Here is a 71,874-nt window from a genome sequence, read left to right as displayed (position 1 = left end):
TCGTCGTTATGATCTTACGCAACCAATCGCAAAACTCCTCCGACTGATCGTCCCGGGAACATTCCGCGTGAACAGTACTGAAAGAAAAATATTCAAAAATTAACCAAAATTCAAAAAAACACAAAACCAGAGCAAGAAAACCCACTTGGACCAGTGCAGGTAGATGTTGTGCCAGCTGAGCGCCCCCTCCAGCATCCCGGCGGCGAACGCCTGGATCTTGTCCGGGAACTCCTGCTGCGATTCCAGCTCCAGCTGCGACCACCCGCTCTCGAGAAGCGAGTCGCTGTAGCAGGCGCGCACCGCACCCTGCGGCACCGCCTCCAGATCGTTACGCTGGCCCCAGAACTCGACGCGGAAGCCCGAGTTACGGGCCCAGTACGCGGTGGCGCAGTACGTGCCATTGTAGACGGGTCTGCGAAGGGACATTGAGAAAAGGTTTTTTTCTTGAGCAAAAAGTTGATTTGGATTGAAGAAAAGATTTTAGTAAAATAATTTGAATGTACGAAAATAGATAACTTGTTAATTCGATTCACAAGTATTGGTTAGCAAAGAAACATAATCAATCTAATGATTTAAATTAGCAGATATTTTTTTTTTACTTTTCAATCCCGGATCAAAATGCACATTTCTTACCGTCAAATAATTTAAAACACCAATTTTTTTTGATTGCTCAATAATTTCTCAGTAAATAACAGATAAATCAAAAATTTCCAAAATACTTGAAAACAAGCTCAAATGTAGTGGAAAAAACAAATCAACGTTGAGAATTCTGAACTGACTGCATTTGAGTTTACATGTAATATTTGAGGATTAAAAATAGCCCGATCAATGAAAAATATTAAGTTACTTGAAAAATGTTGACAATTTCAAGGGTTTTTTTTACGAATGAAGTTTTTTTTCATAAAATTATTTTTATTAGGTCCTTTTCGGTACTTGGACCTGGTTAGGACCGAGTCGGCTTTTGTAATTACATTTGACTTAATAATTACAGAGGATCTTGTGTGTAAATGTTAGTGGGAGGGGAGCCGATTACCCGCGGCCTACTCGGGGTTAGTAGGGAAGGGATTGATGTTAAAGACAAGGCGTGGGAAGGGAAGGGGGATTGTGTAGGGGTCTTGGTTGGCTCTGCTGGCCTTTGCTTTTGTCCTCAGCCGCAACTCGGTGTCCAGCTGCTAGGCGTTCTTGCTTTGCTTCCGGTGCAAACCAGAAACGACGGCTTTGTGTGAAGGCGAGTTATACTAACTGGAGGAAAACTAACTAAAGAAAAACTAAATGGTTATTTTGGAATCTAAGAGGAACTTAAGACGAATGAAGTTAAATCAATTTGGTTTTATTTTATAAATTGATTTGTATAAAAAATGGTAAAATTGTTCTTTAAAGATTTATTAATTTCTACCTATTTAATTTAGGTATATCTAATTTTTTATGTTTTTGCAAAGAATTTATAAAACTCCCTTTAAAGGGTCAAACAAAAAGAATCTCCAAACAAAGCAGCCAAACAAATTCAACAGCTTTTCATACAAATGTTCAAGAAAAAACAATTTTTGATTAATTATCAATAAGTTCAAAACTAGAGGTGAGCGGAAAAAGAGCGAGCCGCTCAAAGAGCCGGTTCACTAAAAAGAGCCGAACTTTTGAAAGAATCGTTCCAAGATAGAATAATTTTTAAACTTGTGTCTATTTTTCACTAATTGTAGTTTTAAATTTGCTTATGAAGATTGAAAATGCAATTTGAAATATTTTAAAACTAATAAAAATTAATGCCAAAATTTTCCCATGGTGTCCTTTTTCAAGTACTTAAGAAACTACAGGTTATTTCCCGACAACCGCTGACTCTAAACAGCACTAATGCCAATATTTGTACACCACTGAAAAGTTTTCGAATTCATTTTCCTAATTTTCTTCTAAATTTCGAAAGTGAATGAATATATCAATAAAATAAAAAAAACCTTTCCATGTGCAACTGATCGTACAATTACGTTTTACTCGATACAAATTTGAGCATATAGAAAAATTGTTTACATTTTGGAAAAAGAAACTCATCTTTCCCGATTAAACTTAAGCAATTATAGAAATTATCGATCAAATCGGAATGTAGAAAAGAGTTAGCAGGATACTAGCTGCAAATAAAATATCAGCAATTGTTCAAATTTGGCAGAAATCGAGCCAAACATTTCATTAGGGCACAAAACCAAAACGTAAGCATTCGGGATTATTCACACTCCCTACATGCCTTCCAAGAATCAGATTGATAACAAACAATTTCCTATTGAAAAAATCAAAAACACAAAAGGGCACATAACCATGTTTACTGCAAACAAAAAAAAAAGTTCAATTGTGTCCTTTTATTTTTCGTTACGTTCTCGTACTTGAGGAACTTTTAGTGTTATAAAGTGAACTTTTCATACATTCTTAACACTAATTCACTTCAAAAAAAAGTTTGGTTTACTTTTCCCCAAGGATTTCTGCAGAGAAAAACTTCGTCAAAAAACAAAATTTAAAACGATCCCGCGGCTGCTGTTCAATCACAAAACTTCACCAATAATCAAAATTTCTACTGAATTACTCATTTTTTTTAACTAAACAAAAGGGCCCGTAAACATCATTCAAAACAACAATCCGGTGACAGCGCTTTAGTGCCCTTTCAGCTCTCTTCAAAATTGTATTTAGAAAGGGCCCATTATGAACAACAGTTGGAAAGTTAAAAGGGCCCAATATCGATATTTCTTTAATTATGAGTTTAATTGCGAAAATCAACAAAAATCAAGAAGCATTTAAGCAGAGTTGAGGATAATGATGTGTTTTATCGTATCATCAGTAAAAATACCATCAGTCAAGCTTCTTTTTTAAATAGGAATTGAAACAAGTTGTCCACTTTTTGCAAGTGATTTTCTCGAATCGCGGTTTTTGGTGTTGTGCCCTAATGAAATGTTTGGCTCGAAATAAACGTAGTTTCGTAAAATGAATAGCATTTTTTCCAAAATTCAAAATGTAATTTTGAGTGCCAATTATTAAAACGGTGAGGTTCGAGTAAAAATTTTGACCACCAAGACCTTTTTTGAAATAATAATAAAAGTCCAATGAAAAAACTTAAAAAATCACATCATTCCAAGCATTATTCTTAAGCTTTTCAATAATATATTCAAAAAGAGCCGCTCTTTTTAATGAGCGAACGAAAATGAGCTTAAAAAAGCGGGTTTGCCCACCTCTACACTTTTTAATCTATTTTTTGAAAAAATGAAAACAGTGGATTATTGTTTTAAGATGAATCCATCTGAAATTTTACTTTGCAAAAATTTTGCAGTGTTTCGTTTTTTTTTTTCACACAAAATGTGACAAAATTATTGTCGCTATAAAACTTAATCGAAACTAGTGATTTAAACTCTTGCCGCCCTTAATCTCCCCGCATTTTCTGTCAAACTAAATTTAGTATTACTCGATCAATATGTACGCCAAGTTTTTTGTGATTCTTTCATCTTGTGTTGATTCACGAAACATTCTGTTGATGTAAAATTTAAAGAAAGTCGAAAACATCTATCACTCATAAGTTTTTTTTCGGTAAAAAGTAAAAACTTTCGGATCTTCTTGAGAAAACAAATAAGAGGCTCGGAGATAAATATGTTATGATATGATTTTTAGGTGACGTTTAACCTCGTGTAAAGCACAACAAATTGTTGCACTCATAATTAGAGTAGATAAGAGTGCGAAGCGATCACTTTTTTCGAATTTCTATTTTTCCGAAACCACAATAAGGCTTTCTAGGCCCAGTAAAACAATATAATTTTACCCAAAAATCACGAACTCCTCGTCACAGTGCCCTGATGCAAACAAAGATCAAATCTAGATTATTTTTCCAAAACAACCAATGTGTCATGGGCGAAAAAGTAAGAGAGAAATGATTATGTTGGCTAAAGATCGAGCGCTCAGTAAAAAAAAATCAGCCAGAAGTCGCCTGATAAATAACTTTTGCTAGAAAGAGTTAGCAAATCTCATGCAAACCAACCCCCAGCTGCAACGTAAACATACTTTGAATGTGTTGGTAAATTTCTGACAAGAAAGCTTTATAAGCTAGCAGAGAAATTTCAATATTAAGAAAACCAGTATTTAAGCTTTTTTGAATGTTTTTTGATCCAAACCGGAATATAGGGAGTAGTATCAAAATTAATTTTCTTTCTCTTTAAAAAAATACGCTGTATGGATTTTAGAGCAAAAAACACGTTTAAGACCAGTTTTTATTTTAAGACGCAATACTTCTGGGACCACAAATCTACAAAACATAAAGCCTTTGGAGAAAAAAAAAATGTGGAATCTGAGATAATTTTTGACAGTACAGAGTAGAATTTGAATTTATAATCACTCGAACGTCAACCAAACATAACCCAACAACCCAATTCTTCTAATTTCAGAAATAAAAAAAAACAGAAGGGACAAAAAAAAATCTTAAACTAAGTATTTAGCTTGAACCCATAATTTATAACAAAAAGAAAGATAATGAATTCGTTTGGATGAACTTTGATGAATTTTAAAATAACTTTTAAAATTTCATCAGTGTGTCAGTGAAATTCCTGACTTTTTCCCGGTTTTCTTCCGAGACCACAAGGGTTTTTTTTTCTAAACGAAATTCTAAAAGCAAACTCACCTTTCCATATCGGCGATGAAGAACGCCCCGAACGCAAGCATGCACGCCCCCACCAGGATGTACGTACTTATCCGCGTTCTGTACCACGATGCACCGACCACTTTCAACATGGTGCCTATTTTGGGGCCTTTTTCCTGAACACAATAAGGTGTAAAATAGCACTAACTTCTTTTTTTTTTCTTTACTTCTCCTAGACTTTTCCTGGACGGATCGAGCACTTGAACACACAAACTTCCTTCCGCTTTGCTTCCTCGAGAGACTTCTTGGGCACTTAACTACGAAATCGGCTGAGCCCGGTGCGAGCCCAGCTAAGCCTGGCAATAGTTGAGGTCGGCGATGACCAGGCCAAGTCCGGCAAACAGGTGCAGCAGGATGGTGCACTCCTCAAAGTATCCCTGGCCGGCAACGGCGGCTGCCTTGGCCAATTTGTACCGACGACTCGACGACGTTCCGACTACTCTCATTGGAAAGCGGTACTGGGTGGGCGGCTAGACACGGTGAGGCCGGTGTAAGCAAGGGCTACTCTCCCAACACTGCTGGTTCGTTGACGACGACGTCTTCGCGACGCGACTTGCGTAGATCTACGCGGCGTGGCTGGTGAGGTCACCTGTTGAATGGAAAAGGTTGGAAATTTAGTTTGATGTTTTTATTTATTAACAACCCTGAGTCACGCTGGATACTAATTAAAAGTATGCAGTTTCAATGTATCCAACTGAACCGGACGAGGCACTCTTATCAAACCAAATGAAGATGATATCAAAAGTCAACAGAAGAGAGGGTGTTGAAATACCTTTAAGGCAAATGGAAAATACCACGCAAGGCACGTGTGAGTCACCGTATTCAAACTGACGATCGACTACCCTGAGACGAATCTTCACTTCTTGCACACGAGTAAGTAACTGCAGTTCAACATGAGATCTACACGTGCCACCCGATTGGCGCCACACTTTGTGACACATTCCTAGAACAACACTGATAAGACGTACCTTTTCTTTTCCTGGCAATGATATCGAACGCCTCGCTGAGCAGCACACTCAAAGCTTTGCTGTATTCTTCCAAGGTTTGCGTAACCCCCGAAAAGAAATAAAAAGTCCTAAGGCGTCAAAAGTGCACCAACTTTCACTGCGATCTAACCAGCTTGTGGGGCTTTGTTGTTTGCAAAGGTGGCACCCGCTTCTAATAACACAACATGTGACGCAAATGTCCAAGCGACTTGGGACTCAAAATTAGCTTGGCGTTGACTTGGGGAAGCTGAGGAGCTGAGCTGTTCACCAGGGCACGGTTCGGAATGAACTGAACGTTCGCGAGATCGCGAATTGGTCGCGAAGCTTCGCGACTTACCCATACTAACGGGAGGATCGTGTCGGGTCTTATCGATGTGTGGGTATGGACTGTTTGTACTAATGGTTAAGCGAAGAAGCCGGTACCACCAATAAGTGGCTCTGTTGTTATCAAAGACATGATGTGATATGCAAGAAAATTACAGCGAGCTAAAAGGAACAAGTTCTAACGTTAGCGTGATCTTTGGTTTTCAGTAGGAAATAGATCACTTGTAACAAACTTATTGTTAGGAACGGTAAGATTGTAATTAGACAAATGTAAACCTTGCAAAAGCAAGCAAAACGATGAAAAAATCGTAACGTTGCTAATCGCCAAATCAATTGCAAATTAAGATAATAAAGCCCTCAGAAACACAAGATTACCATGTATTTTTAATATTTCTTACATTTTCAAGATGAAAGTTATATTTAAATAGCTGTGTTTCAATTTTAATATATATTTTTGTAATCAGTTTTTAACTACTCTAAAATATATATTCCTTAATAAATAATGGTTTGCACTAAAAAAATATGTGTTCAAGATACTACAAGAAGAAGCATTAATTTTTTTGGAAAGGCTTTGAAAGTTAGTTAATAAAATACATTATTTTTATACTCTCAAAATTTCATGTTTTTCTCAATGAAAATCAAGGACTCAAAGACAATTTTTCAAAAAAAAATAGTTTTCAAGTTTCAAGTTTTAATTGACACTTCAAAAACATTTGCGGATTTATAGGCATTCTCAGTAGTTTAATAGTAAATTTGGATTTATAATTCTGACTAAAAGATTGGTTTCATTCATTTTTTTTCGTACTTGGAAAATTTTATTTACTAAACCTTTTTATATGCATTTTACAAATATTGAATTCAGTTTAAAAAAATCTATGTTTTTTTTTTAAATCAATCTTACCACTGGTTTGACGCAATGAATATTTACACTTTTAGGCTGACATAGGGCGCCCAAATAACATGTTATGCTTTATCAAAGCTGTCACAAACGCTATAAAACCTATCAGCCAAAACCAACATTAAAACCACATAGTCGTAACAAACTACCCAGAACCTCGATAAACCCCACTTGAAACCCAAAAGGACCTCCGCAAAAGATTGTTACGGCCTATTTATAAAACCCAAAATAAAAGTACTAGGCTTTACCACTGCATCCTAACAACCTCCTTAAAACCTTGACAAAACCTTGATAGGAGTTAGGGAAAATTGACATTTCATACGTCTTCATGCGTCTTATGACAAACAGTTTTTATTCTGGCAAAAAATAAGTGTTTGTCTTACCAAATGAAATAATGGAGATGGTTGTTAAAAATTGCGATAATGATATTATAAATATTACAGGCAATTAAAATAATTTCAAAGCTTATTCCTAGCAGTTGGTAGCTCAAATTCAGCTGCGGTTGAAATTTTATCGATAAATGTGGGGGAGATAGAGCCAAAAAAAAATCAACTCGCTTCATCAAAAAAAAATTCTTCTGCAATAACAGTTTTTAAAGACATTTATTTATTCGCAAAAAGTGTTTAAATTATTTTTGAACTTCTATGGCTATGCTAACGATGCCAGAAATTTATCATAATTGTCTGTTTTTTTACCAAATTGGTTATCAAATTTATGTTTTTTTTTAATTTTGTCTGTGTTAAATGCTCTTTTAGAGGCTTCTGGTTTTAAGTGAGCTGTCATGCCTAATAGCACTTGACAGCTAAAACACCCTTGGTTTTAAAGCAGCATGCGATAAAACCGTTTGGCATGACATTGCCATTGGGTTTTCAAAACTCTCTTAAAACTTTCATAAAACCTTATTGAAAGCCAGTCGGCTTTTATTTTCACCAGGTTTTATGTCCAAGGCATAAAACATTATTAGAACCTATTAATTAGCTCTTGCTTTTTGGTTGCGGTGAATGCCCAAATAAAACTATTTGATGGCTTACATAAAAACTCAATAAAACTAGGTGGTGGCTAGTTTGTTTTAAAATGTGTTCTTATCGGAAAATGTATTGCATCATCGAATTCTTTGGACGACTTCAAAATTATTTTCGGGCTTAGGGACCATCCATAAACCACGTGGACACTTTTTTGGGAATCTCGAACCCCCCCTCCCCCTTCGTGGACAGTCGTCCATACAAAAAAAATCTTTTTTGTATGGAGCGTGGACAATCGCCATACCCCCCCCCCCCCCCTTAAGTGTCCACGTGGTTTATGGATGGTCCCTTATAGGCATTTTTAGTAGAACAGGTTCTATGGTAAATTTAGATATTTTTAATTCATATTAAACGATTGGTTTTGATGACAACAAAATTTTATTTTTTTATCAAAATAATCAATTTTTAATTAATTTTGATCGAACTTGGAACATTGTATTTACTTAACCAAAAATATACATGCATGTTAGAAAAAGTTAATAGACTAAGTTTAAAAAAAAACATTTCATTGTGAATTTTTGAAACAAAACAAACAAATTTAAATTCAAATTTACATTGCATTACGTAAGTATTCAAACAGCTGCTTTTGAGTGAATTTTCTAATCAATTTGGTATCTTCGGCAAAGTTTAAAATTATTTCATGAATGTTTCATGTTTTTACATTGAAAATCAGATCATTAGTTGCTGAGATATCGACATTAGTAAATGGTGGGTTATTTGCGTGAGACTTAGACACCTTCAATTTTCCTTTTTCTTTTTCTTCAAGCCGCTGTATATCAGCAACCAGACGTCCAATCTTCAATGTTTCTAAGAAGATTTTAATTTTCTCTATGGCCCAAAAGTTGCGGGTTTTGGTTTCCTAAAACATATCAAAAAATCTCGAAAATAAAAAAAATATAAGATTTTTGGGAAAAATAGTTTTTGTAAAAAAAAGTTGATTGAAAAATCAGCAATTTTTCTCCGTGTACCTATTTTTTCTCAATAGTCTTTAACAATACCTACAACTTTGCCCAAGAAACCAAATTGATCAGAAAATTCACTCAAAAGCTACAGCTGTTTGAATATGTACGTACCATTTTTGTATGAATAGCTACCAAAATTGTATGGAGTCTTGTATGGGTGAACCAATGACACAAAATAAGTTTTTTGGTCATAGGGATGGCCCCCGCAAAGTTTGAGCCAAATAAAAAATACAAAAAATAAAAATGGCCGAAATCAGCTGATTTCTTAGAGAATTGCTCACAATGAAAATTCGATTTGCTAAACCATAGAGAACTATTCAATTGCAAAAAGTAAAGATATTTCAATAGTTAACTCACTTTAATATATGGTATGATCTTCACACATAATTTTGCTCTAAAATATTTTAAATGTGATTTAAGTATTCTAAATTTGGAAAAAGCTACACTCATGCTGATTTCATTTCCGATTTTTTCTATATTTTATCAGTTTCAACAAAGAAAACATTCAACAACTTGTTTATATAATTTAAAAAATGAATATATTTTAATAGCTGTGAATTTTAAGTCTTATTCAGAATTCATTTTTAAGCTTTAAAAAATCAAACATTATTTTTTTAATAACTACTAAAACACCGTGAATTTAAATAAAAGTTGCCAATTCAATTGTTTTCAAACAATTTGTCGGTGGAAGCTGGACAGTTAAAAACAACAGGTAAAATTGTGTTTTTTTTTTCAATTTTGACTCGGTTCATGACAATTTACCATCACAAGTTACCGTATCGATTGCCACGTGCATTCCTCCCGATTGAGCAGTGTGTGCAGTTTGCTTTCTCCGGACTCTTAAACTTTATGCACAGCGCAATCGTGGATGCACTTGACCTTTCACTGCATCGAGAGTAAGCCAACAAAGTCAAGGCCCCGTTTGGCGTCCAACTGCACAACCAGATGGCCTGAATTTATGTTTCAATTTTACTGCAGGAAGTTTATAAAAAGAAGCTTTATTTTTTTTAATATTTTAATCTACTTCAAAAAAATTAAATCTAGGGTTTGACACACAGAGCACAAAGGCGGACCTCTTTGCACGACCTGGATAACCGATGGGATGATCTTTGAACAACCGCGCCACAACTCGCTAATGAAAACATTACACATTGCACAGAAAGCGAACATCCAAGCGGCTTGGTAAATTCGCAAAAGTCGATAAATGGTTCCATGATCCGATCCGCGCCGGCCATCGTCGATCATCAAAGGCAAACAGTGGCCATCTTTCTTCTAGCCAGATAGCGATAATTAAAATTGTCTGACTAATTTGTTTCGGTTTGTTCGTTCTTAAAATTCCATCGGTCCAGCAATAAAGTTATTGATCGATCACGCGCCACCTGCGCCAAACATTTTAATGGATCGGATGGGTCCGGTCGGAACGAGCAGGAGATGCTTGTTCTTGAAGTGTTTTTCCTGTTTTTCTCTCGAGTGGTTCCGGAGCATTTTCCGCAAGTGGTTGAAAATTTGCATTCCTTTTGCATTGAGGAAAAAGAGAACTTTTCGCTCCGTTGAAATCCTCGACGCAGCAAAAGTTAATATGTATTAGTGACATCTCCTGTAGATTGAGCAACACAGAGATTGAGTCACTCTCTAGTGTGCGTGCGCTCTCTTTGAGGCTATTCGATGTCAAATGTCACACATTTGCTATTTTGATGTTTTTAAAGTCAAAAATCGAAGTTTCAAACCCAAATATCCCCTACCTCCCTCTAAGATGACTTACCTGCACCTTCCGGTCAGCTTCCGCTCCGAAATCCGGTTCCAAGGTTCCAAATCTGCACACTTTCCCTCCCTCTCCGCTCCTCTCTTTCACACAAACTATCTTTTATTTCCCGTCGTCAGGAAGACCGCCGGCCGCCGGAACTGGGTGTCGTGTCAACCCATCGGAAAGGGGGTGCGGGCCTGGGGCGGTTGGAGGCGACGCGCCTCTGGATGCTCCTCCGGCGGGGCACTCGAGTGGCCGGTATGGGGTGGATGCTGCAGGGAAATGAAACACAACAAGAAAAAAGAGGAAAAAACGCATTAATTAAACGCTTTCGGAGTGAAAGAGAGAAGTGTTGTTACGAGTTTAGGGAAGTAGGAACGCGTGTTTGGCCACGGTCGCCTCCCGGCGGGTGGCAGAAAATATATACATCAATTACCGACGTCTGGTATTTTGGGGCCACTTTCAGCGATGAGTGGAAACTATTTTTAAACTGTGGATAAGCTGGAGGGAATTTGTTTCAAATAAATTGGCAGCTCAGTACACACATTCCTTATGAATCATGGAATCATAGTTCAAAAAAGGCAAGCTAAAGCCTTTGCAAATTTTAGTTCTAGATTATTGCGCGTATTCCCGAAAAAGACACGCGTCAAAACAGCCTCGGAACGACGCGCCGCACTTTCAGCAAATGCGCGCTGTCAAATCCCATACTGCACGTTTTGTTTTTGTTGATCTTCTTCTTCGAATCGCCTGGCATTGTTGCCAGGTATATTATTAATTGCACCACAAGTGCAGACAATCACTGACAACAATGTCTACGGCACATTCTGAAATGCCGCGCGACGTGTACCTTTGAAAGAAACGGGCAATACAATTTTTGCCAATGAGGTATTGTTTTCGATTTTTCGAGAAATTTGGCGTAACGTCACAGATTTTTTTTTATCACTCCCTCAATCTTCATAACATTTACGTAATAAATAAATGCTCCCATAAAATAATCACATATTCAAAAAGTATCTGTATTTTGACAAGGGATTTTCTTATCGGTTTGGTGTCTTCGGGAGAATTAAAGGTTATGTTTATGACTTTTCAGAAAGATACACGGAAAAAATCTTAATTGTTTAAACCGACTTTTTATCAAGAGAATTATTTTCCAAAAATATATACAGCAATTCTCCACGAAAACAGCATGGAAAAAACAAATGGCCTCGGATCGGGCTCAACATTTTTCTGGGGGTTCCCTGGCCGAAATAATTAGACCCGTATTTTTTGTTTGGCCATTAGGGTGACCTACGCCGTATAAGGGTGGTCTGAAAAATGGCCATTTTCGTCGATTTTCGCAAAAACCACATTTTTCGAAAAATCATAACTCCTTTCAAAGAAAAATAGTAAGAAGTTTCAAAAATCTAGCCTAAGGTATGAAAAGGGCGTATGAAACTTTAAAATGCCGTTTTAACGGTGTCTGGACCAAAGAGCCTATGTCTGGAAATATTTTTATCGGATTCCCCGGACATTTTTACATAACATACTAAAAAATTGGAGGCGTTCATTAACAGGATTCCGAGATATGATTTTTTGAAAATAAAGTCCGTGTTTTTGACGCGCCGCGCGCAAAAACCGGAGAATGACGAAATTGGCAAAAAATCTACTTTTTTCACGAAAACTGCGATAACTTTAAAATATTAGCGATGACCTATGCATGTCTGGGTACCAAAAGTTGCGTCTTTTAATTACGAAAATTTTGGTACCCAAACATCTATAGGTCATCGCTGAAATTTTAAAGTTATCGCAGTTTTCGTGAAAAAAGTAGATTTTTTGCCAATTTCGTCATTTTCCGGTTTTTGCGCGCGGCGCGTCAAAAAACACAGATTTTATTTTCAAAAAATCATATCTCGGAATCCTGTTAATGAACTCCTCCAATTTTTTAGTATGTTATGTAAAAATGTCCGGGGAATCCGATAAAAATATTTCTAGACAAAGGCTCTTTGGTCCAGACACCGTCAAAACGGCATTTTAAAGTTTCATACGCCCTTTTCATATGTTAAGCTAGATTTTTGAAACTTCTTGCTATTTTTCTTTGAAAGGCCAACTTATCACCTTTCATTTGCGTATATGACAATTGCGTATGCGAAAATCGACGAAAATGGCCATTTTTCAGACCACCCTAACACGCCGTAGGTCACCCTAATGGCCAAACAAAAAAAAATACGGGTCTAATTATTTTGGCCAGGGAACCCCCAGAAAAATTTTGAGCCCGATCCGAGGACTTTTGTTTTTTTCCATGCTGTTTTCGTGGGGAATTGCTGTATATATTTTTAAATTTTGTTTTTTAAATATTCTATAGGTTCTGCAAGAAATAAGGACGGTGCAATATCTGGTACTGAAAATACTTATTTTTTTAAAATGTGATAAATTTTTTTAAGGATCTAAAATATCGAAAAACAAAAGAAATGTGTTTAGCTGAAAACAGATTTGTAATAAAAATTGTAAATTCAACTGTTTTGATGAAAAGTGTAAAAAAAATCAATAAACCTAACCTTTCTGAACAACATTAATCATAATCTACAACTTCGCAGAAGTCAACAGTTCGATCAGAAAATGTCATCTCAAGATAAAGATGTCAGCGATTCTACGTCAAACTAGGTAGCTGGATGCAGAGCAAAAGTGCTAAAATTATCAGACTCTTATTTTTTTTACAGGGTGGTCACAAAATAGCGTTTTTAAACGATTTTCGCAAAACGCACATTTTGTTTAAATCATATCTCTGGAACAATTAAACGGTCAAAAATTGGTTCTGCCGTTCCGGAGATATGTTTTTTTGAAATGTGAGTTTTGCGGAAATAGTTAAAAAACACATTCTTTGGACCACCCTATTTTGAATAGGACCACCCCAATCACCAAAACCATACGGGTCTAATTATTTTCGACAAGGAACTATCGTGGCAATTTTTTCCCACATTTGATTATTATTAATTACTTTTTTTTTAAATTGCAAATGCAAGAAGAAAGTTTTAACAAAATTAAAATTAATAGAATTAAATATCTCAAAAAATGCTTGATAAATCCACGAGTTTTTATTTAACAAAAGGTAAACAAGTACAAAACCATAATTTTAAAAAGAAATGAAATCACCAAAAATAGTAGTAAACTACTTATAAAGCTATTAAAAAAGTTTTTTAAAGAGCCAAGACTAACTGAAAATTATATTGATTTTTCAACTTAATGCGACAATACTCGAAAAAAAAAGTTGTAGACATCACAAAAGGTCAAAATCCCATCAAACAGATCCCGTTAAGCCACCCAACTCCAGACACACGCGCCTGAAACTAAAATTTCAGACAGTGTTAGTAAAAAACTTTCAAAACAATCTCTCAAATTAAAGGGCACATGTTTACAGATAAACAGTAGAGTGCCGCACTGACTAGTGCGGCTCGTGTGGTTCTCAAAATCAGCGAAATTGGCACACGCAAAGCCACAACTACCGGGGAGCTTTGTTTGTTTGTTTGTTTGTTTCTAAGTAGCACATAAAATCTCAGCCCAAGTCTACTGGCCGCTGTCTGGTCTGGGGACACTTTTTTTTGTGGGACTCAGCAGCACGCGACGTGATATCGGATTGCGGTTCTGGCTGGGATGGTCCCGTACCGGGAAAGTCCCCTCCGCTTCTCAAATACAGTTCAGACTCGATTATTCGAGGTCGTGGAAAAACCGAAGCCCTCTTAACTACTCTGAAAGGATTAGGCATTTTTGAATCCAAGTTGATGGCGGTAATGAAATATTGAGAAAAGCATTTGGTTACATATTTGGTAGGCAATCAACCATTAATATCAACCATTGGACTGCAATATGGTCGCAGAACTCACATTTAAGAGTAAGAAAAAAAATAAAGCGTTATATTCATTCATTCAGTCAAAGGTCCCATACAAACCTTCGGGTAATTGAAACATCAGATAATCGTTTCTGTTTTTTTTTTTTTTTTGTTAATTTCATATAACAATCATAGGCGGGTCATCGAGTCTGCACTGTACTAAGAGTGGACTTAGGTTAGCAACCATTATAAAGAACTTCAAAGTCGATCATTTGGTTTGTTGTTTCCAGCTGGCAACAGGAGTCTGGCTTATATATCTTTATGATTAGGGTAAAACATGCGATATAAGATTTTCAAAAAAAAAACAAACTTTTATTCGAAGGGTTTAAATTTATTTCAAATGTTGTTGTTTATTTTATTAACGTGACTTTAACCTAGAGAGTCCCGCCCGTGTGGATCAATCGGATCGCGCACTGGACTCACAATTCAGAGATCGCCGGTTCGAATCCCGCGGCGGGCGCTCTAAAATTCGTTGTGTAAATATGGGTTTTCGGCGCCGTCGCTCCGTGCCATACTATCATACACGAAGTCCTTGTAGATAAAAAGGAAGACACTAGTGGTTGGTACTAGCAATGGTGGCCGACAGCTATAAAGTCAACTTCGTTTTTTAACCTAGAGAGGTCATTCGTCACTTATTTTCAAATGAATTTGTTAAAAAAAAAACATATATTTTTTTTATTACACATTGAGCTACCAACACTCGAATCAATACCCTAGGGAGGAAAGATCTGGAAGAGTTTGTTTAATATCGATGAACAATGCCGAGGCTTATCAACTTTGCCGCCGTAGAATGAAACCGGAGCCGATACATGATCGTCAAACGCCGACGGCTGTGAAAAGACACTACGTCTCTGCACCGGGCGTCAAACCCGCGGGGAAGTTCAGGTTGATGAACTAAACTGGAACGTTGTTTTAAATTGAGGTACGGCTACGGCTAATCATACTAATCCTCAATAAAAAAAATAGCTAGAATTGCGGTAATTGAAATTTTAAATTTCGTGATTTCGAACCAATAAATTTGACATTTCAAATTCTAAGACGTACTCCAATATGAGTACTAGGCCTAATATAGGGACATCTTCATCTGCGTAATTACCAGAAGGAAATATTGTTATATTGTATTTTTTTGTTTTTTATTTGACTTGATGCAGTGTTATAAATTTGACAAATGACTTCACAAAATTCCTACTTTCAAAGCTTAAAGTCACCAAAATCAACAAAACAAAATTATATCGAAATATTTGCACAGCACCACTCACCAACAAAAACAATTCACACCGACAGTTTAGCAACAATTAAATTTATATTTTGGTTCTTTGCGACGCCACAGACTACACAACGAAACAAACCAAACTCTTCACAAAGTGCTCCTCCTCTTTTCGACCACACCACACTACTAAACCACGCTAAACTGTCTCGCGATCGGCCGGATTCGCCCCACTGGTCGTGATCGTTTTTATTTTGCGAGCTCCACTCGCGTCATTAACGTGCAGCACTGGACTGTCAACTTGCTAATCGGCACCGCAAACCTATGGAAAAACCGGTAACGGGTGTCGAAGGTGCGAATGATCGACCACCGCAAACCAACGTGATCGATCACTCACCGATCACTGAGTACTGACTGCGTTTTGGTGAGAGTTTCTTGTGGTCGGTAAACGATCGGCTCGCGAATTTCGCGAACGTAACCTACACCAATTCGCACTAGATCCATGTGATCGTACACCCGAAATCTCGTTGGTTTACTACACGAAAGTGCTGTGTACCCACGATCAAGGTTACGATCTCTCTGTGTTTGGATACGAGAAAGGATGGTGGAAGAAATTTGCATCATTTTAAGGTAGCTTGGTCAATTGTTGGATAGTACTTGATAAATTTCTAAAATAGTATCAATTAAAAAAATAAAAATAAAGTATCAGTCTAGGACAACTACTGGAAACCCACCCTTAAAGATATTTTTACCTTAATGAAATTTGCGCATCACAAGTTGAGGAAATTTCAGCTACACTCAAAGAAAATTTACAACTCAAGCTAAATATGTTTGTTTTTGTAGCGGAAGCAATTACTCACGCTCGGTTTACTGATTTTACTACTGCTAGTACACAATGATCTTGAAAGTGGCAAACAAAATAAGATGAATGATTTTCTGGTTCTACACGAAGCAAATACTAGGGCGGTTTGAAGGAAAGCAGGTTAATTGATGTTAGAAGCCAGATGTGAAAGTGTGGTCATTGAGCAGAAAATGTCCTCCGGCAATAATGGCGGCGAAACGGCTTCTAGTTAGGTTTTAAAATAAAACATTTTTGGTACTGCTAATGAGATGCAATGAACTTGGAGAGGACATTGGCGGTAATGGCTTGAACGATTTTGAACCTTTACACTTAAAATAGTTATTATGCTGCCTTGAAGAAAAAATACACTTTTAACACAATGATATTTGCCATTCTCGCGGAAATTGGTCATTTTTTTTCCTTTTTTTATTTTACTAAAACTCCGCGCCCAAAAGAACCATTTATTCATGAAATCTTAATCTTGAAAAGGGTTGTTCTGATCGATTTAGTGTTGTCAATAATGTTGTAGGTGCTGAAGACAATCAATATAAAACAAATTTACCATTATTTTTAAATAAATATTATTTCAATTTGAATTGGTTTTTTTATTAGGAAATTATCAATTCACAATTTCGTATTTCCAATTCTAACAATAGATTTGCCGAGAGAAGGAAAAATTAAAAAAAAACCTTCGAAAAAAATAAATATTACAAATTGTTATACTTATCTAAAGTTCTCTTTTGTCTTATTCAGAGATATTTTCTAGAATTTAAATTTTTTTGAGATTTATCATTTTTCACTTGAAAAAAAGTCAAACTATTAAGCAATTTTGCATGATTAGTTTTACCATGCATGTCTCCATGAAATTCGCTGATTTGAATGTATAGTTCCATTCGAATTAACGAATCCGCTATGTATTCCAAAGCTTTTATATTTAGGAGGGATGATTTTCTAATCGGCAATTCCCACAACAAGTTTTTTTTTGTTTTTTTGATTTGTTTAAGGGAACCTAAATATGCATCTTATGCAAAATCTGGTAAATATTTGCTAAAAATTAGATTTGAGAAAAAAAACTAAACTCTTCGATTTTTTTTTTTGCACTGGTGCTTTTCCTGAGATTGCAAAAAAAAACTAAACATTTATCGATAAATTTCACCTTACAATGCTTGAAAACCGTGCAATTTATCAAAAATGTTTTTTTCCCGAGACCCTAAGAGACAATTTCATTTTTCTCAACTCAAATTGTTTCAAAAATTAATAATTCAGAAGAATTCACGTTTAAAATTGAAAGGATTTCAAAAATAACGTCAAATTACTGATATGCCAACATTAGGTGCTGAATCTAGCGAAAATATCTTCTCAAAAATGAGGTCAGGGGCAAAGCACGTAATTCCGTCATGCACCTAATGTCGGCATATCAGCACTTTAACATTCAATTACAGCTTCTAAAATTAGGTTTTAAGAGCTCAGTAGGAAGTGAGCAAGTTTCTACTTTCTATCAATAGTTATGCAAAATAAGATATTTAAATAGTGAAAATCATAAAATTGGATGGAATAAGCACCGAGTCCGTCACCTGCACAACTTATGGGAAAAAGTAAATTGAAATTTATTTAAAATTATTTAAATCTTTAAAAACTGTGAAAAGTTGAAGACAAACGAGCAAATTATATGAACGAGAAACTAGAAATAGTTGTTTAACTTGTTTTCATAATGCATTTAGCAAATGACAAGCAGAAACACGTTGTTAAACATTTTGTGTCAGTTTGATTGTTACCCAGTGACAACACAAACAATCATTTTAGTCGCCGCGACTTAACGGATCAATTTACCTGATGTATAATTACCGACTCATTACAGTCGATTGTAGTTGGTCTGGTCTCAAATACTTGTTATTTTTCAACTACTCTAACTTTTACTAACGACGTCAACGCTCACATTTTCTCCCTTTTATAGCTAGGTGTGTAAACCTCTTCCAGAGCTATGATAATCGAACGTGTTTTTATTGAATAATTCAGCTGAATTGATAAACACTGCTGGCGCGGGCCCCGACTGATTGGGACATGCCTGGTCTGATCACCACGCAGCCGGTCACCAGCGGTTGTAAAGAGCTTTTATCTGGAAAAGCCAGGGGTTGGCCTATATATTTATTGTCAATTGTAGGGTAAGGGATTCTATGCTGGATCATCCCTGTGTATGTTAGATACAAAAAAAAATAGTAACACGTTGTCTACATTCTTATCTTATTTCATCAGATCCAATCTTGCACCCATTTCCAGTTTTGACCCACCTACAACTTGTGTTCCAGTATGGTAATGTAAATAAACGGGCAGCAACCTTGACCAAGTGTTGCCGTCGAAGAGCGTGCCATAACAAACCTGCTCCATTATGGCACATGCTGCCGGTGCGTGATCCCAACTATAAACAACGCAGAAGCAGATAACTACGACTGTATCTACAATGTAAAGCTTAAGTTTAACAACAACATTACACTCACAAGCAGGTTTGCCATAATGCCCACCATTCATTTTGACAGCTGTCGTTGCTAATAATTCGAACTTGCACCATTCCTTTCATGGTAAAACGTTTCGAAACCTCGATCAAAACCCTACAAAACTTCCGATTCGTATCGCACAAAGTTCAATCGCCGACCTGGTGCGAACCTGTGATGTAAACATTGCTTCCTGTTTCTGCCAGACGGCGGCCCCTGATTCATTGTTTGCAGCTTCATGCAAAAATGCACAACAAAAGCCGCGTTGTTGCACCTCGCGTGCATCATCATTTGTTTACAAACTGCAGTTTGACTATCGGCCAATCGAATAGTGCGTTAAGGGAGCGTAGGGGAGAGGGGGGTTCGAGGGTCGTGTTACGCTCCAAACATTATTTTTTTAATTTGTATGACAATGTTGTTACGAGAGGGGAGGGGGAAAAAAACTTTTTTTACGTTACGTAATAAAAGATCGCTCAATTAGGTGCGGACTCAGATCAATATCCGCGCTCGGGCTAATTATTGGCGCTAAGTCAATTAGTGGACAGCGCCAAGTCATGGGATGCGGCAACAGGTCGATGATACTAGTGAAATTGATTTCATCGGTTTCGACGAATTTGGGTGCGGTGGGAAAATGTAAACAATTATGAACTAAACGGCGTGATTAAATTAGAAACCTAGGGTTGAGTGACTTTCCTTGGAAAATAATAAATGAATGTTCCGCCACAAACAAACAGACATAAATCTTAAAACAAACTTTAATGCAAATCAATCAAACACTCATCACTAGAGACATCTAGCGTTGTAAATGGACGCACTTGAAGCGCATGAAAAATAAGCGTGGTGAATTCAAAATAGTCGTGGTCCATAAAAATGGAACATTAAATAGCTTATTGATGGATTTTAAAAGTTTTTTTAACTCTATTTATCTGTACACTCCAATCCCGATGGTTTGACACCTACTGTTGTCAAACTTTTTAGTTTGACACCCCTTTTACGCAGAGTTCACACACACTACCAAACGTTTGTTTTGATAGTGTGCGTGAGCGCCGTGTAAAAAGTGACAGTTCCAACGGGGTACAAACTAAAAAAGTGTCAAACAAAAAGTGACCAACCACTTGGGATTCAGTGAAGTTCTACAATTCAAGTATACGAAATTCTAACTGTTCCATCAAAATCATCAAACAGAACGGAATACGATCCAAGTTAGTTCATCAAACCACAAGGAAAGTTGCGATTGTCACGACGCATTCGCGATCACGCGTGATCAAACGTGTTCGGGCATGTTTAAACTGGATGGGATGACGCTGGAACCGAAGTTCTTGGCAACTCACCACACAATCTGGGTCACCAAGAAGAGGAACAAATCGAATTAAAAAGTGCAATGTAAGGTGGTGTGGCTGTTGATAATTTTCGCATAAAATAAACCAAATAAATGTTGATAAGAAAGTCAATTTAAAAATATCGCAAAGGTGAATTTTGCATCAAAATGGTTTATTATTTTACAGTTTCAAGTAATAAAAAATGTATTATTTATAACCAAACCGGAACGAAAGTCGACAAATGGATTTTTAATACCGCGATTACCATCGACTAAAGTGCTACTCTTATTCCTTAATCAGTATTATTCCTCGTAAAATGAACCCAAATTAATCGCACAAATACCACGAAGCATACGCATGAACCGAAAGCACGTGCTTTTGAAAGCCATGCCTACACATGCAAAGAATTCATCCACTGCTGATGGTTGAATCTTTTCAACACACAAATCTTTCCCAACTCATTATCTGTCTGTCTGGCGATTCTCTCCATGTCTTTGAATGACTTCTCTGTGTTTGTGTTTGTGTTTGTGTGAATGTGTCTGATGGGTGGACGATCGACGGTGATCGTGCCTCTCGGAAACGACCATTGCCCTCGTCACGGAATAAGGGAAGTTTGGTGAATGGTGAATTTTAATTTGATTGCCTTTTTATTTATTTTGAATTATTTTGTTTAAAACTGCAGAAAATGCGATTATTTATGATCGTTAAATTCTCAAGAATTACGGAAAAAATGCAAAAAACTCGTTCAAAGAGGACAAAATGTCTTTTTTAAATTTATCCCTACACGGAGAAAAAAGAGTTCCCAAAATCGTGAACAAGCGTTCATGAAAATGGGAACCCCGAACAAAGTGTTCAAATTCCATGGTACGATTTTGAAAAACGTGCCATGAATTTTGAACACTTTGTTCGTGGTTCCCATTTTCATGAACGCTTGTTCACGATTTTGGAAACTCTTTTTTCTCCGTGTACCAGAAAAAATGATGGTAATATTCGTCAGGAAATGGTGACAGATTTTGTGGCAATAAAAAAGATAAATTTTACCTTAGAAAATGATTTTCATCAGGTTCACATTTTTACACATTTTTTGAGTAATATTACTCAAAAAATAAGTAATATTCAACCAACCAAATTTTCAACATTCCAAAATTCAACTTTTTTTTGCTGTGTACAATTTTCGATTTTTAAATATTTTCACAGCTTTTTTGTGTGGACGTGTTCCAAAATTGAAGGTAGATTTGTATGAACGAATTAATGATGCAGAAGGATTTTTTGGCCTAGAGACAGAAATCACAAATTTCAAATAAATAAACAAGCACAAATGAAAAAAAAAAACATTTAATGAAATTGCTAATTCTTGGAATGATCGTTCTTGTAGAACTCTCACGAGCCCTTTTGTTGTAAATTTAGTACCTTTTGTAAATGTTTTCTAACAAAATTTTGTAATTAAAACGTCACCTTTTGCTAATAATTTAAATTACAAAATTAATGCAGTAAAAAAGATCAAAATACTACAGTAAAATAAAAAATAAAAAAACATTATAATGTAAAAACTTTCCGAAAAAAATCCTTTTGCTCTCGGGAATTTCAAAATCGAAATCTGGTGGCCACGCTGTTTTCAATTAGAAAACGCAAATAGAGGGCGATCCATAAAACACGTAAACACCATAGGAGGACATAGCTGAAAAAATGTTTGGAGATGATTTATAGTCTAAACCAAACGTAAATCCTATACCTTTCTTTAATAAGAAAGGCAAAAAGGTTTTTTTTTAATTAAAGAACACCCTGTCCTCTCCTACAAGATAACCAAGCGCCAACCACGGATCCGCGTCCATCGTAATGGAGCATAAACCCCATATTATCTTCTTCAACTCTGTAGGCCAGCCTCAGCCGGGTGTTTAACCCTTGCTGCTGGTGAATGATCCAACTCGTGATGCATCTTAACTTGTAGTTCGAAAGTTTGTCAAACTTACGACAATTTAAGGTTTCATAAGTACTACTACAAGTGTCAAACTACTACAACTACAGTTAAATGCCAATGTTAACTGATAAGAAATGCTCGAGTTTGTTGGGCACGCGAATTCGTCACCGTGCAAAACCATTTAATGTGATTCAAGGAAGGTCGTACTCACCACAAGCCAGTCTGCAGTCTGCCACCTTCAAGCTAAGTAGAGCGTGCACGGCCAAGGAATCCGACTCGGCGAAGAGGCGTTCCGTAGCAGAAGCCGTAGAGGTGGACAGGGAGGAGCTACCGTCGATGTCAACGCCGCTGCTGCACGCTGGCTTAGTAGTTGGCTCAACCTTCGAGCAAACTATACTTTCGAGCACAATTTTGCGCACACTTTCACACAGGCACAGACACTATTTCCGCTTTTCGCTGAACTCTTCACTGAACTCCAGCAGATGCTTGAGCACACTTCTTTGGCGAACTTCTTCTGGAGCTGTTGGGTGGGGCAATTTGAGCACTTGTTGGCCGCGGAAGACCCTTGCGTAACTTGCGGAAACTGGGGACACTCTCGGGGCAAAAGCAATGATTTTCAGACAAGCTTGTGGAGACACTTTGAGTAAGAAGGGGTAACAGAAGAAGAGGGACACAGGAATCGACGCCGCGTGGACGTTTCTGATGGAAGAGAGATGTAGGAAGAACACGACGACGATGGCGACCGTCGGTGGCGAGACTTGGGGACTGAATGAACACTCTTGAATGATTCAATAGCTGGTTACAGGCTTTGGTTTAGTTCGGCGCGGTGTCTGTCTCTGTATGCTGCGACAGCGTGTGGGTTGGTGATGTTCGTACTGTAGTTGTTGTGTGAAGTATACTCGGATGAACCAAGTCATGATCTTCAAAGGTTTTTGTATTTGAAAAATGTAGCAAGGTGTGTTGCACATGGTTGTAGTCGCAGAAAGAACGCTGCAAAAAAAGATACATACACAACATTGAATTACCAGTTCAGCTAGAGTGTGATGAGCACAAATTTAATCAATTATGTCCTTGAAATAAAACCCTGCACATTTTAAATGTATGTTTAACTACAGCCCTGACTCGATTTTTGAAAAGCTTCGGTTATCCAATGGTTTAAAAACATATTATTTCGTGTTATTTTTATTTTTTTCACTAGATTTTTTACCAAAATTTGCATTTGAAGAACCTTCTGTAACCAAGCGGTAAATGAAAAAGAAATAGTTGCAAGGAACACCAAATCTTTATGGAGCAGCCAATTACACAAGTTATAAAATTGTAATTTCGGTAAATAAAATGAATTAAATTGAATTCTTTTTTTTATTCCTCACATCTAATTCAGACCTGATCCCTGGTCTGGTTGTTCAACTAGAACTCCAAAACCTAAATCCGGAACGGAAACTAAACAGCCCCCGGCAAAAAACATTTCCCTATGATTTTGTACGAGAAAATCACTTTCAAATGTGTGGCAGTTTGAGAAAATCAGCCATCAGCGAAAATAATAGGTGTAATTTCCAAGGTTGTTAACGATAAAATTATCGAGACTCGATAACGATAATCTTACCGACAATTTTATCGGCAATAGTCTTATCTCCGATAATGGACGATAACTCAATTTTAAAATCATACTAAAATCGAAATAATTCAACCATATTATGTTAAAGCTTAAGGGCTAAGAGAAAGACCGAGCTCCGATTTTTGTCGTTTTGCGCTTACTAGATTTCGCTCTCCCCGTGCGTTGCTTTCTCTCTCTATTCTCTCTCGCCGTGTGCACCGTGCTGCCAGCAAGGCGATAGGCATACTTTTGCGTCGCATGAACGTGATACCAATAATTATGCCGTTGATTCTATATTACTTCTGATGTAAAAATCTTCAATTATTATTTCAAGAACATTGTGAAGATTTTTGTATTCCAGTACTATAAATTATTACAAAAATATGTAAATTCTTAAAAAAATCTTACATTGTTCGAGAACTTGATTTTTATAGCAATGACCCCCGATGTTTTTAGTTGCATAATGTTTCATCAAGCGTTGGAAACATATTTCAAAAGCAATTTGAAGAGTTTTGTATTCAAACACTACAAAATATTACAAAAATTCGTAAAATACAGCAAAATTCAAACATTGATCTAGAATTTAACTGTTATCGTGATTACCCCCACAGTTTCTAGTTGCAAAATGTTTCATCAAGTATTAGATACATATTTCTTAAATAATCTGAAGAGTTTTGTACTCAAGTACTACAAAATTTTACAAAAATACGTAAATACAGTAAAAAACGTACATTGTTCGAGAATCTGATTTTTATAGCAATGACCCCAATGTTTTTGGTTGAACATTGTTTCATCAAGTGTTGGAAACATATGCCAAAAGCAATCTGAAGAGTTTTATATTCAAATACTACAAAATATTACAAAAATACGTAAAATACAGTCAAATTCAAAAATTGTTCAAGAATTCAACTGCTATCGTGACTACCCCCACAATTTCTAGTTGCAAAATGTTTCCTCAAGTGTTAGATACATATTCCTAAAATAATCATAAGAGTGTTGTAATCAAGTACAACAAAATATAACAAAAATACGTAAAAACCAGTTAAACATCAAAAATTTATCTTGAACTCGAATTTTATCGACATGAACCCCACAGTTTTGGGTTGCAAAATGTTTCATCGAGTGTTGGAAACATATTTCAAAAGCAATTTGAAGCGTTTTGTTTTAAAGTACTAAAAAATATTACAAAAATACGTAAAATACAGTAAAATACCATTATTGTACCAGAATCCGCCTTTCATCGTAACGACCCCCACAGTTTCTAGTTGCAAAATGTTTCATCGAGTATTAGATACATATTTCTGTAAAAACTGGAGAGTTTTGTTTTCAAGTACTATAACTTAGTACAAAAGATTGTTCTAGAACTCAATTTTTATCGTGATGATTTCCACAGTTTTGATTCGAGCATGTTTCTTCAAATATTTTTTTATACCACAATTCTCCACACCAAAAGCTCATAATTCCAGAGACCCCTGGTTATGGACGCAAACTGATTTCAGATCGAATTCAAAATGAAAATAAAGCAAAGTAATACAATAATGAGCTGACTTTACTAGGATGTGCGGTGTGTGCGACATATTTCTAAAATAATCCTAGGATGTGTTTGAAACATATTTCTAAAATAATCTGAAGAGTTTTGTATTCAAGCACCTACTACAAAGTTTTACAAAAATAAATAAATTGTTCGCTCTACAGCAGTGTTTCTCAACCAATGAGGAATTCCCCCCTGGGGGGGAATGAAGGTTAAATAGAAATTCAATGCCTTTATCTGACAAATTCTTTGCAACTTTCAGTTTCTTTGATTAGTAATAACAACATTTATTTTTTCTAAAAAGATAATTATTAAAGTTTCAATTTCTGATAATTTTGACATGCTTTGAGATAATTAAATGATTTTTTAAATATTTCTCAGGCATTTTTATTTTAAACTTTGTAAATTTTTTGTAATTTTTTTGTTGGTTTCTACGAGATTTTTGTACACTTTTTAACAAGAACAATTTTTTGAAAAATTATTGGAAATTGAAAAAAAAATTTCAAATATTATTTGAGTTCTTTACTTTTTAGAGTAATTTGTCTTCTGCCACAGATATTTTTTTTTTATATTTGTACATATTTTACAATTGAATTTATTTATTGTAATTTAAGCGAAAAGAAGAAAAAATGATCAAATAAACAACCAATCAATCAAATTCAAACCTGCGAAACTGTCAAAATGTCAGTAAATTTTTTTTAATAAAAAAAAAATTTTCAAATCCTACTACAGTTTACTACATATTTTACAATTTAATTTGTTATGAAAATTGTAATCTATTTGCAAACCTAAAAAAATGTAATTATATTTCTGCATTGATACCAATAACTTAAAAATAAAGGAGGGTGTGGGGGGGGGGGTGATGAAGTTCTGGCAAATCAGTCAAGGGGGTCACTGCTACAGCATTGCCTTGGCGTTCTTGATTGCGAGATTCCTACTCGAAACTAGGTGTCCGAAGGCTTGATTGTTGAGACAATTGCAAACCTCTGTTTACACCTTACCTTCATCCACCCGGAATTCCAACTGACGACCTTTGGATTGTAAGTCCAACTACCTACCAGCGACTCCATCGAGACAGGACCCAGGGAGACGACTCCTACACCTGGATTGAGCTAACGACCTAAACTCCAGGTTAGACCGGGGCCAACATTTACTTCCCCAATCGATGGAAGGCGTGATCAGACAAATTTCGTCTCGAAAAATGCCACCGGGACCATCTGGGATCAAACCCAGGCTGAATGAGTGAGAGGCAACCACGCTTGCCTCTACACCACGGTCCCGGCAAAATTTTACAAAAATACGTAAATACAGTGAAAATCGTACATTGTTCGAGAACTTGATTTTTATAGCAATGACCGCCAAAGTTTTTGATTGCAAAATGTTTCAATATGTCGATATCTCTGTGCTCACTTGTTCCAAGCTTGCAGGTTTTCCAATCTTGTTAGCATAAGAGAACACAGAGGCATCGAAGTATTAGAAACATATTTTTTAAAACAATCAAATAGTACAAAAATACATAAGATACAACAAAAATAATATACTGATCCAGAATTAGATTTTTATCGTGACGATCCCCACAATGTTTAGTTGCAAAATGTTTCATCAAGTATTAGATACGTATTACTGAAAATAAACTGAAGAGTTTTGTATTCAAGTACTATAACTATAACTATAACCGATTGCCTCTCACCCAGTCGGCCTGGGTTCGATCCCAGACGGTCCCGGTGGCATTTTTCGAGACGAAATTTGTCTGATCACGCCTTCCGTCGGACGGGAAGTAAATGTTGGCCCCGGACTAACCTAAAAAGGTTAGGTCGTTAGCTCACTCCAGGTGTAGGAGTCGTCTCCCTGGGTCCTGCCTCGGTGGAGTCGCTGGTAGGCAGTTGGACTAATAATCCAAAGGCCGTCAGTTCGAATCCCGAGGTGGATGGAAGCTAAGGTGTATAAAGAGGTTTGCAATTGCCTCAACAATCAAACCTTCGGACACTTAGTTTCGAGTAGGAATCTCGTAATCGAGAACGCCAAGGCAATGCTGTAGAGCGAATAATTTGATTTGATTTGATTTGATTTAACTAATTTCAAAGCATTGTTCTAGAATTCATTTTTTATCGCGATTTTCGAGTACTATAAATTGTTACAAAAATACGTAAATACTGAAAAAAATCAAACATTGTTCAAGTACTACATTTTTATCATGATGGCCTCCACAGTTTTTGGTTGGAAAATATTTATTAAAATGATTGCAACGTGTTTCCCAAATAGTCTGAAGAATTTGATTTTTTTTATATAGTTACTCAATGAGGTAGAAAAATATTTTTCAATTATTTATTATTGTGGGCTGGATTAGAGATCAAAGATATATTTCGAACAACTTATCAAACACGCAGAAAAATAAGGCAACATTTTCAATTAAATTCAATTAGTGTTTTTATTAGAATTTAGCAGTTTTGTTCAAGGATGTTACATTTGTAATTCAGAGATTTGGAGAACCTTTCAACTGAGATCAATTTATAAGCCTTTGCAGGAGGGTACATATTTCTACGTTTAGATTTTTCTAGCTGAGTGCTCTTTTAGGGAAAATAAATTTTGAGAAAAAATCCTAGATCTATGTAAGGAAACATTTTGTTGATTCAAAAGTCATTATTTTTGTTGAATCAACGCTAAACGTCAAAGCATTTTTTTTCTTCAAAACACTGAAGGACTTTTTTGGACTTGAGAAAATTTAGGTTTGTTTCAACGCAAAATTTTTGTTGATTATATTCAACAAAAAATTTGTTGAAGCAAACCTCGTACAGGCTGATTCTACAAAACTTTTTTTCTAAGTGAAGAAATAACTGAGCAGGTGCGCCGACTCTTGGTACTTTTTGGCCCCTCACAATTATTCGATTCGAAATTTTGTTGAATTATTTAAGGCCGTTGCAAATATTTTGTGAAGTTTATGTTCCTCGACTCTGACCAAAGTCGAGGGGAGGAGGCAAAAAAATAATAAAGTATAAAAATTTAAATTACGAGCCATGGTTTCAACATTTTGACAAAAAAACTGTTTTAAAATGCATTATACACCTGTCCAGTTGTTTTGCCATCATTAGTTTCCAAAATATCTAAGTATTGACGAAAATTTTATTTTTTGCGAAAAATAAATATTTCGCGGTGCTGTTCATTAAAATTTCATAAAAATTCAAAACATTTTTAAACAAGCCCAATTATGCTGAATTTGATTATCAATGCAGAAAAATGCATTTTAGATTGTTTTCAGTTGATTAGACTTCTATTTTCATGGAAATTTTGAAGTTTATTGGAAAAATATTTTTTGCCCCCTAATTTTTCAGAGCAATTTTGAAGGGGGGAGGGGGGGCGACATAAACTTTGAAAAATATTTGAAACGGCCTAAATTTCTTAATTTTTTTATCTAGAATTTTGAATTTTCTAGAAATTCTTGAGTTTTTAGAATTAGATATATAATTTTTTAATTTCTTGATTTCGTCAAACTTCTTAAACTTAAATTTCATTATTTATTTTTTTTGTTTCTTGCATTTTTCAAATTTTACTTTGTAGCTTTCTAATTTTATTGGATTTCATTGAAATTCTATTTTTTATTCATTTTATTTAATTACTTTATGTTGAAATTTCCTGAATTTCTTGAATATCTTAATTTGTTTTAAAATGTACCATTTAAATTTTTTATTTTTTTTTAATTATTAGAAATTTTAGAACTAAAAAAACAAAAATAATTCCTCTTTATAATGTACGCTTGAATTACCTTTTTTATTGCTAAAATTTTCTTGAATTTTTTAGGTTAGTTTTTTTAATATCAAGAGTTTTATGAATTATTTGTATTTTATGATATATTTAATTTTCTCAAATTTCGTCAATTCCTTGAAATGTCCTTAAATTTCATTAAATTATTTAAATTTCTTGATTCTTTCAATTTCTTCAATATATAAGCAAATAATTTTTTTTCAAAAAACTGATTTTTTTTATGAAAATAGTGCTCTAATCAACACAAAACAATCTGAAATGCCCTTTCTGCATTGATTATCATATTTAGCTTGTTTGAGCTCGTTTAAAAATATGTTGAACTTTTATGAAATTACAATGTTCAGCACCGCAAAAACTTTTTTTTCTTTCAAGAATAAAATTTTCGTCAATGCTTAGATATTTTGGGAACTTATGATTGCAAAATAACTTGACAGGTGTTTAATGCATTTTAAAACACTTTTTTCATTCAAATGCAAAAAATTTGCCCCCCCCCCCCCCCTCTCGACTTTGTTCAGAGTCGAAAGACATAAATTTCAAAAAATAATTGCTTCTGCCTAATTTTAATTTATCCAATTTTACTAAATGACTCGAATTTCATAAATATTTCAAACTTTAATGTTCTTTAATTTCAACAATTTCTCATAAATTTCTCATTCATTTCAATTTCTAGATTTTCTAGATGTTTTTAAATTTGGACCCGTCCGTGTGGATCAATCGGACCGCGCTCTGGACTCACAATCCAGAGGTTGCCGGTTCGAATCCCGCGGCGGGCGCTCTAAAATTCTTTGTGTAAATATGGGTATTCGGCGCCGTCGCTCCGTGCCATACTTTCATACACTTAGGAGCCCAGGGCGGCGAAGTCCTTGTAGATAAAAAGGAAGACACTAGTGGTTGGTACTAGCAATGGTTGCCGACAGCTATAAAGTCAACTTCGTTTTCGTTTTTTTTCTTAAATTTGAAAGGGGACAAAAAATATTAGTTCAAATTTGTAATGGAATTTCAAGTGAAATCAAATGAAATCAATTTAAAATACATTCTCCTGCGTTTAGAATCATTGTTGGCATGCTAGGATTAATTAAAAAATCTTTGGAATTTTGTTAAATTTTCAATGTACAAAAAGACAAAAAGCTTTTATTTTAACAATTATGTTGTTTCGTCAAATCATACATTTTTGGATGACTAATGATTGCATATCCACTGTTCGGGTGTATAATGCCATTTCCAATGGTTGTTTTCCGTATCTTGGAAAGGATGTCGTTGTTTGTTAGTTTATTTGAGGTTTTTTTACCTTCTTGGTCATTTGCTGGCGATCTCTAGAAGGAATAGTTTTATTGATATAGTGTCTAGAGCAAATTTGTAAGTTATGATAAAGAGAGTTTTGAAATAATAGTAAAACTCTTAAAAAATACATAACTTAACTATCATAAAATAATTATTTTAAAAAAATTCTGAAAACTGCATTTTTAAATATTTTTTTTTTTTTTTCATGAATATAAATGAACAAAAGAGGCATCTGTAGAAGTGGGAAAAAGTTTATTCAAAAATGCTGATTTTCTGAAGGTGCTATATAATTTCTCTGAGTTTCCTCATAACATTTATAAAATACAAAAATATGAAATCAAAATTTTATAATGTCGGTCGATTTTGTAAAGAATGTCATCTCAGAACTCCATTGAGTTGGTAGATGTCCTAGAGCTATTCAACAGACCATAGATCATAGATATTGACCATTGATATAAGCAGCCATTGATAAGGTTGACCTTCATCTATGAACTCCGTAGAGTTGGTAGATGTCCTAGAACTTCTCAACAGATCATAGATCTACCCAGTGTAACGCACTGAAGCTACCTGAAGATGTTCCAACTTCACAGTTATTGATATAAGCAACCATTGATCAGGTTGACCTTCATTTCTGAACTATATAAAGTTGGTAGATGTCCTAGAACTTCTCAACAGACCATAGATCTACTCACTGAAGCTACCTGAAGATGTTCCAACTTCACAGTTATTGATCAGGTTGACCTCCATCTCTGAACTCCATAGAGTTGGTAGATGTCCTAGAACTTCTCAACAGACCATAGATGTACTCAGTGTAACTCACTGAAGCTACCTGAAGATGTTCCAACTTCACAGTTTTTGATATAAGCAACCATTGAACAGGTTGACCTTCATCGCTGAACTCCATAGAGTTGGTAGATGTCCTAGAACTTCTCAACAGATCATATATCTACCCAGTGAAACTCAATGAAGCTACCTGAAGATGTTCCAACTTCACAGTTATTGATTATAGCAACCATTGATCAGGTTGACCTTCATCTGTGAACTCCATAGAGTTGGTAGATGTCCTAGAATTTCTCAACAGACCATAGATATACCCCCAGTAATTTACTAAAGCTACCTGTAGATTTCCAACTTCATAGTCATTGATCAAAGCAACTATAGATCAGGTTGACCTTCATCTCTGAACTCCATAGAGTTGGTAGATGTCCTATAGCTATTCAACAGGCCATAGATCTACCCAGTGTAACTCACTGAAGCTACCTGAAAATGTTCCAACTTCACAGTTTTTGATATAAGCAACCATTGAACAGGTTGACCTTCATTGCTGAACTCCATAGAGTTGGTAGATGTCCTAGAACTTCTCAACAGATCATAGATCTACCCAGTGTAACTCAATGAAGCTACCTGAAGATGTTCCAACTTCACAGTTATTGATAATAGCAACCATTGATCAGGTTGACCTTCATCTGTGAACTCCATAGAGTTGGTAGATGTCCTAGAACTTCTCAACAGACCATAGATCTACCCACTGTAATTTACTGAAGCTACCTGTAGATTTTCCAAATTCATAGTCATTGATCAAAGCAGCTATTGATCAGGTTGACCTTCATCTCTGAACTCCGTAGAGTTGGTAGATGTCCTAGAACTTCTCAACAGACCAAAGATGTACTCAGTGTAACTCACTGAAGCTACCTGAAGATGTTCCAACTTCACAATTTTTGATATAAGCAACCATTGAACAGGTTGACCTTCATCGCTGAACTCCATAGAGTTGGTAGATGTCCTAGAACTTCTCAACAGATCATAGATCTACCCAGTGTAACTCAATGAAGCTACCTGAAGATGTTCCAACTTCACAGTTATTGATAATAGCAACCATTGATCAGGTTGACCTTCATCTGTGAACTCCATAGAGTTGGTAGATGTCCTAGAATTTCTCAACAGACCATAGATATACCCACTGTAATTTACTAAAGCTACCTGTAGATTTCCAACTTCATAGTCATTGATCAAAGCAACTATAGATCAGGTTGACCTTCATCTCTGAACTCCATAGAGTTGGTAGATGTCCTATAGCTATTCAACAGGCCATAGATCTACCCAGTGTAACTCACTGAAGCTACCTGAAAATGTTCCAACTTCACAGTTTTTGATATAAGCAACCATTGAACAGGTTGACCTTCATTGCTGAACTCCATAGAGTTGGTAAATGTCCTAGAACTTCTCAACAGATCATAGATCTACCCAGTGTAACTCAATGAAGCTACCTGAAGATGTTCCAACTTCACAGTTATTGATAATAGCAACCATTGATCAGGTTGACCTTCATCTGTGAACTCCATAGAGTTGGTAGATGTCCTAGCACTTCTCAACAGACCATAGATCTACCCACTGTAATTTACTGAAGCTACCTGTAGATTTTCCAACTTCATAGTCATTGATCAAAGCAGCTATTGATCAGGTTGACCTTCATCTCTGAACTCCATGGAGTTGATAGATGTCCTAGAACTTATCAACAGTTCATAGATATACTCAGTGTAACTCACTGAAGCTACCTGAAGATATTCCAAATTCACAGTTATTGATATAAGCAACCATTGATCAGGTTGACCTTCATCGCTGAACTCCACAGAGTTGGTAGATGTCCTAGAACTTCTCAACAGATCATAGATCTACCCAGTGTAACTCAATGAAGCTACCTGAAGATGTGCCAACTTCATAGTCATTGATATAAGCAGCCATTGATCAGGTTGACCTTCATCTGTGAACTCCGTAGAGTTGGTAGATATCCTAGAGCTATTCAACAGACCATAGATCTACCCAGTGTAACTCACTGAAGCTACCTGAAGATGTTCCAAATTCATAGTTATTGAAATAAGCAACTATTGATCAGGTTGACCTTCATCTGTGAACTCCATAGAGTTGGTAGATGTCCTAGAACTTCTCAACAGACCATAGATCTACCCAGTGTAACTCACTGAAGCTACCTTAAGATGTTCCAACTTCATAGTCATTGATATAAGCAGCCATTGATCAGGTTGACCTTCATCTCTGAACTCCACAGAGTTGGTAGATGTCCTAGAGCTATTCAACAGACCATAGATCTACCCAGTGTAACTCACTGAAGCTACCTAAAGATGTTCCAACTTCATAGTTATTGAAATAAGCAACTATTGATCAGGTTGACCTGCATCTCTGAACTCCGTAGAGTTGGTAAATATCCTAGAGCTATTCAACAGACCATAGAGTTGGTAGATGTCCTAGAACTTCTCAACAGACCATAGATCTACCCAGTGTAACTCACTGAAGCTACCTGAAGATGTTCCAACTTCATAGTCATTGATATAAGCAGCCATTGATCAGGTTGACCTTCATCTCTGAACTCCACAGAGTTGGTAGATGTCCTAGAGCTATTCAACAGACCATAGATCTACCCAGTGTAACTCACTGAAGCTACCTAAAGATGTTCCAACTTCATAGTCATTGATATAAGCAGCCATTGATCAGGTTGACCTTCATCTCTGAACTCCATAGAGTTGGTAGATGTCCTAGCACTTCTCAACAGATCATAGATCTACCCAGTGTAACTCACTGAAGCTACCTGAAGATGTTCCAACTTCATAGTCATTGATATAAGCAGCCATTGATCAGGTTGACCTTCATCTGTGAACTCCATAGAGTTGGTAGATGTCCTAGAACTTCTCAACAGACCATAGATCTACCCACTGTAATTCAATGAAGCTACCTGAAGATTTTTCCAACATCATAGTCATTGATCAAAGTAACTATTGATCAGATTGACCTTCATCTCTGAACTACATAGAGTTGGTAGATGTCCTAGAACTTCTCAACAGATCATAGATCTACCCAGTGTAACTCACTGAAGCTACCTGAAGATGTTCCAACTTCATAGTTATTGATATAAGCAACAATTGATCAGGTTGACCTTCAACTCTGAACTCCGTAGAGTTGGTAGATATCCTAGAGCTATTCAACAGACCATAGATCTACCCAGTGTAACTCACTGAAGCTACCTGAAGATGTTCCAACTTCATAGTTATTGAAATAAGCAACTATTGATCAGGTTGACCTTCATCTCTGAACTTCGTAGAGTTGGTAGATATCCTAGAGCTATTCAACAGACCATAGATCTACCCAGTGTAACTCACTGAAGCTACCTGAAGATGTTCCAACTTCATAGTCATTGATATAAGCAACCATTGATCAGGTTGACCTTCATCTCTGAACTCCATAGAGTTGGTAGATGTCCTAGAACTTCTCAACAGACCGAAGATCAACCACCAACTAACTGTAGCTTCAGAAAAAAAACCTACCTGAAATTTCTAAAATCATTTAAAAAAAATATAATGATTTAAAAAGTCTTTAAAAAATATAAAGAAAATATTCTGGCACCACTGCAAACGAACTGTCAGCACGCGAGCTTGAAACAAAATGAGAGAGTAGAAATCTGCGCGAATTTGTTTATGTTTCAGATATTTTTTGGGAAAAGATAACCACTCAATTATTTTACAACTAAAGTATGGCTTTATATATATCAAATTGCAGGTAATTGTCTCGACTACAAACTGTCGAGCTTAGATTTTCCATAAAGGCTTTCATTTCTTAAAAAAGTTGGGAGGAAAATAAGGCATTTTTCAACGTGTTTTAGTACCTTTTACTAAAAAGATAACCACTCAGGCTAGACTTAACCAATCAAGCTCATATTTAACCAGTAGGTGCGTAAGAATGTTGGCTACAAAATGTCGGGTCGGTTTGTTGAGAAAATGTATCGTTTTCGAGATATTTCAATTTTACTGAAAAAACTCCCAGCTGGTTCTCTTAGCCCTTAAAGGTAAGAACAAGATTGTCCATCAGGACTGAACGCAAACGCAAAATTTTGCGCCTGTCATCATAGCCTGCCAGTCATCGACCATTGAACAAAGCAACCCCTGCAGATTGTTCGACTGACAGTTGATGGAAAAATCGAACTGGCACAGCGTTCTGCGTTCACCACTGCGTCGAACGGACAATCTTGCTCTTAGCTTTAATGCTTTCTTTTCAAAGTATAAATACTTAGAATTGTTCACCAAATACCGTATTTTTCGAAAGTACTCAAATTTTCAAAATGTGCATTATGGGTATTAAAGTTTTTTGATACTAAAATTCTCACAAAATACCGTATTTTTTCGAAAATACTAAAACATTCAAAATTAGCAGTATACCCAAAACTGGCAGCGCTAGTCCGAGAGAATGATGGTCTCGAGTCGAGAGAATAGTGGTACCATTCACGGACGCAGAGAACACAGCTCGAGATGGGCGATAGAACTATTCTCTCGGGGTTCATTTGCAAAAAAAGTTCATCCGTCAAACAAAAAACCAAAAGTGTCGACAACGGGAATCGAACCAGAGACCTTTGATAAACCAATCCAATGACTTAGCTGCCTCGGCCACCACAGCTTGGTGACCAAGAAGAAGTCAGAAGTCGATGTATGACACTTGTTGAAGATTTATTGATTCAACTAACGAATGAACTCATTTGTTATGATGGTGTGAGTTGGTACCATTATTCTATCGATTTTGGCACTGAGCCCTCAATAAATTTTGAGAGAACGATTATCTCAACTCTGAATTTTGGGTGTAGGGTTATCAAACGAAGCGAAATTTTGTACGCTTTTCACCTTATTAGATTGTTTTAAATACAAAAAAAAAATCACAAAACACCTTATTTTTCGAAAATACTATTTTTTTATAATTTACAATATGGGTACACCCAAAACTGGCAGCGCTAGTCCGAGAGAATGATTGTTTCGAGTCGAGAGAATAGTGGTACCATTCACGGACGCAGAGAACACAGCTCGAGATGGGCAATAGAACTATTCTCTCGAGGTTCATTTGAAAAAAAAATTCATCCGTCAAACAAAAAACCAAAAGTGTCGACAACGGGAATCGAACCAGAGACCTTTGACAAACCAATCCAATGACTTAGCTGCCTCGGCCACCACAGCTTGGTGACCAAGGAGAAGTCAGAAGTCGATGTATGACACTTGTTGGAGATTTATTGATTCAACTAACGAATGAACTCATTTGATTTTGGCACTGAGCCCTCAAAAAAAATTGAGAGAACGATTATCTCGACTCTGAATTTTGGGTGTATCAAACGAAGCGAAAATATAATTGCTTTTTCATTTTATCAGAGGTTTTTTTTTGCATAAACAAATTTTCACAAAATACCGTATTATTCAAAAGCATCGTCATCAGGGGCGACGTTGGGTCTGGGAGTGAGATAAGGTCATTTTTTAAATGCATTTTCATATTTTTAGCGTTTTTGAATACTAAATTTTTCACAAAAACCTTATTTTTTCGAAAGTACTCAATTTTTAAATTTTGCAATATTGGTGTTAAACGAAACGAAATTTGTTATGCATTTTCAAATTATTAGATTTTTTTTAAATACCGTCATCTGGGGCGAAACGGGACACATGGGGCGAATTGGGACAGCTGTTTTAGCCTTGTTACCGTACAATATTTGGATATTTTTGATTCGACCCAAACGGCGGTCGCATGATTGTGATGCATGGCTGCATGAAAGTATATCAGATTCTGCATGAAATCTGAAGTCCCCGCCCGTGTGGATCAATCGGACCGCGCACTGGACTCACAATCCAGAGGTCGCCGGTTCGAATCCCGCGGCGGGCGCTCTAAAATTCTTTGTGTAAATATGGGTATTCGGCGCCGTCGCTCCGTGCCATACTTTCATACACTTAGGAGCCCAGGGCGGCGAAGTCCTTGTAGATAAAAGGAAGACACTAGTGGTTGGTACTAGCAATGGTGGCCGACAGCTATAAAGTCAACTTCGTTTTTTTTCGCATGAAATCTGCTCTCATGCAATTTTTGCGATGTAGGGGTGGTGTATCGATGTATCGACATTACCGACTGCTGTTTGCTAGTATTGCGAAAAAGAAAACATTATTAGAACGAGGATTGAACCATCAACTTCTTGGTTGTTGATCCGACACGCTACCACCACGCCATGGACGCTTGATGAATTTCTGTGACAGAGCACCAATATCGTCGCCATCGTGCTAACTTGTCGTACGTGCATTTTGGGCCAAATTGAGTTAAGAACGCCATTTTGTGCAGCTCACAATGCCTCATCTTTTGACCTTCACAGATCCTCAAAATTCGATTTCAATCCTGAGATATTCAATGAAAACCAAAAATGCTCCGAAAATTTTTGTCACTCTACATATAAAAGAAGTTTCAATCCTGTCGTGCTATCTTGTCACTCCCTGAAAATTGATGTAAGTGCGACAAAGGGCAAAGGGATTTCAGGTCAGGATGCGTTTGACGCACGTACAAGTTAGACTACCGTAAACATTTTTAATTATAACTCGGGACTCCAGCAACCAACTTCAACCAAACATCGGGACAATGCACAGAATGGTGAGCCAAACAAAACGTGTTTGTTATTGTTTACATTGCGTGCTTTCGTTTTTGTTTATTCAAGGTCAAACATTTAAACGCGTTTTTCTCGGAACGTCAAAATGGCGGGTGCGACATGATAGCACGACGACGTCGATATATGCTTCTCTTTGAAGTGTTGCTCGGGGACGCGCCAGCATTATATGTGTTGGTGAGAACTGCAGATCGCTGACATGTTTACACACGGGCAAAAATGACCTACGGGCTTGCTTTGGGTGTAGTTTCGGATAGAACAAACACAGAACATCTAAAATAGTGCATCGTTTTCCAAATTTAAAGCTTTTAAGTGTTCTAAAAACTGCTGTCCCTATTCAGACTATAGTCCCGATTCACCCCTGGTGACGGTACTAAAAATTTCACAAAATACCGTATTCTTTCGAAAGTACTCAAATTTTCCAAATATGCAATATTGTATCAACCGAAGCGAAATATGTAATGCATTTCACATACTTAGAGTTTTTTTTAAATACTGTTTTTATACCATAAACGTTTTTCTTCGAAAGAACTAATTTTTTACAATTTGTAATATGAGCATCAAACGAAGCTATGTTTGATATGCATTTTATTTTATTAAAGTTTTTTTTTATTGGAACACTAAAATTATCACAAAATACTGTATCTTTAAAAAAAATCAATTTCAAAACTCGCAGGGAAGCGAAATTCTGAATGCCTTTTTCCAGCATAGTTTCACTTTTTGGCATTGAAAACCGGGCAATTTGTTGCCCTATGTCGACGCTATTTTGGTGAATAATTAATTTAAAATTAAAATTTTATTGTTTCACCATTTTGGTGATGAAGAGAAAACCTCTGTTTGCTTTTCTGTCAAAGTTTCAGGAAATTTTCCGATCTTATCGAAATAGTAGTTTATGCAACAAAAAAAAGTAGGCTATTTCGTCGTCCAAGAATGACAGGAAAAGTGAGTAGTTTCACGATGGAATTGCAAAATAGTAGTTTATGCAACAAGTTGCAAAAAGAGGATTTTTTCAGCACGAGTCGTACATTTATGCAACGAGGTTCACCGAGTTGGATAAATACGAAGAGTGCTGAATAAATCAAGTTTTGCAACGAGTTCCATACAACACACACTGAGTAATATTTTATGTCATAATTTTTAATGTATTTTGTCAATAAATCGCTTAAATCAAAAAAATGTTGAAAAGTGTTACTTTTCGAAACAAGTGCTGAAAAGTTCAACTTTTCAGCATTTATTTTGAAAAGTGTTGCTATTCGATTCTGTTATTTTTGGTACAGAAAAGTAGGCTATTTCGTCATTCAAGAACGACAGGAAATTTAAGTAGTTTCACGACGGAATTGCAAAAAATATATTTTTATAAAAATAATTAATAACAATGTTCCAAAGATTTCCTAGCGAATAATCCACTAATTGCATTGATACCAAAGCACATTGTTCAATTTGTAGATAGCAAACTATAAAACAAATCGAGCTACTCGAGCGTACCGTATCATAGTTATCATAGTGCAAATTTGCACCAAACAATACCAGTAATTTTACGCGGAATCAACTGGTCGTCGCGAGAGAGTCCCCTCTCATCAGCTGCTGTAATAATAACAATCATCATCATCATCATCCTCGATATCACTCCATGTCCCAATGTTTGCGTCTCCCCTTATTTTTAGACTATACACAAACTCATTTCTCATGTAAATGTTGCCTGACTTCCAGCTGGTAGTGACTAGAAGACAGTTCAAGGATCCAAACTGGAGGGAAGCATGCGCATCAGCTGGCCAAGCATTTCGCCGGCAAGCCAGACTCCCTCTCGAATCCGAATTTCGGCAAAGGTCATACCGTCAGTGTCACGTTCGACGCTGCCGGTTCCAGCCACGCGGTTACGGTTCCTCCTGTGTGAGGTCATTTGAAGAACACCGATTCTGGGTGCCAGACTAGTCAAGTGGTCAGCTGTAGTTCCATGGCTATCGCCCGGAAGCAGCTGGAATAATCCTCTTCTTTAGAAGAGCCAAGTAAATCCTACAAGTGTTGTTGGCTTGAAGTGGTTGGCGTACAACTCACAGTCCAAAGTAGTGGAGTGTTTGCGGTGTTGGTCACATTACGGTAAGGATAACTTACATTCTTATGTAATGCGGAAAAGCTGCGTGGGTGATTGGCTCGTGACTGGAGCATGATTGAATAAGTATTCAATGAAATTTTGGGTGAGTCATTACTTCGTTGTGGTGTGGAAATACCAAGTGATGACGGAGAATTCTATTTTGATATAGCATATAGTATATAACGTCATGATTCGAAATCCGGGCACTTAGTAGCATATAATTTTTGTTATAGCTGGCAAAAAATCATGTAATGTAAAATATGTCTTTTCTAACAATTTTTCATCAGAATTGGAAAATCTAAATGACTTGTTGTGCTTCGAATCCCGGACACTGATAAAAGCTGATTCGAAATCCGGACACTCGTTTTTGCTAATGAATCGCACAAATTTGGACTGAAATGTTAGTGAATGGCATTCTTTAGGTCTCAACTAAGCTGTTAACATCAAAATAAGCGATATTTCATATATCAATTTACTAGAATTTAAGGAAATCAAAACCATAAATTTCGGCTTTGCCTTCCCGGTGCTTCGTACGCCTATGAAATATTTCAGTGAAATGTTTCGCATATTTGGTTAACTTTTCATTTTATTCTATTTTTTTTTGCATTAACTACAGCGTTCAAAAAAACTTCAAATGAAAGTTGATGTTAGAATTAATTAAATAACACAATTTTGACATTCATAATGCGAACTTATATCCAAATAATTGATAACACAAGATGAGGTGTCCTGGTTTCGAAGCGTCCTGGAATTCGAATCATGAAGTTCATTGAAACAAATATCTTCGATTCGGATAACTGATAACTGACGGAAATGTTAATTTAACTTTTGTGTTTAACTTGAATAGATGTAAAACAATAATTGCAACAACAAAAATCAAGCAGAAAATAGAAAAAGTAAATAGAAATTCAAAACAGAATGTGGATAAATCGAGCTTTAATCCAGACTCGATTATCCGACACCTCGACTATCGGAAATTTCTAGTTTGATTATCCGAAGTTTTGTTTGGACTTCGAATCTGTCTAACCAAATAAGTATTTCTTTATTTTCAAACTTTTAACATCAAATTCGGACTCTGCGAGCCGATTCCAGTAAAATTTTTATGGTTGAAAATTTATTTATTTTTTTGCCTAAATAAAGTTTTTGCGGTGCTGTACATTGGAATTTCATAGAAATTCAAAATATTTTTAATCCAGCCCAAACATGCTAAATATGACTATCAATGCAGAAAAATGGGGTATAGATTGTTTTTCAGTTGATTTGACTTTTATTTTCATCAACATTTTGAAGTTTTTTGAAAAAATATTTTATTCGCTCCTGATTTTTCGGACCAATTTTGAAGGGGCCTAAGTGCGATAAATGAAAACACTTGAGGTCCTATAAGCTATTAAGTTTCATATGTTTATAGGACCTTTTAAAAAAAGTTCTAGAGTTTAAAATGCACTCCCCTGCGTTAATTAACATTGTTATCAATTTTCGATGAACTCTAATGATTATAAACCAACCGTCCTACTGTATAATGCATTTCCATGCCGCTTTTGCATTGAAATGTTAAAATTCTTGTTATTTTATTTTTTCAAAGAAAATCTTATGTTGCATGCAATTTATATTTCTTTAAGTTTCAAAGGGAAAAATAAAAGGTATTTAAAAAAATCAAATATTATACAATATTATAGTCTACAAATTTTAATATAAAGCCCTTTAAAAAATAAACGTTGCCTAGATATTAAATAATCAAAACAAGGTAAATAACAGCTATTTCAAACACTAACATCATATTAATAGTTGTTTATGCAACAAATTGCGAAAACAAGATTTTTTCAGCACTAGTCTTACCGCGTTGAATGAATACGACGAGTGCTGAATAAATCAAGAGTTGCCTAACAAACTTTTTTGCAATTCCGAAAAACGCTTTTTGAATGGAATTTTATGTCCAATAAAATTAAGTAAATTCACCGTTCAAAACAAGACAATATTGAAAAATTTTACTTTTCGATACAAGTGTTGGAAAGTTCAATTTTTCAGTAGGTACTTTTCAGCACTGGTATTAAAAGATATTGATTTTTAAATTTGTTATTTTTGGTAGTTAAAAGTAGGCCGTTTCATTTCTCCAGAAGGACAGGAAAAGTTGACAGTTTCACATCGGGATTGCATAAAAAAATACCATAATTGAGCAATTCTCTACGAAATCGGTCTTTTTTCTTCAATTTTAATTTTTGTATTTTTTAATCCGACTGAAACTTTTTTGGTGCCTTCGGTATGCCCAAAGAAGCCATTTTGCATCATTAGTTTGTCCATATAATTTTCCATACAAATTTGGCAGCTGTCCATACAAAAATGATGTATGAAAATTCAAAATCTGTATCTTTTGAAGGAATTTTTGATCGATTTGGTGTCTTCGGCAAAGTTGTAGGTATGGATACGGACTACACTGAAAAAATAATACACGGTAAAAAAATTTGGTGATTTTTTATTTAACTTTTGTCACTAAAACTTGATTTACAAAAAACACTATTTTTAATTTTTTTATTTTTGATATGTTTTAGAGGACATAAAATGCCAACTTTTCAGAAATTTCCAGGTTGTGCAAAAATCATTGACCGAGTTATGAATTTTTTAATCAATACTGATTTTTTCAAAAAATCGAAATTTTGGTCGTAAAATTTTTCAACTTCATTTTTCGATGTAAAATTAAATTTGCAATCAAAAAGTACTTTAGTGAAATTTTGATAAAGTGCACCGTTTTCAAGTTATAGCCATATTTAAGTGACTTTTTTGAAAATAGTCGCAGTTTTTCATTTTTTAAAATTAGTGCACATGTTTGCCCAGTTTTGAAAAAATATTTTTGAAAAGCTGAGAAAATTCTCTATATTTTGCTTATTCGGACTTTGTTGATACGACCTTTAGTTGCTGAGATATTGCAATGCAAAGGTTTAAAAACAGGAAAATTGATGATTTCTAAGTCTCACCCAAACAACCCACCATTTTCTATCGTCAATATCTTAGCAACTAATGGTCCGATTTTCAATGTTAATATATGAAACATTTGTGAAATTTTCCGATCTTTTCGAAAAAAATATTTTCAAAATTTTCAAATCAAGACTAACATTTTAAAAGGGCGTAATATTGAATGTTTGGCCTTTTTGAAATGTTAGTCTTGATTTGAAAAATTTGAAAATATTTTTTTCGAAAAGATCGGAAAATTTCACAAATGTTTCATATATTAACATTGAAAATCGGACCATTAGTTGCTAAGATATTGACGATAGAAAATGGTGGGTTGTTTGGGTGAGACTTAGAAATCATCAATTTTCCTGTTTTTAAACCTTTGCATTGCAATATCTCAGCAACTAAAGGTCGTATCAACAAAGTCCGAATAAGCAAAATATAGAGAATTTTCTCAGCTTTTCAAAATATTTTTTCAAAACTGGGCAAACATGTGCACTAATTTTAAAAATGAAAACTGCGACTATTTTCAAAAAGTCACTTAAATATGGCTATAACTTGAAAACGGTGCACTTTATCAAAATTTCACTAAAGTACTTTTGATTGCAAATTTAATTTTACATCGAAAAATGAAGTTGAAAAATTTTACGACCAAAATTTCGATTTTTGAAAAATCAGTATTGATTAAAAATTCATAACTCGGTCAATGATTTTTGCACAACCTGAAATTTCTGAAAAGTTGGCATTTTATGTCCTCTAAAACATATCAAAATAAAAAAATTAAAAATAGTGTTTTTTGTAAATCAAGTTTTAGTGACAAAAGTTAAATAAAAAATCACCAAATTTTTTTACCGTGTATTATTTTTTCAGTGTAGTCCGTATCCATACCTACAACTTTGCCGAAGACACCAAATCGATCAAAAATTCCTTCAAAAGATACAGATTTTTGAATTTTCATACATCATTTTTGTATGGACAGCTGCCAAATTTGTATGGAAAATTATATGGACAAACTAATGATGCAAAATGGCTTCTTTGGGCATACCGAAGGCACCAAAAAAGTTTCAGTCGGATTAAAAAATACAAAAAAAATCGAATGACCGAAATCCTAGAGAACTGCTCAATTGTTATTTTAGCGCCAACCGGGATAAGGAGAGCACTGGTAAAAATCTATTAGTTGAAAATCGTCTCTTACACTGAAATTTTAAAGAGTACCAGATTCCTAAATTCTAAGAAATTTGGTCCCTTTTCTTATTTAGTAATCAAAAAAACCCAATAACTAAAAAAGGAAAGGAGCCAAAATTCCTCGAATTTAGGAGTTTGGTACTTTTTTTTATTTCAGTGTACTCAGTTCAACTCTCTACAACCCAACTAGAGCGTCCATTTTCCCGTCCCGGGAATAAAATTCCCGGGAATTCCCAGAAAAAAACATTTCCCGTTTCCCGGGAAATTTACAATTCCCGAAATACAAGCAGAAGTATACATTTTTCTACCTTTTTGGCACAAATGTTTTGAAATTATTTGATTTTATTGATTTCAATACACTGTTCATATTGAACTAATCAGCTTGTCTGTAAATTGAAATTGTCAAGGTTTAATTCAGATAATATTTATTTCTGAAGCATTCACAGGAATATTGTTTGCTTATATGTTGGACAACAAAAATTACGCTGTTACGGAATAAATATAAACTATTTTATTTTTACAACCTTTTAAACGTTTTTTTTTTGTAATATCATTTGAAAATAAAATATTTACATCTTCCGGCCAAGATCAACATTGAGATTTGAGGATGAAAATTGAACAGATAAACTGTTAAATATGAAAAAATATCGTTTAATTTCAACCACTTTTAAATGCTCAAAATTGTTTTATTCCAATGAATTTATTAGGCTGAATACCATATATAATACCATATATAACTAAAATCATATTATAAAACCATGAAAAACCATTAAAAAACAAATTCGTATCATATGAAATTTACCCAAAGAATGCAACTATATTAAAAAAAAAATTTAGAAAATTTATGGGTTGGATGTTTTTCTTGGTTTACAATTTCGTATTTTATTTTAAGTAAAAAAAAGTATGCAGTAATTTTTTCAGTGTCCCAGACTATAACTCTACGCATTTTTAAAATTTAAATGATAATGGCGCCATTTTTTAGCAGATAATGTGAAAAACACGCAAAAAAATGAAAAAGTGACTGTAAAAACATAAAAAATATAGGCAAAATGTAATGATAGGAGGTGGTAGAATAGAAAAAATGACCTCCTGAACACTGGATAAATAAAAAAACGAAAAAAAAATGGACAGAAGAGGGTTAATCATGAAACTTTCAGGAGTAATATTCACAGTGGATTTAATGAATTTTCTGTGATATGAAATTTTGCGAATTTCTACTTGTATTTCACTCGTTAAGATAAAACATGTTTAAGTACATTTGAAGAAAATGCAAAGGTTGGTTAGATTGTTAAAACATTCTAAGGATTTCGAAAATATATTTGATAGCTAAAATATGGAAAGCTAAAAATAATGTCGATATTTTCAAACATTTTTCATTAATAAATTTTAGCTGTGGTTTAAAGATTCTCTTAGACTAAAATTCTCATAATATCTCGATTAACTATTAGTAATTATTTTTTATGGTGGGATTTCCAGTGTTGGGAACAAACACAATTTTAGCTTAGCTTAGCTTGGTTGACCGTGCAGACACTAGCCGAACATAAAACACGCAAAGAGTTTGGTGCCGATAAGGAAAATAAATACGCCACGAAAAAGGTAATCTTTAAAAATAAGTTAACTTTTTTCAAGCCTTTAGTTAGGCCGTTGCAAATGTTTTTCAAAGTTTTTTTTATATCTCCTAAAATTTAACTTCAATACAATTTATGCTTAATTTATTTTTATTAGAAGATTGCGATATGTCAATGTAAAATTAATGTTTCCTGATTTGTTTCGAATACATTTTTTGTAGTAGGCTATTTACATTTGAAATACTTTTTCAAACATAAAATTTCTGGAAAAGTAAGCATGGCCTAACACATTGATTAAGACTTAAAATTAATAAAACTGATCGATAAATTTACTTCAACATTACGTCCCCAAATCTACCCACACAACACCACGCAGCTTTTTACGCGATTCGGCGTCCTACCCTGAATCATTCATAATTCTATTTGTTTTCTATTTTCAGACCAAATTTCTCCTCACCGACCGACCGTCCTGCAGGCAAGCCAAAATCCGCTGTGCACGTGATCGAAGCAGAATCGTTCTCTTTTTCAACGCCACAAGCTTCTCTTGGTCGTGATGTCCCCAAACAATTTCGCAAGATATCTATGATTTTGCGGGGCGGTTTTCGTTTCCTTTTGTTCAAACAAAAGAATATCATTCCGCCAGAGAAGCTGTGAGATTGTGTCGTTGCGATAATTCTCTCCCCCACTTGAGGTGAAATACTAACTTATTACTCACAGAGATTAGTACGACGGCCGGTTCCACTGAGTGGAGACGTTTGGTAGTAGCGTTTTTTCTTCAGTTGATACATTGGATCATTGCGAAGTGGGCGCGTTACGAGAAGATCTTACTGAATTTTTCGAAAATCATGGAAAAGGCTCGGTTTCGCCACGTGTTGGACCTCTCCAAGGAGGAAAAGCGCGCCTTTCTGGATTCGTTCGACATGGTCATGTCGGATTGTGATGGTAGGTCTAAAGTTCATCACTTAAAAGTCAGATAGAAAATTAACTTCCTCCTTCACCCACCAGGTGTCGTGTGGAACTTCACCGGACCAATTCCGGGCGTGGATCGGGCGCTGCAGCTGCTGAAAGCCAGAGGAAAACGGCTGGCGTTTATTTCCAACAACGGAATGAGAACCATGGACGAGTACAGGCAAAAGTTCCACGAGCTCGGCGTTGATGAACAGGACCAGGACATTGTCCATCCGGCGCTGACCACGGTCAAGTACCTGAAGTCGGTCGGGATGCAAGATGCGGTTTACTGTATTGCCACCGAGGTGTTCAAGGACTACTTGCGGCACGCGGGATTCCAAGTTTTGGATGGGGTATGTTTGATAATGGCTCATTGATTGTGTATCCTTGGGCCGGCTAAGAAATTATGGGAAAGTAAAATAAACTTTTTTTATTTTCGTTCCAGCCATACGATCGCCTCCCAGATGACCGCGTCGCCAACCCGGTCCGGATCTTCACCGAGTACTTCCAACCGTCCGAGCCCAAGGTCGGTGCCGTCCTGGTCGACCTGGACGTGAACGTTTCGCTGGCCCACCTCATGAAGGCCAAATGCTACCTGGAGCGCAGCCCGGACTGTTTGCTGCTGGCCGGTGCCACCGACTATATCGTTCCGCTGGGCACCCGGATGGACATCATCGGCTCGGGCTACTTCATCGAGGTGCTGGAAAGGGCCACCGGGCGGAAGGCACTGGTGCTGGGCAAACCGGGTCAGGCCCTGGCAGAGTTCATTATCGAACAGTTCCACGTGACGCACCCCGAGCGGACACTGTTCATCGGCGATATGTGAGTAGTATTTTGACTGGTCAGTTACGGTGGACTGATAAGACGGAACAATAGGGTAGGTTATTAGCATATACGATGGATTTTGAACACTGACAACAGTTATCTCAACGTACATTATGCTTCCTTACTCGAACGGCTCAATTGTCCAGCTTCCGTAACATGACTTGGCACAAAGGTTCAAACGGTCTCAATTCTCAACAGGTTACCTCAGGATATGGGGTTCGGCACGCGGTGTGGCTTCCAGAAGCTGCTAATGCTGAGCGGGGGCACCACCAAGGAAATGCTGTTCGGCCACGGAATGGAGCACGAACTGCCCCACTACTACGCGGACAGTTTTGCGGACTTTGTGCAGCTGTACAAGGACGTGGAAGATTGAGCTTGGTGTTTAGAATCGAACAAATCAAACAAAATACAAACTAGATGAAATTTGACACACAACCTTAATAGATTAGTTAATTAAATAAATTAAAATGCGGTGTGATAAAAAGAACCACTTCAAAGAAGAAACGCTAACAAAGCTGTATGAATGTTTCTGATAATTGTTAGAGAATATAAGAATAAAATATAAGCTATAATTAGAGCTTGGATCAATTATGTTATGTTGTTTTTTTTTTTTTTTTATTAAATATCCATAACTTTTAAACATTACAGATAGACTGTCCACAAGGAAACAATTTTAATACATAAAAAAAACTCAAAAATCGTTTAGAACTCACGATTTACTGAAAAATTACCCGTTTTCAAAAAAATATATATGTCTGAAAAAATTCTTTAAATTGTTTTAGAATTTCTCTCTTTAAAACCAGATAAGAAAATTTTGGCACAAACGCCAATGGGATGATCTTGTTGGAAATTTCCAGCAAAACAATTTTTTTAAGTAGTTGTTTATGCCACAAGTTGCAAACAGAAAATGTTTTTTCAGGAATAGTAGGCCGTTTCGTAATTTGATAATGACAGAAAAAGTCCGATGCAAATACAAGCTTTTCATCTAACTAAGTAGTAAATCTTTCCCAGTTCCTGAGGGAAACACCTTTGAAGAGTATCGGGGCCGGCATTCACAATGCGAATTCAGTGGCACATTCCATAGGTCACCGTCGTGTTAACTTGTCGTACGTGCATTTTAGGCCAAATTGAGTTAAGAACGCCATTTTGGGCAGCTGACAATGCCTCATCTTTTGACCTTCACAGATCCCCAAAATTCGAATCCTGAGATATTCAACGAAATCCGAAAAAACTCCGTACATTTTGTCCCTTTCATATGAAAGTAGGGGAAATTCTTGTATGTTTGGCAGGTTAAGCACTCGCTCCTAACTCCATCCAATTTGCTGATTTTCACTTTTTGAACAACATTTTTTTCAAAACTTATTGAGCTTTTTATCACTCGAGATTAGTTGAAAACACTTTGAATGAGCTGGAATTGAATGTCAAAGTGTTGATATGGCAACATTAGAGGCACGCTGGGATTAGATGCTGCTCCCCTAGTTTCAATCCTGTCGTGCTATCTGGTCACTCCATGAAAATTGGTATAAGTGCGACAACTGGTCAAAAAGATTTCAACTCAGAACGCATTTGACGCACGTACAAGTTAGACTACCGTAAAAATTTGTAATTATAATAACTCGGGACTCCAGCAACCAACTTCAAGCAAACTTCGGGACAATGCACAGAATAGTCAGTCAAACAAAACCGTGTTTGTTATTGTTTACATTGCGTGCTTTCGTTTTTGTTTATTCAAACATTAAAACGCGTTTTTCTCGGAACGTCTAAATGGCGGGTGCGACAAGATGGCACGACGACGTCGAGTTGTGTTGGTCCGAGTCGGGATTTGAACCCCGGTCTACAGCTTACGAGGCGGAAACGCTACCACTACGCTACGTGACTCGTGCTTTTCATCTAGATAAAAAAAAATCAAAATTGCAAAAAATCGTTTAAAATTTTCTGAAAGTTTCGCTTATTTTCAAAATGTTTCATGGTTAGGCTGGTACAAATTTTATTAAATTTTTTTGTCAATTCGCTTTTTTCCGTGTATAATTTGTTTTCTCTTCCATAACTACAACTTTGCCGATGGCACCAAATCGATTGAAAACATCCTTCTAAGAACTTTTTTTCACTAAAACTGCGATAACTATAAAATTTAGGCGATGACGTATACATGTTTGTGTATACCAAAAGTTACGTCTTTCAGTTACGAAATTTCGAGGAATCCGATAAAAATATGTTCAGACATGTAGGCTTTTTGGTCCCGAGACCGCATTTCAAGTTTTCATAAAACCTATTCAGCAATTAGGCTAGATTTTTGAAACTTTTAACTCTTTTTCCTAAAAAGGCTGTCTAATCATCTTTCATTTGCGTTCAAGACAGGCCGCGGGTTCGATTCCCGCCTTATCCACTGAGCTTCTATCGGATGGTGAAGTAAAACGTCGGTCCCGGTTTCTCCTGTTTCGTCAGAGGCGCTGGAGCAGAAATCCCACGTTAGAGGAAGGCCATGCCCCGGGGCGCGTAGTGCCAATAGTTTCGTTTTTTACAGGCCAAGGAACCCCTAAAAAATTTCGAGCCCAATCAGGATACTTTTTTTCGAATAATGCTGTGTTCGTGGAGAATTGATGTATGTGAACATGGCACTACAAGTTGCTTCTTAACATTAATGTTAAAGTGTTAAACTTTGAATATGTTTATTCAGTACTTCAAATTTAAAAAAGCACCGTCCACCAGCAACTGAATCTAAAAGGTTTTTATAATTATTTATTTTATTTTAAGGGGTTACATACATGTAGAAAATCACAAAATGTCATATTACAGAAAATTTATTGACTCCACTAAAATGATGATTTTCAATCACTCCTGAAACTTTCATGAAGATATTACATGATTAAACTGAGTTAGAGACGATTTTCAGCTCAACATTTTGCCGTGCGCAAAGCGGACTGTCAAACTTTCTGAGCGTTTTTCTCGAAACACCGAGTTGATTTACGGGTGCCACGATATCTCGAGATGGGATGGACCAAATTGGCTGAAAATCGGGGTGAAGACTCTCAAGAACTATCTCGTGTTCATGACGAAGCCCGATTTTGAAATTTTGCTTTTTAAAAAAATACAAAAATCAAAAACTGACGATTTTTAATATGAAAAACCCAAAATATTTTTATCTTTCTTTTAAATAAGTTTTTTAGAATTGATATGGGAATTACGAATTACACCAACCGAAAATCCAATTTCAAATATGAATTTGTATAGTTATATTTATTTATTTTCGTTATTCGAAGTGGAACAAAGCACCCTTGAGCTGTTTCCGATATTCTGTATATTTCACATCAAAAAGAAGTTCTTATCAGAAATTCACATCTGAAACAATTAAAATCTAAATTAAATAATTACGTTACACTCCATATAAAGTTATCTTTTCAAATCTTTTGATAATAGAAACAGAATATCATATCATGCTGTGAAATATGGCATATATTTAATAATCGTTTAAAATTTAAAAAAAATGCAATCAAATCTAGTAAGTATCCAGTAGGTTTTATATTTTATTAAATCAAACCTTTTTTGCAGTGTAAAAAGTTTTTCAAAAAATTAGATAGTTTTTTAGTTGCATTATTTTTCATTATTTTTAAAGTTTCGAACCCGTTTTTTTTTTCTTTTATTACCTTTCTCCACCACCCGCCACTAGTGGAAAGTTACCGGAGCATAGTTTTGGTTTAGTCGTGTTGTTCGGGTTGATCACCTCTCACCACGAGGCGGCGTCTACCCGAATCGCCGAATCCGATGCTGCTGGGTATTTTCCATTCAGCTTCTGGTTCTGGTTGCAGTCTTATTGGAACAATTTTAATATGGTCTTGCAAAATGCATTTACTGCAACTACATCCTCATTTGAATATGTTAAATATTTAAATCGTTTTGCTGTTTGTCTGTTTGTTTTTTTTATCTGAGATTTTAAAAATTTTGAACAAAAATGTATATGGTTTTTGCAAGTTGGTTTGCAGCAAAAAGGTTCAATTTTCCATGAAACTCCTAATGTTGCTTAGATGTCATATCTTTGAATTAAAAAAAATGTAAAAACGTAAATTATTATCCAAAACCTTAAAATAATGCTTTAAATGAGATTTTGAATTTCAATATATAGTTTTTTTTTATTTTTTGTTACCAGGACTTTAAATTTATTTTTAAAGGCAATATTTGGAAAAGCAAAACTAGAAAAGTTTCAGACAATATTTTAAAAATAAAAAAAATATTTCAAGAAAAAACTAAAATTGTGTTCATTAGGTTCATTATTTAAAAAAATATTCATATTTAATATCTTGAAGGGCCAGTCCTTGAACAATTTGCAGGTACTTAAAAAACTGTAGATTTGTTTATTGTTTTGCACTTTTATCAGGTTGCTGTTTTGGCATATGGGACATTTATGCAAACATGGGCAGTGCATGCATTAGTTAAGACATGCGGAGCTTTTTCGAAATGGCATTTCAACACATTTTGGACAAATATTGTAACTAAATTTTGCTTCAACAACAAGCAGCCTCTTAGGTAGATCTATTTACTATCGTGACGACTTGTGACTAACCAGGTGTAAACAGCCTACTCCTTTCAACTATTATCTACTAATCCCCAAAGTACGACCGCCACTACTAGTGTCTTCAGCACAGTTCCATTCACGCAGGTCCCCACCGCCGTTGCACGTGCAGCGTGCTAGTGAGTGATCAGCAGTAGGTCGCGTGATTCCAACAAGAAAACCATGCTGGGTGCGTGCTGCGCGACTTTCATGCTTAGAATTAGGGATGGAAAAAAACCAAAAATCTTTTTTTTTTGTGGGATCAGAGTGGCCGGGTAGTGGGCCCCGGTTGCTGGGAGGGCGATAGAGTGGAAATTTCCACCGGGTTTTTGGGACGCGTCCTAGTCGATTTGGGATCTACTAGAAGGGTGTTTAGGACATTGTTTGAAGGTCATTCTTTGAAGATATTTGTTAAGTAGATATGGTTACTATAGTTCAAATTCAACAGTTACTACAAGTCTACTAGCAATCCTAGCGGTACTACTCAGATAGTACAATGGGTCCTTGCAAAAGGATTCGATCCAACAAGCAACAAGGATGAATGGAAATTTTTCGATTTCAGCGTCCCACATCATTCATAACACACACACACAACCCTAAGGGATGCACCGGCGAACTAAGGGACAATAACAGAAACCATAATTTCTCCGCGCGCCTTCTGCCGTGTATAAAAGAGAGCGCCAAATCAGTACCCGGCATCAGTCATCGTCCTGCAGCGAGACAAACAACACGTGCTTGGTTCAGTTTAAAACAAAAAGTGTTCTAACAAGACTTCACTATGATCGTAGACAAGAGCAAGATTCGTCACCTGTTGGACCTGTCCATCTCGGAGAAGCGCACCTTCCTCAACTCCTTCGACACGATCCTGTCCGATTGTGACGGCGTCGTGTGGAACTTCACCGGTCCCATCCCGGACGTGGACCAGGCGCTACAGCTGCTGAAGCACCAGGGCAAACAGGTGGCCTTCATCTCGAACAACGGCATGCGAACCATGGCCGAGTACAAGCACAAGTTCCACCAGCTCGGGCTGGACGTGCAGCAGCGTGACATTGTCCACCCGGCGTTGACCACGGTGCGGTACCTCAAGTCGGTCAAAATGCAGGACGCGGTCTACTGCATCGGAACGGAGATCTTCAAGGACTACCTGCGGGATGCCGGCTTCAACGTGCTCGACGGTCCCCACGAACCCATCCCGGACAACCGGGAAACGAACGGCGTCCGCGTGTTCCAGGAATTCTTCACCGAAACCACCAGCCCCAAGGTCGGTGCCGTCGTGATGGACATCGACGTCAACATCTCGCTGGCGCACCTCATGAAGGCCAAGTGCTACCTGCAGCGGAATCCGGATTGTCTGTTGATTGCTGGCGCGACCGACTACATCGTTCCGCTGGACACCAGCATGGACGTGGTCGGACCGGGTTACTTTATCGAAGTGCTGGAGCGGTCCAGCGGGCGGAAGGCACTGGTGTTGGGCAAACCGGGCCAGGCGTTGGCCGACTTTATCCTGGACCAGTTCAACGTGACGCGGCCCGAGCGGACACTCTTCGTCGGAGATATGTAAGTAGAATGGGCATCACGCATGGAAACTGTGCGTGAATTTGGCGGGGCAGGACTGATAACAGATTTCTTTTTTGTGGCTATTCAAAAGCCAATCATTCGTGGGGAACATGACCATCGCGTTGACGCGATGTGACTGAGTGGAAATCGTGTTGCTGACCTATTCCAACAATGCTGCTTGTGCGTGATTTCAATAAAGCATACAGATTTTATTTATTTTGAATTGCGATCAATATTGTTGAAAAGAGACAATATTGATTGCTCACTTAGCAATCGTTAACAGTTTGACAGCTCAGTTAAACAAAAACGACAGAGGTTGTCAGGACACATTGAAGTAATTTACAGTTTTTCCGTTTAGTAGTTTCACGTTTCACGAAAATGTTTGACGAGCAAGTTAATAATACACAAAAAAAAAAGAAAATCTCACTTACCAACTTCTCCTCTCCACTCGTTTCAGGCTGCCACAGGACATGGGCTTCGGCACGCGGTGTGGCTTCCAGAAGCTGCTGATGCTAAGCGGCGGCACCACCCTCGAGATGATGCTCGCGCACCAAAAGCCGGAAGAGCTGCCCCACTACTACGCCGACTCGTACGCGGACTTTATCCAGCTGTACAAGGAGGTGGCCGAGGCGGACCGCAAGAAGAAGAAGATTTGAGGGCGCTCGCTCCGAGGCGGTGGAGACTGATGGGACGTGATATCTGGGAACAGTTTTCTTCGGAGAAGAGGTTTGACTATTTTTTTCGCGGGAAGGTTCCCAAAACTTTATCTTAAGATTTTAGTGGTAAGAAGTTAGATGTAAACAATAAAGTCACTATGAATTTGTAAAAATATGCGCTATTAACTACTCTCGAGCGGTTTCCGGAACTTGACCTGCACCCAAACACGGTACATTTTCAGCATACGACCCCGGTTCACCTGTAACCTTCTGTCGACAATGTTCTGCTCCTCAACCAACCCGGCGGTTTCAAACAATTTCCTCAAATCTCCCTGCGTAAAAAAGTACACAAAAGTTCCATCGCCACGCGAGTAAAAATTCTCCTTCAAACACCGCCCAGATTTAAACCGAAGCTGAGCCAAATCGTACCTCCCGTAGTCCCTCAACAGCAGCAACCCACCCGGCTTAAGATACTTGTAAATCTGATTCGCCACGTGCTGCATCCGGTCCGGATCGATCGCCGAAAGCACAAAAATCAGCACCACAATATCCACGCTATTCTCCTCGAACGGAACATCCCAACGGTCTGCCGTGGCATCCAGCACAAACGCCTCACACCGCTTCCCGTCAAACTCCTTACTCTCCTTCAAAATCTGAATCGCCTGCCGGGAGAAATCACTCGCGTAAATCTTCAAATCCTCCTCCACGCTATACTTCAGAATCGGAAACACCGTGTTCCCAACCCCACTCCCAATCTCAAAGATCGTCCGCGGACCGTCGTCACCCGGAACGCAAACCTCCCGTCCAGCGATTCCCTCGGGGTACACCCGCTCCGGCGCGTCCCGACTGTTCCGCGGGGCCAGCTCCGGAAACTCCGTAAACAGCCAGTGGCGGTCCTTGAAGAAGCGGTTCTGGTGCACGCCGTAAAACTTGTCCCAGTTGGCGTCCGCTTCGCGTTCCAGTCGCTCCGCGGCTTCGACGGTCATTTTGACGGTGGAGTTTTTCTGCACGCTCTCCAGCGCGGTGCGCTCCTGCGCCTCGTCCCACTCGACGTTGTCCCTGGAAAGGGAAAGGGGTAAATGTGGAATTTGCTTTGAGGTTTGTTCTTTTATAATTTTTCTTTTTTTCTAGTATTTTCCTCTATTGATTAGTTTATTTATTTATTTTTATTTATCCATTGAGTTTTCCTTTATTTTGCGATTGTTTTTATTGCATTCAGCCATTTTAGGTAATTTGGTTTTACCTACTTTTCTTATCTTTTTTTGCTTTTATTTTGCTTTAATTTACTTAAATTTAATCTATCTTATTTAGCTATTACCTTGCTTTAATTTTGGCATTCATTTTGCTTTTATCTTTTTATTGTTTTGCGTTTAATCTACTTCAAACGTGCTCTTCTTTGTATTTGCTTTGCTTTTAAGCTACCCTTTTAAATTTGTTGTTAATTTTCTTAAACGTTAATTGTAATTTTACTTTACAAAAAAAAGGTTTTTAGTTTAGTTTGTCTTGTATTGTGCTTTATATTTGATTTTTTGTGTTACTCGTGGCTATTATTTTTTTATTTCTCTTTTAACCCTCTACAACCTAGCCCCTAACATTTCTTATATTTCAATTAACAATTTTTATGCAGTGATTTTTGTAGTGGCCAAGACTATGCCTCTACGCATTTTTTTTTACAATTTAAATGATAATGGTGTCATACTATAGCAGAACATTTGAAAAACAAGTAAAAACTTAAGAAGCGACTGTAAGGCCGATGCAAATATTTAAAAAAGTTTTGTCCTCGGCCCTGGCCGAGGTCAAGGGGGCAAAAAATAAAAATATAAAAATTTAAATAACAAGCCATAGTCTTCACATTTAAATGAAAAAGTGTTTTAAAAGGCATTTTACACTAGTTCAGTTGTTTTGCAATCATTAGTTTTAAAAAAATCTAAGATCTGACAAAAACAAAAATTGTATCGAAAAAAAAGATTTTGCATCGAAAATTTTCAAAAAATCTTAAGATTTTTTAATAAACCCAAACATGCTAAAAATGAATTAAACGCAGAAGAATGTATTTTAATTTGATTTCAGCTGGTTGCACTTGAATTTTCATTGAAATTTTGAAGTTTATTGTAAAAATATTTTTTTTGCCCCCTGATTTTTCGGGCCAATTTTGAAGGGGGGTGACAAAAACTTTTAAAAATGTTTGTACCAGCCTAATGACATAAATAAATTAGATAGGCAAAATGTAATGATAGGAGGTGGTAGAATACAACCAAAAACAAACATAAACTAAACAAGATAAATACATAAAAGCAAATAAAAATACTAAAAATAAAACAAGAAAAACGTAAAACAAGATAAGTGAAGTTTTTCGTAGAACAAAAGTTGCTCAAAATGACCTCTTAGACACAGGAAAAATTAAAAAATTGGCAAAAAAAACTTGGGCAGAACAGGGTTAATTTAACTCGTCTTGCTTGTTTTTCTATAATTTCGCCTTTTTTATTTAGTCTTGCTTTGATGAAGTTTTTTTAAACTGTTGCTATTATATTATATTTTACTTATGTTATTCTTTATTAAAGCCTTATTTCAATTTATTGTTGCTTTTTTAGTTTTTACTTTGCTTTTTGTTTGTTTTTTTGACTTTATCATGCCTTTATGTCGCTTTTGGTTAAGTTTTATTCTGCATTGATTTTCATGTATTTTTTTATTTAGCTGTTTTTTTTATTCTTTAAACATGTTTTCCACCAAAACCGGAAATGGATAACAATTTTGGCAGTTGTCCATACAAAAATGTGATGTAAATATTTCAAAAAACAGCCTTTTGCTTACTAGTGCCAATATTTATCTCAGAAACATATTGTCCTATTTTCAACGTTAAAACAAATAAACATTTGTGAAATTTCCTGATCAATTCTAAAAAAATATATAGTTCTTTTTGGCTTCCTCTCCGAGGAATACCATATAAAATCACTTGAAAATTGGCCAACAAATGTCACTGCGATTTCTCGGAAATGGCTGAACGGATTTGGACACTTCCGGTTGCATTCGATTCCTCTTAGCTTCCGATAAGTCGCTATTGAAAATCTTCCCCGTAGCCCTTTCCTGTCAAAAGATATTTACGAAAAACGATTGGCAAACCTAAAACTGAAAAACAAAAAACGATGAAAAAATTTCAAAATTGCTTCATTTTTGCATAACTAGGTAGTCTGGAATGTACTCCATCTCTGGCTGAAACGGGAAAAAATCCATTAGGTCTTACGCCGACTCGATTTGGAGGTTAGAAAATTGTCAGCTTGGCTGCACTGTTTACATTTTTTGCACGTGTGTCTCAGTAAAAATGTGTGTGCGTGTGCGCTCGTGACGTCACGCTGTAAAACCTAATTGAAATTTGCCAAAGTTACAGCCACTTTAAGAAAACTGTTTGCATTCAACCGCCTGCAAATCACCTAAAACGAGACCAAATTTAACCAAAATTTCGGCATGTTGCACATTTTTGTAAAGCTCTTTCAAAACCCAATCCACTGAGATACATATCTCGACGAATTATTAAGCTTAGTCGTTAATATCTGCGCTAAACTGCTATTTTTGACGATACCAATGCATTATCACATGCTGGTTCACCCATCCGGCTAAAAAACCCAGAACTATTATACTTCATTCGAAAGCATTTTTCATCGTGCTTCGAATGTCATCTTAGGAAATAAAATTCCCTTTGTGAATCGCGTCCAGCATGCACAGATTCCGCCGACCTCAAATCAGGTCCAGAATAGCCTCAAAAACGTCTTTGCCAAGCCAAGACAAGTCAAGTCATTTCGGGATATAACAATGTGTGACAAATGTGACAATGTTTTCGTAAATTTTCGCTTTAGCTACGGAATGTGAAAGAAATATGCTTTCTGTCAAAAAAGATCGCAAAGTTATTACTTTAAAATGTTCAAATCCATTTTAAATCCTTTGCGCTCGTATAAAGGGTCATTGTACCCAAAAAATTAAGCTTTATCATTGTGAACAATAATATTAGCAATTTAGTTGAATTTTAGAACTCAATCAACGAATCGTCATGTACATGTACATTCTCAATGCATTAATTTGTGTATGAACCGAGAAGAGGAAGCCCCCATTCACCTAGGTGGATTAGGTAACGTTTTTATTATGGAGTCAAGACCTCGAGCTCGACCTCGAGGTGAAGTCTAAAATTTCAAATATCTCGTGTATTCTTTTTTCCTCTGACTGCTTCTTTTCGCTATCCAACGGTCTCTTTGTTTTGCCCTTCTTTTCAAAAGTAGTGAAGAAAAATGTCCGCACTCTGCTAAGGAATCAAGGGTAAGCTTGAGACATTTTTCTCTGTAATCTTGATTTGGGGTTGTTGATTCCGCCAGCGAATGTTATGCAGCTGGATGCGTCTAGGGTCAGGGGAGACTATTCCCAGACCTTTCTCCACAAACTGCTGCTCGACTTCCAGCTTTGGGCGTTCTGGGAGGACACTTAGGTCCATAACGAGTGGGTTTTTGCGGACAGCACTCATTTTGCAGAATATACCACAACGCAAGTATTGTTTAGCGAACAAAAATAGCGTAAACCGTATACATTATTGGTCCATGTTTGGTAAAATCCAAAACAAGTTTTAATATTGATTCAGTTATAACTAGTTTAATAATTGACTAAAAACAACATTGTCCACGTACAAAATTTATAAAACTTATAATTTAAATTAAATAAAGATTTAAAAAATTCACGACCTGAAACAAAGCTAGCAAGCTATCCTCAAATAACATTCAATCACGCACCATGTATTAAAGTCAAACACCCGCTCCGGATCCCGGAGGAACCGTTCGCCGACGCGGGGCTTCTTCCGGTGCCGCGTAAACTCGTAATCGTGGCAAAAGTGGCGCCGTGCAGCCACCACCGACCGGCGCAGAGCAAAAATCCTACCAAGCATTGTGCTGGAACACGTCGTCCTCTTCCGACAGGAACCGGTTACCGAACTGGGGGCGCTTTCCGATGGCGGCGGATTCTTCCTCCGGGGTGGTCATCGGATGGATTTCACTACTTTTTACGAGTTCAGTCGCGCACTCACAACACAACGTGTGATGTATTGTTTTGATTCAAGCGAGAAACGTCAAAACAAGTGCTACGCGGTCGCAGAGAAATGCTCGTAATTTGGGTTAATTTGGCAGAAGTCGCTCATATTTAGGAGATTTTTTTACGTGCACACAATTTGGCGCCAAAAGTTTGTTGAAGCTGGTTGTTTTCGGAGAAAATTCACAAACTATTTTGAAATTGGCCCTGCCGTTGTGAAAATATTACACTAAACAACGGTATTTACCCCTCAGAATTTACATCAACAATTCCAGAGTTTTTTTTTTTTTGAAAAGGATCAATAAACTATTGTCTTTCATATGTTTATAGGACCTAATAAAAAAAACTAGAATTTAACTAATATCGCTTCTTCAGATCGCCACGCTTCTCGCGGCCAATCCCCGTCAATCGTTCTGAAACTTACGCGCCTTCACGTGAAGACTTCCATCATTGCCATGATTTTTCTTTCAATGATATAAATTTTGCGCCGCTTTCAATATTTTGACAAAATTCCTTCTACAATTTGTTTAGAATACTGCCCTACACATGCTGATTCCTTTTGGAAATGATTATCCCATTCCTTGCAAAGTTATGGAAATCGTCATTAATCAATGATTGCCAACTAGGACGTCAATAATTTTTCACAAAATTATATAAATTTTGAGACACATTTGATTTAGACCAAAAATTCCTTGAGTGGCTTCAAGAAGGCAACAACCGGCACATGCTGATTCGTTTTGGTGGGGAAATTCGTTAAATTGAATTTTGTACAGAATATTTTAGAGTGATAATCAATTATCTCCCGAAATGATCAACGGCTTCACCTTCATGGGTCTGATTCTGGAGACCAACGGCGTCGAGTCGCGCGACGCCGGAACGCAAACCGAGCTGCAACTCGACACCGCCCCACCGGAGCAGCAACTACCGCCAAGATTTCTTGCAACGATGCCCAAGCTGGAGTGGCTCGCGATTAGTGGCTTTATGTTCGGGAAAAAACCTCAACGCGCGCTTTGACGGCATCGGCATCATGGACCTGCGCGAACTCCATTTAACCTACCTGCAAATTGACAATCCGATACACCTGTTTCGTTTCAGCTGCAACATTTTTCGTGTGACTCTCGTGCACGTCAGATACGAGAGCTGGTCGGACATGTTTGACTTGATCCAGTACGACATGGTGTGGAGCCTAAGAATATGATAGGTAAAGGTCGAAAACCAAGCGGAGAACCTGATTTGCCACTTTCGAAACTTACGCCTGCTCGAGTTATGCGACCTTCCGATGGACGAATCACTGCTGGTGACCCTTTTTGAACTGACGAGCGTCCTCGAGGGGGTTCGAATTGAGTGACTCGAGCACGCGAGCGACGAAGTCATGCGGGTCATGGTCAGCAAGAACGGGGCCACGTTCAAGAAATTAAATAAATATCGCTGCGATCCGTTGAGGTTACAGATCGGACAGCAGACCACATCATCGAGGCTTGCAGCTGCCTGGAGTTGCTGGATATCGACGCCTGCGAGGCGCTTTCGGATGCGGCCATTGCGCGACTCAAGGCTTGCGGAAGATTTGAGCTAAAGTCGCACTTCGAGATCATCGAGGAGACGGCGTGGTGATTTTGGTTTTGGGATGTGCATATTGATTGATGCCGTACATTGTTACATTAATTTTAAAGCAGATATTCAGAAATAAACACAAGTCGAAAGCTATACATGAAGGTGGGTCTTCGAGCTTTTTGGCAAAACTAACTCATTCTGGGGAAGATTCGGTATTGATGAAATCTGAGTGAAAATCAATGTGGTAATTGCTCCGGAATGTGGTATTCTGAATGAGCGTGCACAATTTAATCTGACAAATTTCAGACGTCTGAACTGTCATCTCGAACTCTTGAAATTTTCCTCTCCCTTTCGCTCTCTTCTTTGGCACACACGCGGCCATCATCGCCAGCGCTGCCGGATCCACTTGGTTTTGTCTGTACTCACGCATGTTTGCAGACATTAACGTTTTGGAGTGCTTAAAAATTAAAACTTTGATCGTGATTGTGTGTGTTTGTGTAGGTGCAAAGTACGTTAAACTTTGTGTAAATTTCATGATAAGCTTTATCAAAAATATTTTAATTGAATTTGATTTAAAAAGGACGCCCAACTGACATGCTCGCAGACTTTTCAACCCTCACTCGGTGCAGACTTTTCCTAAAAACTCAACCCGGCAGCCCCTTCGTCATCGCCATCATTCGCAGACAGTCACCGTCGTATCGCGTGTCAGTCGGTCCACTTTCGACGAGTGAAATTACATTTTCCCCGAAAATTCCACAATTTCTCCCGATTTTACGGCTGCCGCGACGATTGTGTGACTGCCAACGGTGACCGCAAAGTGTTCTCCAGTGTTTCCGGACGGGAAAGCCGTACAAATAAAGTCACCTTTGACTGCGTAAGAAAGTGCTAAAAAAGAGCAAAAAAAAGTTGAAATTTTTACGGACTCAAAAGAGATAAAAAAAGAAATCATGGCAGGAAAAACGAACGAGGAACTCGAGGTAAGCCCCAACTCAGGAACCGTCGGAAGTCCTTGATCCTCTTATCCGTTCGTCTATCCCGGTTGGCCTTCTTTTATGCCCGAGGCGCGACCATATTGAATCATTCACGAGACGAGTGCTAATTTTTTAACTTCTTCACGTTTTTTTGGTCTTCTCGTTGCGTGTTCGTGCTCGTGCCGTCTCGCTCTCGTGATTTGCTGCGGGGAGAAACGTCAGAAGGCCGGGATTTCAAAAAAAAAAAAAAATGCAGGGCAGTGCTGCCAGGTTTGGGGTGGTTTGGTGTTGAATATGAATAGGGTTGGCTACAGAAAATAGTATGAAATAAAATTTTGAATTAATTTTTTTTTACATTTTTTTAAGGCATTAGATTTTTTTTTTACTTTTTTGTTTTCCTCACTGAAGCAAGGCTATACATAATCCTGCTCTAAAAATAAACATTTCACATACAGCTCGCAGACACACCTTCACGTATACCTATCGACCCAGAACTGAAAACTGAACAAAGGTCTGTGTGTATGTGTGTTACCAAAATGGTCACATAGTTTTCTCTGCACTGACTGAACCGATTTAAGCCAACCCGGTTGCATTTGACTTGGTTTAGGTTCCCATAGATGAGGTCTCAAAAAAAAAAAAAAAAGTTTCGATTAGTACTTCAAAAGTGTTAAGCTAAGTTTTATCATCTGTGCTGTTAAGCTGGATTCATCATCAGACCCTTTTTCGGTTAGTTAGTCGAAAACCTTTCAAACGAGTCCCAAACATTGAAGATCTGGCAACCCTGTCTCAAGTTATGACCACTAAAGTGAAATTTATGCAAAATTTAATCAACTTTTTTTCGAATCTTGCCGTTTTTTTAACAAGAATGTTGAGGTCGATTGTATCAAATTGTAATGAATTTGAAGACTCAAAAGATTAAAAAAACATAAACTCAAAAAAATAAAACAATCAAAGAATTAAAAAAAAAATAGAGAAAATCAAAAAAATATAATAATTTGGATTCCTTTTCCAAAAAAAAGTGCAACGTGGTTTATGGATGGTACGAATTCATTTTTTTTTTGATATTTTTTAATTCAAGCTTTGAAAGTTACAAAAATTAAATAAACATAATTTTTTTTAGATTTACAATTATTTTAAAATATAAAATCTGAAAAAATTGAAATACTTTAAAAAAAAATTAAAGAAGATCCTTAATTATATTATACAAAAAAAATCTACAAAAATTTACAAAATCAGGGATTTTTCAATTTTCAATTAAAAAAAATGTCAACAGTTTTTCAAATTTGAATAGCTTAAAATCAAAGCATTTTTAAATTTAATGTCAGACTTGAGAAGGCTTTCTAGGCCTAGTGAAAAACATATCTGGAGTTTTTTTTTTGAAAAGGACCAATAAACCAAATTTTCAGTTTTTGCTTTTTGAATGTTTTCAATACCCCTGACTCAAGGCGGTTCTAAAAACACCCAAAAAGCAAAAACTCTAAATTTGGTGTATTGGACCTTTTAAAAAAAACTCCAGATATATATAATTGGGTCCTAAAATAAGTACCCAATTCAACCCGAAAATGACGAACTTCTCGGCACAGTGTCCTGATCTGTCCTGATGCAAACAATTTTCGAGCTCGAGCTGTCACAGCCCTGCGAAGTATGTTGGCTGACATATCAGGCGGACAGTAAAAAAAAACAGCTAGAAGACGCCTGACAAAAAAAATGCTAGAAAGAGATAGGCAATCTGACGCAAACCAACGTCCAGCTGCCATGTAAACATGCTTTTTTTTTCCTTTGCGGTGTCAGTTGACGTCTAAGACCGTTTGTGATACATCTCGACTGTAAACATGCTTTGTGTGTGTTTTGGTAAATTTCTGAATTATTCAAAACCCCGATTTAATCCCACCAGGGGTGAGATAGAGCCTGTCTTACTAGGGGAACAGCATCTAATTCCAGCGTGCCTCTAATGTTGGCAGGTCAGAACTTTGACATTTAATTAAAGCTAATTAAAAGCTATTTCAACTGAAATCGAGTGATAAATAGTTCAAAAAGAAGTGAGCAAGCAAGTTTCTAACAAAAGTTTTGCAAAATTATTTTTTTAAATAGTGAAAATCAGCAAATTGGATGGAGTTAGGAGCGAGTGCTTAACCTGCCAAACATACGAGAAATTACCCTAATTAATATAACTTCGTTCGGATCAAAACATCGACTTTGACATGATACAAAAAATATTATGATGAAAGCAAGTTATTATTAATGATGTGTTTTCCAAAAGAAATTGAAAAAGCAATTTTCACCAAAAGAATATTTTTAATCGTACAAATTCCTAATCAAACAAGCGTTTATGACAAACGCGAGCATAGCAAGCTTCCCATGCGCCAGTGACGTCGCACACCGCGGTTTTGGTGTTCTAGTTTTGGTACGAGCCCATAAACCGAACAAAGCAGGCGCAAAGCACAACCGAGGTACAAGTGAACCGCGTGTGCCGCACAGTGCAGGGAAGCTTGCCATTCAGTATCTACGAAAGTGAGAGAGTCAGAGATAGCAACTTTTTGCAACCGCACTACTACACACTCAATCGCGAGTACCTTAGGTAGATAGCCATAGAGTTATCTACGTGCGCATGTATTGCGTGTACGTACACGAAGGGTTTTTAGGTTAAAATTTGTACCCACCATCAAAAACAAATGGTAAGCTAGTATGCATGAGATCGGGCTTAGATAACTCTATTGGCGTCGCGAGCATTGAAAACTTTGAAAACGATATAAAAGATGAAAAGCTTAGAAAGCTCCAATTGGAATCTAATGAACTCTGTTAAATAAACTTACAAAAATGACAAAATGAAGCCCACTTAAAGGCGATTTTAGGAGCACACGGGAAGTCACAAAAGTTTTTGCATAAACATTGGACAGTTATGCAAAAAACGGACGGAGCAAAAGAAAACAAAAAGCTACGATATCTTACATGTTGTAGGAAATATCGGTAGACAAGCAACTACAAACGAGTATATCTCGAGCCATAAACTATATGCGCCAGCATTCTCGCGCCAGAATTCGAAGCTCAACTTGACAACTTGGCGACGAAGCGTCTAAAAATCGATTCAGTGTGATTTTTTAGCGATTTTTCCGATTAAAATTCATGCTAAATCGTTATATTTACGAACATGAAAATGACGTCCAGCCATAAAGTAAAACCTATACCTTTCTTTAGTAAGAAAGGCAAAAATCAAAAAAATTAAAACAAAATTCAAAATTCTGAGTTAAGAATTCAAGTTCCGAATTGTGTTCTTTTGCAATTTTTGAATCTAAGGGTTTTTTTTTGTTATTTTAGAGCATAAAAAAATCCATCTGTTTTCTTTATAATTTAGAATTTAAAAATTTCTGATAGTGATTTTTCCAGTGTAAATTTTTTGGAGCTTAAAAAATATTAGTTTTTTTTTTAATTAATGTTTTCGAATTTCTAATGTTAATTTGTTTTCTCATTTTGGAATTTTTGAAAACAAGTTTCGTTCTGTATTTACAATAGTGCTATCTAAGCCCGATCTCACACACACTAGCAGGGTTGTTACGAACGGCGCGTATCGCGCGGATCTGGCGTGGATTTGCTGGCTAATTTTGCTCAGGCGCGGATTTCGCGCGGATAGCAATTTTGATAAACAAAATAATTGAGAACGATAGTATTTCTTTCAAATTACAAAGGAAAATATTATTAGAAATTAAATAAATTCAATCTTTTTCGTTGAGTGCGAAAACATCAATTTCTAAGAAGTTGAATGAAGAAAATTTTCTTCTAAAAATTATTGATTTTTTTTTTTCATACGAAACTTTGAAATAATCTTCAAGGAGCGATTTTTTTAATGTATTGAGATTTTTTATATTTTTTTAACATAACATTCAACTCATCCTTTTTTTAAAAACATCCGCTTAACAATTAAAATAAATACCAATTTTATTAAAATCAAATTAACAAAATTCAAAAAATTACAGAATTACTAAAAATGAAGCTATGAAACTTATTAGATTTTTTATGTTTTTTCAATATAAAAATTTAATTTTTTTAATTTTTGGTTTATTGAAAAAATTGAAAATTCTGTTGCCACCCTGATTCAGGTAAAATTGATTCTACTCCCAATTATCACAACATGACGAAATCCACTTAGAAATCTGCTAAAATCTCCGTCTTAAAGCGAAATGTAATGTTAAAATTAAAAAATAAGAAATCTGGAATTCATCAATTTGAAATAAAAAAGAAACAGAATTCATAATTTGAAATTGTCAAAACTTACAGACTCAAAAATCGTGAAAAAGTACGAATCATTAAATTGAAAAATTACGAAAATATTGCAATTGATTTTTTTGTTATTTTTAATTTTTTAAGAAAACTTTCTTAAGTTATCAAATTATTTATTTATCAAATTAGTTAATTATTAAATTATAAAATTATTAAATTATTTAATTTTTAGATTTTTAAATTATTAATTATTAAATTATCAAATTATTAAATTTTTAAATTTTTAGATTTTTAAATTATTAAATTATTAAATTATTAAATTATTAAATTATTAAATTATTAAATTATTAATTATTAAATTATTAGATTATTAAATTATTAAATTATTAAATTATTAAATAATTAAATTTTTAATTTTTTAAAGTTTTAAATTAATAAATTATTAAATTTTTAAATTAATAAATTATTAAATTATTAAATCATTAAATTATCAATTTTTTTTGCCGTTTTTTTAGTTCGGATCATTTTTGAAGTCATATTTTTGTTTAGAGAAATTTAGAGAAGAAAATAATAATTTCGTGTTTCGATTTTCCAGTTTTGGCGAGAATTATCAAGTAGTAAATCCCTAGATTTTATAATTTGGTGATTTATTTTATGGTTTTACATTTTTTTAAAATTTTCGAATTTAAATTTTTTCCTGAATTTGTTTTTAAAGCAACGATATTAAAAGTGTTGCAAAAAATGCTAATATTGTTTCAGAAATGGCAAAAATGGTTCCATTTGGTATAGGTGGGATATAAATCCACAACTGATCAACGGTACTGATCCAAATGCCTTCTCTACTATTCTTTTTTCGTTTAAAATTTTATTCATTATGTTACTCTCTTCTTTGTTTGTCGCGATTTTTTTATATGGCGCGAATTTCGCGCGGATTGGGTTTTGGGGTCGGCGCGGATCTGGCGCGGATTTTTTCTCGACTTTTCCGTAACAACCCTGCACTAGCTTACCGTTTGTTTTTGCTGGAGGGTTCAAATTTTAACCTAAAAACCCTTCGTGTACGTACACGCAATACATGCGCACATATTTAAGGGACCATCCATAAACCACGTGGAAACTTTTTTGGGAATCGAAAAGTATTACTTTTCTATACAAGTAATGAAAAGTTGATTTTTTCAGCACTCAAAAGGAAGCTGAAAAATATATTTTTTACGATAAACAGTAGACCGTTATTTGAGAAAAAAAATAACAAGAAAAGTAAGTAAATAGTTTCAAAACAAAATTACAATCAATAAATTACGACAGATTTTTTTTTACTTTTTTTTATGAGTTTCAATAAGAATTTCGTTAGCTTGTTAACGTGAAGACTTCCATCATTTCCATGATTTTTCGTTCAAAGATATAAATTTTGCGTCGCTTTCAATATTTTGACAAAATTCCTTCTACAAGTTGTTTAGAATAGTGCCCTACACACGCTGATTCCTTTTGGTAACGATTGTCCGGTGGCGAAATTAGTTAAACTGAATTCAATACAGAGAATTTTAGAGTGATGATCAATTTTCTTCAAAAATGATCAACGGCTTCACCTTAAAACTTACCCCACTAACCCATCATACTTGGATTGTAACCATGGCAGTACATAACACAAGAATTTTAATTCTGCAAATTTGGATACTTTTGCTTTCCATTTTCATCTTCCATCACAGCAACCTTCGATAATACTCCAACTCTTTGCCCGAAACTGTCATTCAAATTCCATCCCGAAACAGGAACGGATCGCTTTCAGCGCCCCCTCCTCCCAAAAAAAACCTTTCCGCTTCCTTTCGAGAAGATTTCAAAAATTCAAAAAAAATCCCCTCAAAGTTGTGACCACACGCTCTAGTGAAATTATTTATTTTGAACAACGCCATCAAATTGTGCGCTGAGAAAAAAAACGGGGATGCTGCCACGAAACCGCTTTCGGGGCCGCCTGTCGTACCCTAGTGCGGCGACGACGTTCCGTTACGAGAGACCGTACACGGGTTCCGATTACGGGGGCGATTACTACGATGACTACTGTTACGAGCATTATGTAGTTAAAAATTGATTCAATTTGGAAAGAATTTTAATTTCGTTTTTTTCTACTTCCAGAAACAGGCCGAGACCGCGACGGAGCAGACCAACACGGACCAGCAGCTGCAGGCGGTCGTCGACCCGGAGTGTTTGATCAAACACCCGCTGCAGTTCACGTGGACACTGTGGTACCAGGAGATGGACCGCTCGAAGAACTGGGAGGACACACTGAACGAGGTGACGAGCTTCTCGACGGTGGAGGACTTTTGGAGCCTGTACAACCACATCAAGAGCCCGTCGGACATAAAGGCCGGCTCGGACTACTCGCTGTTCAAGACGGGGGTGCGACCGATGTGGGAGGACGAGGGCAACAAGCGGGGCGGCCGGTGGATGCTCAACATTAACCGCGGCCAGCGCCAGGACCTGGACAAGTATTGGCTGGATACGGTGAGGCACTTTTGGGGGGAGAGATACTTTTGTAACAGGTTCTGAAACTGCGTTTCTTCCTCCTACAGATACTGTGCTTGATTGGTGAAGCTTTCGAGTGTGCCGATGAAATCTGCGGAGCCGTCGTAAACGTTCGTCCTAAAGGAGACAAGATCGGTGAGTCCTCTCTAACTCCCCTTCCAGACTACGCGCACAAATTCTGACCATCTTTCATTCCTCCCAAACAGCGATCTGGACGGCCAACTTCAACAACCGGGACGCGGTGCTGTCAATCGGTCGCATCTACAAGGAGCGGTTAGGACTGAAATTCCCCATCACGTACCATCTTCACAAGGACACGATGGTCAAGTCCGGCTCGAGCGTGAAAGCGGCCTTCACCGTGTAAAAGCCCGACCCGAGTTTTTCGCACCTTCTTCTGTTGTTTTTTTTTTATTTGCCTTCCCGCGTTATGAACTCTTAATTTCGCCCGGTTCTCTCTTAACTAACAACCCCTTTCCCCACCCCCTCTTTTGAAGTCGCGCCAGGGCAGATCAGGACTCGTTAAAAATTCCCCCCCCCTTTCGCACACCCCTTTCCCCCTTTTTCTCAGAAATATTTATATCGATTATAAAATATAATAAATGAATTTATTGCAACACAAAATTAGCCGCCGTGAGTTCGAACCGACGATAAAACGCATCCGGAAAGGTCCGTCACACACGGGACAGCACATGTACTAACGAACTGCAAGCTTATGTTTTAAAACAGTTTGTCTCCAAACGATCGAAAATTGGGCGTCGATTTTCGAGGCAGTTTGGGTGAGAGGTTAAGAAAGAGAGAGAGAGAGAGAGAGTAGAATCGTAGAAATGGTTTTTCCGTTGTGAACCTTAATTATGTCTTCTTTATTCTGGTAAAACGAAAGTAAATCATCCCGTCAAATGGTGTCGAAGCATCGTAGAGAGCGAAATGAGAGATGGAAAGAAAAATGAAAGTTTCGCTTGGAATTATATTGCGCGATGCAGAATTATTATTGTAATGGATTATCGACTAATTTACCTATTATGATGATTAGTGTATGATTTTAAAAATATCAACAGCTATTGATTAATTATCGTACCGTGTAAAACCATTTATTATACTTACTATTTTCTAAAACATGAATTTGATTCTTACTTATATTATACTGAAAGAAATTCCTTCTCCATTTTTGTTTTAATTTTGGCTGTTCATTTAGAAAAAAATGTCATGTGGATAATTTTGGCCATTTTGATTATTTTGGACATTTTGGTCTTTTTGGTCATATTGATCGTTATGGTCGTTTTGATCGTTTCGGTCATTCCGATCATTTGATCATGGCCATTTTGGTCTTTTTGATCGTTTTGGTCGTTTCGATCATTTTGATCATTTTGATAATTCTGATCGTTTCGATCATTTTGTTCGTTTTGGTAATTTTGTTCGTATTGGTAATTTTGATCATTTTGGTCATTTTGTTCGTGTTGGTCATTTTGATTTTTTTGGTATTTTGATCATTTTGGTAATTTTTGTAATTTTGATCGTTTTGATAATTTCGATCATTTTGACCATTTTAATCATATTGATCGTTTTGGTCATTTTGACCATTTTGATCATTTTATTCGTTTTGATCATTTTGGTCATTTTGTTAATTTTGATCATTTTAGTCGTTTCGATCATTTTGATCGTTTTGACAATTTTGACCATTTTGATCGTTTTGGCTATTTTGATAATTTCGATAATTTCAATCATTTTGGTTATTTTGGTCATTTTGGTCGTTTTAATAATTTTGATAATTATTGTCGTTTCGATCATTTTGGTCATTTTGATCGTTTTGGTAATTTTAACCATTTTGATCATTTTGACCGTTTTGATCGTTTTGGTCATTTTGATAATTTCGATAATTTTGGTCATTTCGATAATTTTGGTCATTTTGATCGTTTTGATCATTTTGGTCGTTTCGATCATTTTGGTCTTTTTGATCGTTTTGGTCAATTTAATCATTTTGGTCGTTTTGATCATTTGGATCATTTCGGTCATTTTGGTCGTTCTGGTCATTTTGATCGTTTTGATAATTTCGATAATTTTGATCATTTGGTTATTTCGTTTCAATCATTTTGGTCGTTTCGATCATTTTGGTCTTTTTGATCGTTTTGGTTATTTTGGTCGTTTTGGTCAATTTGATCATTTCGGTAATTTTGATCATTTTGGTAATTTTGATCATTTTGGTCATTTTGATCATTTTTGGTCATTTTTATTGTTTTGGTCATTTTGATTATTTTGGTCATTTTGATAATTTCTATAATTTTGGTCATTTTGATTATTTTGTTCGTTTCGATCATTTTGGTAATTTTGATCATTTTTGTCATTTTGGCCGTTTTGGTCATTTTGACGGTTTTGGTCATATTGATCATTTCTATATTTTTGGTCATTTTGATCATTTTGGTCGTTTCGATCTTTTTGGTAATTTTGATCGTTTTGGTGTTTTTGATCGTTTTGGTCATTTTGGTCGTTTTGGTCAATTTGATCATTTTGGTAATTTTGATCATTTTGGTCTTTTTGATCGTTTTGGTCATTTTGACCGTTTTGGTCATTTTGATAATTTCTATAATTTTGGTCATTTTGATCATTTTGATAATTTTGATAATTTTTGTCGTTTCGATCATTTTGGTCTTTTTGATCGTTTTGGTCATTTTGAACATTTTGGTCGTTCTGTTCATTTTGATCGTTTTGATAATTTCGATAATTTGGTTATTTTGATCGTTTCATTCGTTTTGATAATTTTGATCATTTTGGTCGTTTCGATCATTTTGGTAATTTTGATCATTTAGGGCATTTTGAACATTTTGGTCATTTATATCGTTTTGATCATTTTGCCCTTTTTTATCATATTCATTATTTTGATCATTTAGATCATTTTGGGCATTTTGGTCATTTTACTCGTTTTGATCATTTTGGTAATTTTGATCGTTTTGGCCATTTTGATAATTTCGATAATTTTAATCATTTTGGTTATTTTGGTCATTTTGACCGTTTTGATCGTTTTGGTCATTTTTTAAATTTTGGTCATTTTGATCGTTTTGGTAATTTTGACGATCAAGGTCATTTTGATAATTTCGATAATTTTGGTCATTTTGATCGTTTTGGTCATTTTCACCGTATTGATTGTTTTGGTTATTTTGATCATTTTTGTCGTTTCGATCATTTTAGTAATTTTGATCGTTTTGGTCTTTTTGATCGTTTTGGTCATTTTGGTCGTTTTGTTCAATTTTTTATCATTTTGGTTATTATCGTTTTGATTATTTGGATCATTTTGGTCATTTTGATCATTTCGGTCATTTTGATCGTTTTGGTCATTTTGACCATTTTGGTCGTTCTGGTCATTTTAATCGTTTAGATAATTTCGATAATTTTGA

General features: G+C 36.3%; 5 protein-coding genes across 10 annotated transcripts in view; 3 read left to right on the top strand and 2 right to left on the bottom strand.

Annotated features, from left to right (window-relative positions):
- The window catches only part of LOC6041268 (putative phospholipase B-like lamina ancestor), a 24,836-nt gene extending 1,829 nt beyond the window's left edge, over window positions 1-23,007 (bottom strand). The window contains exons 1-5 of one of the 5 annotated variants that reach the window (XM_038258855.1): window positions 22,441-23,007; window positions 10,612-10,865; window positions 4,640-5,246; window positions 146-412; window positions 1-77 (exon numbers count right to left, since the gene is read on the bottom strand). The exon at window positions 1-77 is cut by the window's left edge and continues 1,010 nt beyond it. In XM_038258855.1, the coding sequence (XP_038114783.1) occupies window positions 1-77; window positions 146-412; window positions 4,640-4,749 (454 nt within the window). In that variant the 5' untranslated portion in view covers window positions 4,750-5,246; window positions 10,612-10,865; window positions 22,441-23,007. Of the gene's footprint in view, window positions 78-145; window positions 413-4,639; window positions 5,247-5,625; window positions 5,942-10,611; window positions 10,866-15,714; window positions 16,063-22,440 lie in introns of those variants that run through there. The other 4 variants (XM_038258854.1, XM_038258856.1, XM_038258857.1 and 1 more) reach the window with 4 other exon arrangements.
- Window positions 23,008-39,556: 16,549 nt separating this feature from the next.
- On the top strand, window positions 39,557-48,005 carry LOC6041270 (glycerol-3-phosphate phosphatase). Its single transcript, XM_038258860.1, has 5 exons — window positions 39,557-39,947; window positions 46,082-46,583; window positions 46,647-46,942; window positions 47,035-47,411; window positions 47,613-48,005. The coding sequence occupies exons 2-5, from the start codon at window positions 46,487-46,489 to the stop codon at window positions 47,785-47,787; spliced, it is 945 nt and encodes a 314-aa protein (XP_038114788.1). The 5' UTR covers window positions 39,557-39,947; window positions 46,082-46,486; the 3' UTR covers window positions 47,788-48,005.
- A 4,645-nt stretch (window positions 48,006-52,650) lies between these two features.
- Window positions 52,651-54,346, top strand: LOC6041272 (pyridoxal phosphate phosphatase). Its single transcript, XM_001850506.2, has 2 exons — window positions 52,651-53,517; window positions 53,975-54,346. Exons 1-2 carry the CDS (start codon window positions 52,739-52,741, stop codon window positions 54,171-54,173), a joined length of 978 nt encoding a protein of 325 aa, XP_001850558.1. The 5' UTR covers window positions 52,651-52,738; the 3' UTR covers window positions 54,174-54,346.
- On the bottom strand, window positions 54,253-59,274 carry LOC6041273 (methyltransferase-like protein). 2 transcript variants are annotated; one of them, XM_001850507.2, is made up of 2 exons: window positions 59,088-59,274; window positions 54,253-55,232 (listed from the first exon to the last, which is right to left on the bottom strand). In XM_001850507.2, the coding sequence occupies exons 1-2, from the start codon at window positions 59,186-59,188 to the stop codon at window positions 54,356-54,358; spliced, it is 978 nt and encodes a 325-aa protein (XP_001850559.2). In that variant the 5' UTR covers window positions 59,189-59,274; the 3' UTR covers window positions 54,253-54,355. The 2 variants fall into 2 exon arrangements, with proteins under 2 accessions (XP_001850559.2, XP_038114787.1); XM_038258859.1 differs by having other exon boundaries at window positions 58,943-59,231.
- A 2,172-nt stretch (window positions 59,275-61,446) lies between these two features.
- Window positions 61,447-69,601, top strand: LOC119770031 (eukaryotic translation initiation factor 4E1-like). Its single transcript, XM_038264114.1, has 4 exons — window positions 61,447-61,762; window positions 68,099-68,467; window positions 68,536-68,623; window positions 68,695-69,601. Exons 1-4 carry the CDS (start codon window positions 61,733-61,735, stop codon window positions 68,850-68,852), a joined length of 645 nt encoding a protein of 214 aa, XP_038120042.1. The 5' UTR covers window positions 61,447-61,732; the 3' UTR covers window positions 68,853-69,601.
- The last annotated feature ends 2,273 nt before the right edge of the window (window positions 69,602-71,874 follow it).

The sequence above is a fragment of the Culex quinquefasciatus genome, chromosome 3, assembly GCF_015732765.1.
Source record: "Culex quinquefasciatus strain JHB chromosome 3, VPISU_Cqui_1.0_pri_paternal, whole genome shotgun sequence".
Classification (NCBI taxonomy): domain Eukaryota; kingdom Metazoa; phylum Arthropoda; class Insecta; order Diptera; family Culicidae; genus Culex; species Culex quinquefasciatus.
The sequence above is the reverse complement of the archived record's forward strand: the minus strand, read 5'-3'. Positions and strand labels throughout refer to the sequence as shown.

Bases quoted from the DNA above. Each gene is read 5' to 3' on its own strand.
- LOC6041272 (XM_001850506.2), top strand. From the start codon at position 52,739: ATGATCGTAGACAAGAGCAAGATTCGTCACCTGTTGGACCTGTCCATC. The intron at 53,518-53,974 runs GTAAGTAGAATG...CACTCGTTTCAG, and splicing joins ACACTCTTCGTCGGAGATAT to GCTGCCACAGGACATGGGCT.
- LOC6041270 (XM_038258860.1), top strand. From the start codon at position 46,487: ATGGAAAAGGCTCGGTTTCGCCACGTGTTGGACCTCTCCAAGGAGGAA. The intron at 46,584-46,646 runs GTAGGTCTAAAG...TTCACCCACCAG, and splicing joins GGTCATGTCGGATTGTGATG to GTGTCGTGTGGAACTTCACC. The intron at 47,412-47,612 runs GTGAGTAGTATT...AATTCTCAACAG, and splicing joins ACACTGTTCATCGGCGATAT to GTTACCTCAGGATATGGGGT.
- LOC6041273 (XM_038258859.1), bottom strand. From the start codon at position 59,094: ATGCTTGGTAGGATTTTTGCTCTGCGCCGGTCGGTGGTGGCTGCACGG. The intron at 55,233-58,942 runs GTGCGTGATTGA...TTCCCTTTCCAG, and splicing joins GTGTTTGACTTTAATACATG to GGACAACGTCGAGTGGGACG.
- LOC119770031 (XM_038264114.1), top strand. From the start codon at position 61,733: ATGGCAGGAAAAACGAACGAGGAACTCGAG. The intron at 68,468-68,535 runs GTGAGGCACTTT...TTCCTCCTACAG, and splicing joins ACAAGTATTGGCTGGATACG to ATACTGTGCTTGATTGGTGA. The intron at 68,624-68,694 runs GTGAGTCCTCTC...CCTCCCAAACAG, and splicing joins TCCTAAAGGAGACAAGATCG to CGATCTGGACGGCCAACTTC.